At 45.1% G+C, this 72,089-nt stretch overlaps 1 protein-coding gene across 2 annotated transcripts; it reads left to right on the top strand.

The window, feature by feature from the left end:
- The first annotated feature begins 35,030 nt into the window (after nucleotides 1-35,030).
- Nucleotides 35,031-51,770, top strand: LOC121004130 (zona pellucida sperm-binding protein 1-like). Of its 2 annotated transcripts, XM_040436267.1 has the most exons (7): nucleotides 35,031-35,119; nucleotides 36,029-36,150; nucleotides 36,862-37,051; nucleotides 38,936-39,053; nucleotides 48,936-49,017; nucleotides 50,505-50,588; nucleotides 50,662-51,770. In XM_040436267.1, exons 1-7 carry the CDS (start codon nucleotides 35,037-35,039, stop codon nucleotides 50,787-50,789), a joined length of 807 nt encoding a protein of 268 aa, XP_040292201.1. In that variant the 5' UTR covers nucleotides 35,031-35,036; the 3' UTR covers nucleotides 50,790-51,770. The 2 variants fall into 2 exon arrangements, with proteins under 2 accessions (XP_040292201.1, XP_040292200.1); XM_040436266.1 differs by having other exon boundaries at nucleotides 50,505-51,770.
- The last annotated feature ends 20,319 nt before the right edge of the window (nucleotides 51,771-72,089 follow it).

The following is a 72,089-nucleotide window of genomic DNA, read 5'->3' as shown; positions in this document are numbered from 1 at the left end:
TCTTTTTCTGATTTTTGCGGAAACACGGAAAAGATGCGGATGCACTTTTGAAAAAAAAACGGAACACGGATCAGCAAAAAAACGGAACACGGATCAGCAAAAAAACGGAACGAAGATCTGAAAAGAAAATATACTGACGTGTGAATAAAGCCTTAGGGCCCCTAGAATGCCAGGGCAGTATAAATACCCCACATGTGACCCCATTTCGGAAAGAAGACACCCCCAGGTATTCCGTGAGGGGCATATTGAGTCCATGAAAGATTGAAATTTTTGTCCCAAGTTAGCGGAACGGGAGACTTTGTGAGAAAAAAATTAAAAATATCAATTTCCGCTAACTTGTGCCAAAAAAAAAAAATTCTATGAACTCGCCATGCCCCTCATTGAATACCTTGGGGTGTCTTCTTTCCAAAATGGGGTCACATGTGGGGTATTTATACTGCCCTGGCATTCTAGGGGCCCCAAAGCGTGAGAAGAAGTCTGGTATCCAAATGTCTAAAAATGCCCTCCTAAAAGGAATTTGGGCACCTTTGCGCATCTAGGCTGCAAAAAAGTGTCACACATCTGGTATCGCCGTACTCAGGAGAAGTTGGGGAATGTGTTTTGGGGTGTCATTTTACATATACCCATGCTGGGTGAGAGAAATATCTTGGTCAAATGCCAACTTTGTATAAAAAAATGGGAAAAGTTGTCTTTTGTCAAGATATTTCTCTCACCCAGCAAGGGTATATGTAAAATGACACCGCAAAACACATTCCTCAACTTCTCCTGAATACGGCGATACCACATGTGTGACACTTTTTTGCAGCCTAGGTGGGCAAAGGGGCCCATATTCCAAAGAGCACCTTTAGGATTTCACAGGTCATTTACCTACTTACCACACATTAGGGCCCCTGGAAAATGCCAGGGCAGTATAACTACCCCACAAGTGACCCCATTTTGGAAAGAAGACACCCCAAGGTATTCCGTGAGGGGCATGGCGAGTTCCTAGAATTTTTTATTTTTTGTCACAAGTTAGTGGAAAATGCTGATTTTTTTTTTTTTTTTCATACAAAGTCTCATATTCCACTAACTTGTGACAAAAAATAAAAACTTCCATGAACTCACTATGCCCATCAGCGAATACCTTGGGGTCTCTTCTTTCCAAAATGGGGTCACTTGTGGGGTAGTTATACTGCCCTGGCATTCTAGGGGCCCAAATGTGTGGTAAGGAGTTTGAAATCAAATTCTGTAAAAAATTACCTGTGAAATCCGAAAGGTGCTCTTTGGAATATGGGCCCCTTTGCCCACCTAGGCTGCAAAAAAGTGTCACACATCTGGTATCTCCGTACTCAGGAGAAGTTGGGGAATGTGTTTTGGGGTGTCATTTTACATATACCCATGCTGGGTGAGAGAAATATCTTGGCAAAAGACAACTTTTCCCATTTTTTTATACAAAGTTGGCATTTGACCAAGATATTTATCTCACCCAGCATGGGTATATGTAAAAAGACACCCCAAAACACATTCCTCAACTTCTCCTGAATACAGAGATACCAGATGTGTGACACTTTTTTGCAGCCTAGGTGGGCAAAGGGGCCCATATTCCAAAGAGCACCTTTCGGATTTCACAGGTCATTTTTTACAGAATTTGATTTCAAACTCCTTACCACACATTTGGGCCCCTAGAATGCCAGGGCAGTATAACCACCCCACAAGTGACCCCATTTTAAAAAGAAGAGACCCCAAGGTATTTCGTGATGGGCATAGTGAGTTCATAGAAGTTTTTATTTTTTGTCACAAGTTAGTGGAATATGAGACTTTGTAAGAAAAAAAAAAAAGAAAAAAAAAATCATCATTTTCCGCTAACTTGTGACAAAAAATAAAAAGTTCTATGAACTCACTATGCCCATCAGCGAATACCTTAGGGTGTGTACTTTCCGAAATGGGGTCATTTGTGGGGTGTTTGTACTGTCTGGGCATTGTAGAACCTCAGGAAACATGACAGGTGCTCAGAAAGTCAGAGCTGCTTCAAAAAGCGGAAATTCACATTTTTGTACCATAGTTTGTAAACGCTATAACTTTTACCCAAACCATTTTTTTTTTACCCAAACATTTTTTTTTTATCAAAGACATGTAGAACAATAAATTTAGAGCAAAATTTATATATGGATGTCGTTTTTTTTGCAAAATCTTACAACTGAAAGTGAAAAATGTCATTTTTTTGCAAAAAAATCGTTAAATTTCGATTAATAACAAAAAAAGTAAAAATGTCAGCAGCAATGAAATACCACCAAATGAAATCTCTATTAGTGAGAAGAAAAGGAGGTAAAATTCATTTGGGTGGTAAGTTGCATGACCGAGCAATAAACTGTGAAAGTAGTGTAGGTCAGAAGTGTAAAAAGTGGCCTGGTCTTTCAGGGTGTTTAAGCACTGGGGGCTGAGGTGGTTAATGCCTGATCAGTCAAAAAAATGCATTGAAATGCCGGATCCGTCTTTCCGGTGTCATCCAGCATTTATTTTTTTCGGTCTGCGCATATTTTGAATGCCGGATCCGGCACTATTACATTCCTATGGAAAAAAATGCCGGATCCGGCATGCAGGCAAGTCTTCAGTTTTTTTTGCAGGAGATAAAACCTTAGAATGCTACGGTTTTCTCTTTTGCCTGATCAGTCAAAATGACTGAATGGAAGATATCCTTATGCATCCTGAACGGATTACTCTCCATTCAGAATGCATAGGGATATACCTGATCAGTTATTTTTCGGCATTGAGCCCTTTTGACGGAACTCAGTGCCGGAAAAGAAAAACGCTAGTGTGAAAGTACCCTTAACAATAAACTTTCTTACATTTTTTTTGATATAGACAATAAATAAAAAAAATAAAAAACTATCATTTATCGAGGGGAGGTGGAGCGTTGAGGGGTGCACGTTCCAGAACCGGCAGCAGTAGCCCCCCTGTCTTCTGTTGAGGAATAAAAACGACGGGCAGCAGGAAAAGATGCAGGAGGGATTTGAGGGGTTTGGAGAGTTGAAGGGTCGGAACTGGAATGTTCCCGAGCATACGTAGAAGAAGGAGTTGGAAAAGAAGTTGGAGCGGTATAGTGAGAAGGAGAAGGTGTAGAAGAAAAAGATGGAAGATTGTACACATGCTCGGGGGGTGGGAACGGGACAGATGGCGGGAATGGGTAGGTTGGCGGAAGGGGGCTGGTTGAAAAGAGTGGGATGGGGGGCGGTGCAACATTTCCCACGACCCGTTCTCCATCAAATTTTTAAACTCATGAACCTGCTCTGGAGTCATTTGGTCCATTCAGGGGACTAAGGAATGCAGGTAATGTTGGTGAGGTGTGAGTTGACGCACAGACTTCGCCCCCTCCACTCGGCGTGACAAGTCATCTAACGCTCGCCTCATTTGATCTGCAAAACCTTCTAGAGCATCGGAAATGATCTCTACAAGGTCCCCATAGTCCTCCCGACGGCTCCTACTGGATCTCCTGCTATTCAACATAGCTCTCACATTTTGTCTCCAATGTGAGAGCGTATGCTGAAAGGAGGGACCAGGTAGGGGACCAGGATTGACCCGAACCGGTGTATGAGGGACAGGAGGGCTGGGGGTTGCGGCCGGTTCCGGGTCCACTTCAAGAGCTGTGTAACGGTCGCGTACACACACACACACACACAGGGGGGAGGGAAGTGACCACTGCGCTCCACCCTTACCCCTGGCCCTGCCTACTTGCCTCGCGAGTCCTAATGACAGGGGACAACTGGACGGCAATCCCTAACTTGGAGTAAGTGCAGGGATGACAGACAGACAAACAACAGGACGTGAACGGACCGAGTCAATACCAGGAAAGCTGCAAAGTACAAATGGAGCAAGCAGAGAATTGTCAGGAGAAGCCGGGGTCATAAATACCAGGAGAGCAGAGAAGTACAAGAGGAGTCCTAAAAGAGTAGTCAGGTGGGAGCCGAGGTCACGATACCAGGACGGAAGCGCAGTACAGGAGGAGCAGGCAAAAGGATGGTCAGGGAACAGGATCAGGTAAGTATTCAGCAGTCCAACAAATAGCCAGGAACCTAGAAATTAAAAGGCAACCTGTAGCCAGCAGGCTGCCTGTATTTATAGTGGGGAGTGAGGGTCATGTGACGTGGCCAGCGTCACATGACCGACAGACCAACCAGTCGAGCACCGAGTGATCAGCTCGGCGCTCAAGGCAGACTAGGAGCAGGGAGCCACCCAGCTAGAAGAGCCGCCCTGGGAATGAGGTCAAACACAGAACCTCATTCCAAAAGCTAAGCAACAGTTCTGCGGGCAATGGGGGACCGAGTGCACCTTCGGAACCCCGTGACAGTACCCACCCTTTTACGAAGGGGCACCGGACCCAAGACTTCAGGCGATGGCTTTTCAGGGTGTTCTTGATGAAATTTACGAACAAGTCTAGGAGCATGAACCTCCCTGGCAGGTACCCAAGATCTCTCTTCAGGTCCATACCCCTTCCAGTGAATCAGGTACTGCAAGGAATTACGCACCTTCCTGACATCCACTATTTTAGACACCACATACTCGACAGCATCATTAACAAGAACCGGCGGAGGCGAGGCTTTTGATGGTACTACCGGTTCAAAATATTTTTTAAGTAGAGATTTATGGAACACATTATCAATGTGGAATGACTCAGGCAGCTCCAACCTAAAAGATACCGGGTTAATCACTTCCGTGATCTTATATGGTCCAATAAAACGAGGAGCAAATTTTTTAGAAGTTACCTTGAGAGATAGATTCTTGGAGGACAACCATACTTTATCCCCAACCTGAAAGTTTACCCCCCTTGAACGTCTCCTATCGGCCTTGAGTTTTTGAGAACATTGAGCCTTTTCTAGGTTCGATTGAACCCGGGCCCAAACTGTGCACAGTTCGGAGGAGAGTTTATCCGCTTCAAGGTTAGAGGAGGAGACGGACGACCCAGAATGAAAACGGGGATGAAAACCATGGTTACAAAAGAAAGGGGAGACCCCAGCAGAAGAATTGACACGGTTATTCAAAGCAAATTCAGCCAACGGAAGGAATTTGACCCATAATTGCTGGTCATCAGCAACATACAACCTCAAGAATTGTTCCACAGACTGATTAAGGCGTTCAGTCTGCCCATTACTCTCAGGATGGTAGGCGGAAGAAAAAGACAATGAAATTTTATATCTTTGACAGAAGGCCCTCCAGAATTTGGACACAAACTGCACACCCCTGTCAGAAACAATATTTTCCGGGATGCCATGTAAACGAACAATCTCTCTCACAAAAATAGACGCCAGGGTTTTAGCATTCGGAAGTTTAGACAGGGGAATGAAATGAACCATCTTGCTAAACCTATCGACCACTACCCAAACCACAGTCTTACCCTCCGCCAGCGGTAGGTCAGTTATAAAGTCCATCGAGATATGGGACCAGGGTCTACTGGGAATGGGTAGGGGTCGTAGGTTACCAGCAGGGCGAGTCCTAGGTGTCATGGACCTGGCACAAACCTCACAGGCTGACATGTAGGACTTGACATCCCTAGTTAGAGTGGGCCACCAATAAGATCTAGAAACCAGATCCTTAGTGCCCTCAACACCCGGATGTCCACAAAAGGCAGAATCGTGACACTCACCCAACAGCTGGAGACGAAATTGTACGGGAACAAACAACCTATCTGTTGGGGTGGATACCGGTGCCAGATGTTGTTCAGACCTAATGCGAGCCGAGATATCCTGGGTAAGAGCTGCTAAGAAGATTTTTGCTGGTAGGATGGATTCAGGTGGTACCTCAGTAGGTTGAAAAGCCTGGAAGCTCCGAGATAATGCGTCCGCCTTCACATTTTTACTTCCCGGCCTGAACGTGATGGAAAAATCAAAACGAGTAAAAAACAGAGCCCATCTGGCTTGACGGGGATTCAACCTCTTAGCAGACTCGAGAAACATAAGGTTTTTATGGTCAGTGACAACAGTTACACAATGTCTTGCCCCCTCCAGGAAATGCCTCCACTCCTCAAATGCCCATTTAATGGCCAGCAGCTCCCTATTCCCTATGTCGTAGTTTCTCTCCGTGGGAGAGAATTTCCTGGAGAAAAAGGCACATGGTCTCAGATTAGTGAGGCTAGCAGGACCTTGTGAAAGGACTGCTCCTACGCCGTCCTCGGACGCATCCACCTCCACAATAAAAGGTTTCTCCTGATCAGGCTGGATCAGAATGGGAGCGCTACTAAATGCCTTTTTTTATTTTTCAAATGAAGAAATGGCCTCAGTAGACCAATTCTCCAAATCGGCCCCTTTCTTAGTAAGGTCGGTCAACGGTTTAGCAATTACGGAAAAATTCATAATAAATTTACGATAGTAATTGGCGAAACCTAAGAACCGTTGTAAGGCCTTTAAGGATGAAGGTCTTACCCATTCCTTAATTGCTAGTACCTTACCAGGATCCATCTTGAAGGCGTGAGGAGTCAGAACATGCCCTAGAAACAGAATCTTCTGTACACCAAAGACACATTTCTCTTGTTTAGCGGATAGCTGATTCTCCCTCAACACCTCTAATACTTGTTTAACATGAGACACATGGGATTCGAAGTCAGGAGAGAATATCAAAATGTCGTCAAGATAGACAATAACAAATTTACCTAAGTACTCCCTAAGAATGTCATTCATGAAGTTTTGGAACACAGCTGGGGCATTGCTGAGTCCAAAATGCATCACTTGATATTCAAAGTGTCCTACCGGAGTATTGAACGCCATCTTCCATTCGTCTCCCTCCTTGATTCGAATTAGATTGTATGCCCCTTTCAGGTCAATTTTGGAAAACCAGGTTGCCCCCAGAACCTGGTTAAATAAATCCGGAATCAATGGGAGGGAGTATCTATTCTGGACAGTGATTTTATTTAATCTCCGGTAATCGATACATGGCCTAAGACCACCATCTTTTTTCTTAACGAAGAAAAACCCCGCCCCCATAGGAGAGACAGAAGGTCTAATATGCCCTTTACCAAGGCTCTCCTTAATATAATCTTCCATGGCCTTGCGTTCGGGCATAGAAAGATTATAAATTCGTCCTTTAGGAAACTTGGCCCCCTCTACTAGCTCTATGGTACAATCATAAGGTCTATGGGGGGGGGTAGAACCTCCGGGGTTGGTGATGAGAATACATCAGAATATTCTCTAACAACAGAGGGTAAAGTATCAGACTTTACTGAGACCCCAGCCTGTACCACGGACAAGCACGAGTCACACTTAGGCCCCCATCTCACCAACTCCCCATTGGACCAATCTATAGTGGGGTTATGTAGTCGGAGCCAAGGCAACCCTAGTACCACCTCAGCAGGTAGGTTCTCCAGGACTAGAAGCGAACATCTCTCTGAGTGGCACACACCCACGGTTAGAGAAATCTCCGAGGTACATAAGCTCACCGTACCACCAATAAGAGGAGTAGCATCAATAGCCATGACATGGATAGGAGTTGGTAAGGCAAACATAGGAATACCCAATCTTACAGCATACTCAGAGTCAATAAAGCTAGCCGCTGAGCCAGAATCAATAAAGGCCTTACCCGGCCATTTATCTACTCCCAGAGAAATCGTAATGGGTACCGAAAGCTTACATTTAAAAAATTCAGGGTGTACCTGGTCTTTAGGTTGCCTTGTCTTAGAAGACTTGACAGAGAGGACCTTCTTAGGACACTGGTTGATCCAATGGTCAGGATCTCCACAGTAAAAGCATTCTCCACGTCTGCGGCGAAGATTCCCTCGGGTCATGCCAACCTGCATGGGTTCCTCAGTGGAGACCTCAGCATTATCTCTGGGATAGGCCTCTGGCTGGACCACCATCTGGGAAGAGAACTGTTGTTCCTGTCGTCTCTCTCTAACCCGTCGGTCAAGTCGGACAACAAGGGTCATCATCTCCTCTAAGGTCTCTGGAAGTTGATAACTGACCAGAAGATCCTTTAATTTATCAGACAGACCTGACCTGAACTGACTCTTCAGGGCTGGTTCGTTCCATCCTGAGGGGACACACCACCTTCTGAATTGGGTGCAATAATCCTCCGCTGGTAAATTGCCCTGAACCAGTGCCTTTAGAGCCGTCTCGGCTACTAGAGCCCTGTCTGGTTCATCATAGAGGGTACCCAAGGCCTGAAAGAACCCCTCCACAGAATATAAACAACTGGTGCCAGCAGGTAAAGAGAACGCCCAGTCCTGGGGATCACCCTGTAATCGGGAAATGATAATGCCCACGCGTTGACTCTCGGGGCCAGAGGACACGGGGCGCAAACGGAAGTAAAGTTTGCAACTCTCCTTAAAAGAGAGAAACTTCCTCCGGTCTCCAGAAAAGGGTTCTGGGAGCTTAATCTGGGGCTCAAAATGCGGACTGGAGGCCTGAGGAGTGGAAGAACCTTGCCCTAACTCAAAAGAACTGAGTTTTTCCCCTAACTCCTGCACCCTCTGCGTCAGATTAGAGACATGGTCAGTCAGGGTCACCAGAGGATTCATAATACAGTGGTTATTGGGCCTGTTAATCTGTAACGGTCGCGTACACACACACACACACACACAGGGGGGAGGGAAGTGACCACTGCGCTCCACCCTTACCCCTGGCCCTGCCTACTTGCCTCGCGAGTCCTAATGACAGGGGACAACTGGACAGCAATCCCTAACTTGGAGTAAGTGCAGGGATGACAGACAGACAAACAACAGGACGTGAACGGACCGAGTCAATACCAGGAAAGCTGCAAAGTACAAATGGAGCAAGCAGAGAATTGTCAGGAGAAGCCGGGGTCATAAATACCAGGAGAGCAGAGAAGTACAAGAGGAGTCCTAAGAGAGTAGTCAGGTGGGAGCCGAGGTCACGATACCAGGACGGAAGCGCAGTACAGGAGGAGCAGGCAAAAGGATGGTCAGGGAACAGGATCAGGTAAGTATTCAGCAGTCCAACAAATAGCCAGGAACCTAGAAATTAACAGGCAACCTGTAGCCAGCAGGCTGCCTGTATTTATAGTGGGGAGTGAGGGTCATGTGACGTGGCCAACGTCACATGACCGACAGACCAACCAGTCGAGCAGCGAGTGATCAGCTCGGCGCTCAAGGCAGACTAGGAGCAGGGAGCCACCCAGCTAGTAAAGCCGCCCTGGGAATGAGGTCAAACACAGAACCTCATTCCAAAAGCTAAGCAACAGTTCTGCGGGCAATGGGGGACCGAGTGCACCTTCGGAACCCCGTGACAAGCTGGTTCAGGCGCCCGAGTGTTGCTGGCAGTAGAAAGTAGACATAAAAAAGTAGACATATTAGGTATCGCCGCATCCGTATCGACCGGCTCTATAAACATATCACATGACCTAACCCCTCAGATGAACACCGTAAAAAATAAAAAATAAAAACTGTGCTAAATAAACCATTTTTTTGTCACCTTACATCACAAAAAGTACAACAGTAAGCGATCAAAAAGGCGTATGCCCACCAAAATAGTACCAATCTAACCGTCACCTCATCCCCCAAAAAATGAGCCCCTACCTAAGACAATCTATGGCTCACACTAAAACATCATTTTTTTTGTTTTAAAAAAGCTGTTATTGTGTAAAACTTAAGTAAATAAAAAAAAAGTATACATATTAGGTATCGCCGTGTCCGTAATAACCTGCTCTATAAAAATATCACATGACCTAACCCCTCAGGTAAACACCATAATTTTTTTTTTTTAAAAACTGTGTCAAAAAGCCATTTTTTGTCACCTTACATCACTAAAAGTGTAATAGCAAGCGATCAAACCGTTATATACACTCCAAAATAGTGCCAATTAAACCGTCATCTCATCCCGCAAAAAATGAGACCCTACCGAAGATAATCGCCCAAAAACTGAAAAAACTATGGCTCTCAGACTATCGAGACACTAAAACATGATTTTTTTTTTTGTTTCAAAAATGATATTATTGTGTAAAACTTACATAAATAAAAAAGTATACATATTAGGTATCGCCGCGTCCGTAATAACCTGCTCTATAAAAATACCACATGATCTAACCTGTCAGATGAATGTTGTAAATAGCAAAAAAAAAACTGTGCCAAAACAGCTATTTCTTGTTACCTTGCCTCACAAAAAGTGTAATATAGAGCAACCAAAAATGATATGTACCCTAAACTAGTACCAACAAAACTGTCACCCTATCCCGTAGTTTCTAAAATGGGGTCACCTTTTTGGAGTTTCTACTCTAGGGGTGCATCAGGGGGGCTTCAAATGGGACATTGTGTCAAAAAACCAGTCCAGCAAAATCTGCCTTCCAAAAACCGTATGGCATTCCTTTCCTTCTGCGCCCTGCCGTGTGCCTGTACAGCAGTTTACGACCACATATGGGGTATTTCTGTATACTACAGAATCAGGGCCATAAATATTGAGTTTTGTTTGGCTGTTAACCCTTGCTTTGTAACTGGAAAACAAATATTAAAATGGAAAATCTGCCAAAAAAGTGAAATTTTGAAATTGTATCTCTATTTTGCATTAATTCTTGTGGAACATCTAAAGGGTTAACGACGTTTGTAAAATCAGTTTTAAATACCTTGAGGGGTGTAGTTTCTAGAATGGGGTCATTTTTGGGTGGTTTCTATTATGTAAGCCCCACAAAGTGACTTCAGACCTGAACTGGTCCTTAAAAAGTAGGTTTTTGAAAATTTTGGAAAAATTTAAAGATTTGCTTCTAAACTTCTAAGCCTTGTAACATCCCCAAAAAATAAAATATCATTCCCAAAAGGATCCAAACATGAAGTAGACATATGGGGAATGTAAAGTAATAACTATTTTTGGAGGTATTACTATGTATTATAGAAGTAGAGAAATTGAAACTTAAAAATATGCAAATTTTTCCCAATTTTTGGTAAATTCTGTATTTTTTTATAAATAAAAAAGAAATTTTCTGACTCCATTTTACCAGTGTCATGAAGTACAATATGTGACGAAAAAACAGTCTCAGAATGGCCTGGATAAGTCAAAGCGTTTTAAAGTTATCACCACATAAAGTGACACTGGTCAGATTTGCAAAAAATGGCCTGGTCCTTAAGGTGAAAATGAGCCCGGTCCCTAAGGGGTTAAGCATCTGAATCTTCTCAAATAATGTTGATGTGGAAAACACAAAAAAGTTCATCAGCTCACCCACAGCTAGCAAGAGATGTGCAAGGAGCTCCTGGATCAGGAAACTTGCAATAGGGAAAAAAAAATCCTCCAGCACTGACGTCCACTGTTAAAATCCGATTTTTATTCAGTATACATTAAAAATACGGGAACAAGAGCCAAAACAGGTTGATGCGTTTTGACATCAAGTCTTAGTCATAACCTCATGTATGACTAAGACTTGATGTTGAAACGCGTCAACCTGTTATGGCTCGTGTTCCAGTACTTTTAAAGTATATCGATTTTAACAGCGGACGAGAGTGCTGGAAGATTTTTTTTCCTGTTGATGTGGAAAAACAATGAACAAGGGCTCCGATGTAAGTTTAAACAATAAAGGTGACAAGGGACATCCTTGACGAGTGCCTTTCTGCGAAACAAACGGGAATATAAATAAATCTTTGGGTGTATATCCCAGCTTTTGGCAGGCGATAACGGTTACTGAGAAAAGTCCTAAAAGCTCCGGAGAAGCCCATCTTATCAAGAACTAAGTTTGGCCAGGTCCACTTCACGTTGTCAAATGTTTTCTCAGCGTCCAGCGCTAACAAGGCTGGGGATTCGTTTTCATACGGGCTGCGGTGGACTCTATCCAACACTGTCAAACAGTCCTGATAGTCACTGCTCATCGACCTTTAAAGAGGACCTTTCACTAGTTTAAAAACTAACTATATCAGTGGGCAGAGCGGCGCCCAGGGGTCCCCCTGCACTTACTAGTATGTCTGGGCGCCGCTCCGTTCGCCCGGTATAGGCTCCGGTGTCTGCAGCTCCCTCTTTTGTACGGGGCAGAGTTTTTGTATTAGGGTTGTCCCTTGCTGCAGCGCTGGCCAATCGTAGCGCACAGCTCATAGCCTGGGAGTCCCAGAACTTTAGCTCAGGGAGAAGCGCTCACCCACGAACCTCTTTATATCTCAGCGCCGGAATCGGATATTTTGTTCATTCATTTCTATGGGTCCACCAAAAATAGAAAAAACAGACTGCACACGGATGACATCCGTGTCTTTCTACGTACGTGTGTCCATTCCTCAAAATTATAGAGCATTTGGTGAGTATTTCAAAGCGAAAACGAGAAGTAGGTCCAAAACACAGAGGGTTCCAAGGATCACATTTATCAAGCTCACCTGTTTTTAGTTGTAAAATTAGACAGGCATATGTGCTTGTCCCATAGCACTTTCTGAATTACACTAGGCGTATTGCTATTAGTCTGACCTCTGGTGGTTCTTTTTCAGTATGACAGGTTCATAATCTCTAAGACTGGTCTAATTAGTATGCGCATGAAAATGTTGCCAAGTGAGCTGAAAGTAGGTGCGCGTCTCCATGAAAGTATGACTTCGTAGGTAAAATGTGGCGCAAATCACCACTCAAAACAGACAAAGAAAAGTATGGCAGCTCTTGACTGGAGTAGAAATTAGATTGTTTTTGTGACTAAGGCCTCATGCACACAACCGTTGTTTGGGTCCGCATCTGAGCCACATTTTTTGTGGCTGGGATGCAGACCCATTCACTTCATTGGGGACGCAAAAGATGTGGACAGCACTCCATTCCGTGTCCAATTGTTGTCCGTTTTGCTTACTGCAAAATGCGGTGCGGAACAGATATGGACCCAAACAACGGTCCGCACTACACGGGGCACCGGCCGTGTGCACCCCGCATCAAACCCGGAGACGAGGTGCGGAACCACGGATCGGAACCCTACGGAAGCACTACGGAGTGCTTCCGTGGTGTTTCTGGGCGTGCCTCCGCACCGCAACAAAGTAGTGCACGCACAACTTTTTTGCGGTGCGGAGGCACGGACAAAAACCCCACAGAAGCACTCTGTAGTGCTTCTGTGGGGTTCCATGTCTCCGTACCGCAACTTCCCGATTGCGGACCCATTCAAGTGAATGCAGTAGAAAGGTAATCCAGCTCAATACGCAGACGGTGCAACGGTACTTTATTTCAGCGGTTAAAAATCAAACATCCAGTTTAACAAACTGCAAAAGTGGCTGGGGCCTGTATTTTGTGGACACGCTGTTTGAGTAAAATCTGGTGCAAAAAAAGGTGTACCTTCTTAAGTAGGTTGGAAAATAGGCTCAAAAGTTAGAAAACATCTGAATTAGAAGCATTTCAGGGCCAAAATAGGCGAACAAGACACAAATGCCTCAAAAACAGGCGTGTTTTCAGTAAATGCGACAAAAAAAAAAGACAGTCTAAAGACTTATTCACACGTCAGTGTTTCACGGACGTGTGCTGTACGTCTTTTCCACGGACAGCACACGTCCCCATTAATTTTAATGGGTGTATTCAGACATCAGTGTTTTAGCACGGTCCGTGGGTCCGTGTTTTTAGCACGGATAAATGCTCTATTTTGTCCGTGTTCACGGATCCATCACACCCATTATAGTCTATGGGTCCGTGAAAACCATGGATGCAACACAGATGCCATCCGTGTTGCATCCATGTTTCACAGATCATTAGGAAGAGATGCTTTGAAAATAATTTTTCAGCTGTTCAGGGTCAGTGAAACACGGATGGCACACGGACAGCACAAAACGGACACACGGACCACACACGGATGCATCACTGACCACCTTCTCAGAGATTTGAGCACGGACGTGTGAATGAGGCTTAAGGCAATATCTATTTTTGCAGATCCACAAAACAGAGATACGGGTTGTGTGCGCTCCACAAAACGGACAAGAATAGGATATGTTCTATATAGGACGTGAGGATGCAGACAGTACGCGGTGTGCTGTCCGTATCTTTTGCCGCCCCATTTAATTGAATGAGTCCACATCCGTTCTGCAAAAAGAGTAGATCGTATGCGGACCAAAACTATGGTCGTGTGCATGAAGCCTTACTGTTTGTTTTGCACCAGTTTTTTCATCTCTTTTTCCTGGTTTGACAGTTTTTTTTTTTTTAAATGGATTTGGGGGCGTGGTTTAGTTGGCGTATATGTTTTAGACTGATTTATGTAAGTGCGCCTTTTTTCTGTCGGAATTAGTCACACATTTGGTCTAATTTATACGCCTCTTCATGGGTGGCGTAGTTTTGTATGTCAGTGATGTGAGGAGCTGGGCAACAATTCTATTTAACTAGTCTCTTCCGTGGGTATACGTGTGCCTTTTTCCAAATATGTGTATATGGCTGAGACTTTTTATCTAATATGCAACTTTTTCACTGCACTTTTGCATTTAATTCGTGAGCCGACCAACCCGTACTCTAATAGCACACGATCCACTTTCGCCCTCGCAAATACAAAGATATATTTCTTCACCTGCTATACGACTCGTTATAAATAATACTATGCAAAATACTGACAGGCTAATCCACTACGCCGGTCCAATGCATTAAAGCACAGACGAGCATGACAAGGTTGAGGATGAGGTTTTGAAGCAGATTTGCCTGCAGAATTTTTTATTTATTTTTGCCAAAGTCAGAAGTGGATTTGAAAGGATTTGGAAATTTAAAGGAAATCTGTATACTTCTCCTTCCTGGTGGATCCACTTCTGGCTTAGACAGAAAATCCTGCAGATCTGCCTCATTCATTTCAATGGTTCAGCAAAAAGTGTCTCCGTGTGCATTCCGTTTCAGTATTTCCGTATTTCCGTACCGTGAAAAGATAGAACATGTCCTATTCTTGTCCGGAAATCACGGTGCTTGGCTCCATTCAAGTCAATGGGTCCGCAAAAAACGGAACACATACGGAAATGCATCCGTATGTCTTCCGTATCCGTTCCGTTTTTGAATCTATTGAAAATGTTATGCCCAGCCCAATTTTTTCTATGTAATTACTGTATACTGTACATGGCATACGGAAAAACAGGACGGAAAAACGGAAAGGAAACGGAAACACAACGGAAACAAAAAACAGAACAACGGATCCGTAAAAAACGGACCGCAAAACACTGAAAAAGCCATACGGTCGTGTGCATGAGCCCTAAGGCCTCTTTCACACGACCGTGTGCTGGCCGTGGCCTTATTGCAGCCCGCATACGGCGGGTCCGCACTACACGGGGCACCGGCCGTGTGCAGAACGGAACCAATACAGAGTACAGAGTGCAAATGCGGAGATGCGGTGCGGAGCGGAACCAATACAGAGTGCTTCCGTTCCACAAAAAAAATAGAACTTGTTTTATCTTTTTGCGGAACGGACGGATCGCGGACCTCATTCAAGTGAATGGGTCCTCAATCCGCATGCCGCTGCCCTACTGTCGGTGCCCGTGCATTGCGGTCCGCAGCACGGGCATGGTTGTGTGCAAGAGGCCTAAAACCACTATTTACCTGGAAAACATGGCATCATTAACAATCAGTTTGAAAACCACATTGACCTGGTTTTTGTCTACTTGCAGTACCTCAAGGCAGCCACAAGGGTCCGCCAGTTCTCCAGCTGATTAACTGCAGGTGAGTTAAAGAATGGGGCATGTGATCAGGCTAATTGGGATTGTGATAATTGATTATCTTCCCTGCTGCAGACCTGGTGGGCACTAACATCCATTAATCCAACCCTGTGACAGCCTATTCTATATATATGACCCATAGTTGGGAGTCATTCCTCTAATTCACAAGCATTTTTCAGGGATACATGGTACCCCCTCCCAAACTCTAGAAATCCCCTTTGAGGGCAGCTGTGCCCCTCCCTCCACAGAATGGTGGCCTTGCAGTTTTTAGATGGTTTATGGTTGCTCCTCTTCTCTATGTGGCCCCTGTTTGGATCTTGTAGTAACTCCACTGGCGCAGACTATAAGTGTGGGGAGGAGGGGGTACAACTTTGGGTGGCCCCAGGTTACTTGGGTGGAGAGGTCTCTTTCCAAATTCGAGGTGAGTTTTTGCATATCCTTATTAGGTGGTTGTGGAATGATTTTTTTTTTGCAAAATCGGACAGATTCAGCAGCTATAAGTGGATGTTTTCTGTTGCGTGATCTGCAGGCAGTATGCCCTCTGCAGCCTCCCATTGACTTCAATGTAAAAAATAAATAAACTTGACCATGTTCTCACCTGGTACACATGGTAGAGTTTTTTTTTCAGTAGTTGATTTGAAAAACGCTTGAGGAGGCATGTTCTGTAAGGAAGACTTGATGGTAGTTTTCCATAGAAGTCAATGGGAAGTAGAAAAACCTCACTCAAAGACCATTGTAAAAAACTTAAGGCTCCTTGTAGAAAAGCACATGTCCCAGCACTGAAGGGGTCACATAGCATTATATTGATTTATGATGCGATGTAACCCTTACAGTTCTGGAATGTATTAGATGACACTGACATAATGCTGTTGGTGTTATCCAATACATTCCAGAACTGTAGGGGTTACATAGCATCATAAATCAATATAATGCTATGTGACCCCTTCAGTGCTGGGAGGTCAGGCCGGTCGAACAAAACCAGAATCAAGTTCTATTTTTTTAGCTGCAGACTTTGCCATGTGAACACAGTCTTGGGGCTCATGCACACAACTGTTGGATGTTTTGAGGTCTGCAAAACACAGATACCGGCCATGTGTGTTCCGCATTTTAAGAAGGGAACTGCCGGCCCCTAATAGAACAGTCCTATTCTTGTCTGTAATGCGGACAGTAATAGGACATGTTCTATTTGTTTTGTGGCACGGCCATGTGGACAAATGGACACGAGATGTACATGGGGTCATTTAGTTTTTTTTTGCTGCCCCCATTGAAGTGAATGGTTCTGCATATGGGCTGCAAAAAAAATGGAATGGAATGGACATGGGGTGGGGGGAGTTTGCATGCATGAGCACTAGAGTACCTGTGCACAGTGCAGTTTTTTATGCTGAAAATCCGTATGAAATCTGCACTATTTATTGCAGTTTTTGCGGATTTTCTTGGTTAACAATTGACATGCTGCGGGTTTTAAAATCTATGCAACAGGTCAGTTTCCACAAGGAAGAAAAAAATCGGTGTACATGAGATATGGATTTTCCACATGGAAATGCGCACAGAAAAACCTCACGTAATCTGCATCACGTGCAGGTACCCTTAGGGTGCGGCTGCCTCATGGCAGAGTACCATGCGCCTGTATAAGCCGCAGCGGGCTGAAATTAACCAGATAGGACTGCATTAATTATTCTGTCTACATTGTTAAGGGCTTGTGCATGCAAACGTATTTTTGGTCCGCATCCGTTACGCATTTTTTGTGTTGAATGCGGACCCATTCACGTCAATGGGTACACCCATATGTCCGTTTTGCTGCCCCGCAAAAATATAGAGCATGTCCTATTCTTGTCTGTTTTACTGACAAGGATAGGACAGTTCTATAGAGGGCACACCGTTACGCAAAATGCGGAGCACACAGGCCGCTATCCACAATTTGCGGACCGCAGAAACTGCAATGGCCATGTGCATAATCCCTTAATGGCTCGCTTCCTTGAAACCACACAGCCTTTACAATGAAGAGCGAATAAAAAATGCTGTCCTAAACAGTGAAGTTGAGCTCGTTGTGTCTCGTACGGATGTGCAGTACCTTGTACACGATCGGGTTTTGTTCAGCGACTTTGAAAGCCAATGGGGCACACTTATCAAGCTTGCTTAAAATTAGACTGGTGTATTTGAGTCGGCTGTCTTTCTTTTGCCGAGTATTTATTAAGTCGCACAGCCGTTAATGAATTAGACTCTAGTTGTCAGTTTGACCTCTGGTGGTTTTTCAGTAGGACAGGTTCATATTCACTTAGGATTAGTTTATTTGTGCATGAAAAAAGTATATTTGCAGAGAAAAGTCGCATGTCTACAGAAAAGTTTTACTTTTAATGCAAAAAGTTGCACTTCAACACACAAAACAGACTAAAAAATGTACGTCAGCTCTGGAGTGGATTAGAAATTACTGTTTTTGAGACCAATTCAGGCGCGAAAGTTAGAAAACTTCTGAATTATCCCAAAAATTTAAATGAGCAAATGAGGCGCAAAAGCCTCCAAAACAGGAGTGTTTTTAGTAGTAAATACGAGTCTAAGGCCCCCTGCACACGAACGTCTGCAATACACGGGTGCCGTTCCGTGGGCATTCCGCATCACGGATGCAGACCCATTCACTTAAAAGGGTCCGCAAATCTGGAGATGTGGAACAGAACCCTATGGAAGCACTACGGAGTGCTTCCGCAGGGTTTCGTTCCGTACTTCCGTTCCGCAAAAAGATAGAACATGTCCTATTTTTTTGCGGAACGGCCGGATCGTGGACCCACGATGGGTCCGTGATCCACTGCGGCTGCCCCACGGACTGCGTTCGTGCATTGCGGCCTGCATTTTGTGGGCCGCAGCACGACCACAGGGTGCACACGTTCGTGTGCAGGGGGCCTAAAACAGGATTTTACCCCTAACAGGTGCAGACACTATAGTAAATGTGCCCCAATATCTGGTGTAGATCTTAAAAGAAGAGATGTTATAAGATGTTCCAGGTAGCGTTGAAGGTGTGGTAAATGGCGCATCAGAAAAATCACATGGGGTCACATGGAGTCGCATTTACTAAAGTGTCGCCACCTGTTTTCATGAGTAAAAAGCCTGTTTACGACTGTCTTACTTTTTAAGTCTCATTTACCAACTGTTTTTGCACCTGTTGCTGTTTTTGAGTTTTAAGACAAATTCTGAAGTTTTCTAAGTTTTGTACCTAATTTCTGTCCTATTTATGTAAGTGTGCCTTATTTTGTGCTAGATTTTGTCTTAAAAACTCTAGTTTCTGAACCACCCCAGGTCTGGCATTCTGTCTGTTTAGAGTGGTGAGTTGCGCCACAATTTTCCTACGTTAATACTTTCATTGAGATGTGTGCCAAAATTCAGCTCGCTTGCACCACATTTTCATGTGCATACTAATTAGACCAGTTTAGTGAATTTGAATCTGCCTTGGGCTACTTTCACATTAGTGGCAGGCTGTTCCGGCGGGTGAACAGCCTGCCGGATCCGTGCTGTCGCTAGTGCACGCGTTCCGCCCAACGTCCGCTCCGGCCCCATTCACATGTTTGCCGTGCTGCGGCCGGACCTCCAGGCCACCCCCATTATAGTGAATGGGGCCAGAGCTGACTTCCTCCGGCGCGCGTGCACTAGCGGCAGCATGGATCTGGCAGGCTGTTCACCCGCCGGAACAGCCTGCCGCTAATGTGAAAGTAGCCTTACAATAAAACAACCACTAGATGTCACTTATACTAAAAAAAGAGAAACCAAGTTTATTAAAGGATAATAAATGAGGCGCAAATTGAAGACAGGCTTTGCCGATACACCTGTTTTTTGTTTTTACTCCAAAAAAAATATGAGCTTAGAAAATGTGCCCAAAGGAGTTTTAGATTTTAGATGATCTTTGCTTTGTAACATGTTTAATCTGAAAACTGCAACCACATTGAAAAGCGCATTTTTTATTCTGTGATTTTCATGTGGTTTTACACCAAAGGATCTCAATATAATTTTTAATTTAAAAAAATAAAAAATAAAATTATCCACTGCTGATTTGGGCTTAAAGGCATAAAAAAAAAAGGGTGAGCATGTCCTAAACTCTGAGGGTAATTTATGAAGACCGGCTTTTTACAACAGTCTTGATCCCCCCCCCTATGCTGCTGTAAAATTTGCCTTGTCATAAATTAGGAGTCCGTGTGTCTGGCGTAAAAACTACTCCAGCCCCTGGCTGGACTATAATAGTCAGGGTTAAATGATCCCCTATTTGTTTATCATACAGCAGAAAATGTGCAGACAAAAGGTCTCTAGCTGATTGGTGGCGGTCCAACACCCCATAGACGATCAGCAGTTTGCTGTAGCTGTCGCTTCCGTTTATGGAGCTACACCGAACAGCTGATCGGGGATGTCAGATTCCCACTAATCAGTGATAGCCTATCACCTAATAAAGGTTGGACAGCCCCTTTAAAAGGATTGTCTCACTTGAGCAAGTGACTATGTAGAAGTAGTTACCTTGAGCTGTGCTGCATCTCTGCGAGTATCTGTCATAGTTATAATACCTCATTATGGCATGGACAATGTATATTCTATCTAGATGTTATAGGTTTGAGCATATTTTACCTGGATACTGTATAACCAGCAGAGGGCGATACTATGTGTTGTATTTAGATCAGGGATCGGCAACCTTCGACACTCCAGCTGCTGTGAAACTACAACTTCCAGCATGCAAACATGCTCTGCTGTTCTTCGAACTCCCACAGAAGTGAATGAAGCATTCTGGGAGTTGTAGTATCTGAACAGCTGAAGTGCTGAAGGTTGCTGATCCCTGATTTAGATGTTACCAGGGTTTCTATTTAATCAAATAACATAGTGGCTTTGCATTGCATATTCATTATATTTACATGGAGGATATTGGTGGATATGATGGAAAGCATAAAGAGGATTTTCAAATTATACAGAGAAAATGATCACTCAGATGTTGCATATTCATCCAACCCATAAAATACTAAATTGTCACACAACATGAAAAAAAGTCTTGGGATATTTTGCGTATTCGTGACCCCAGGATGATATAGGCCTGGTATATACTTTTTATTTATTGCGTCTCGGAGAGATGATTGCTGTCTGGAATTGCAGATTACCAATGCCAGGTAGGACTTGTTAATGGCAATATCAAGGCTATGCTTTCTATTTACTACACTTAGATGCCATTGTCAGGGATATGCTCTCTTTTTAGTCCACCTAGTCAGGGATATACTCTGTATTTAGGACATTAAGGCCTGTTTCACACTTGCATTGTGGCATTCCGGCTTTGAGATCCGGCAGAGAATTAAACAGATCAATTTAATACATTCGGATGCATCCGTTTCGGAAGGATCCGATTGTATTAAATCAAAACTGAACAAACTGGATTACATTTAGACAATTTCCTACGCCTAAAACAGGTGTATAAAATGATGACTGAAACGGGGCCCTTCACCGCCCACACCACACTCACTTCTTTTAGACCTGGGGTGAGAGGGGAAAAGTTGCAGACTGTGGAGCAAATAACCTTTACTCCGCGATCTTCTCCAGAAATACGCGTAATATAGGCGTATTTCTGGATAGTAAATGAGCCCCATAATGTTCATTTAGGTCACCTAGGTGTTTGACATCTAGATGGCAATGCTAGCAGTTATAATCCCACTTCAGAGGCTTTGTAGTGTAGTTAGGACACCTTGATGGCATTGTCATGGTTATACTCTTCTATTGAGGACACCTAGCATTCCAAAAGGATATGTACTCCATTAAGGACAGACGGCAATGTCACAGGAAATGCTTGCTATTTGGGACACCTTGATGGTAATGTTCTGTATTTGACATTTAGAATAGGATGTCCAGAAATAAACGCTAGGTGCCCTAAATAGAAGGTTGTGGATATGCTCTCCATTAAGGACTCCTAATTGGCAATATTGCCTTAAATGCTTGCCATTTAGTACATCTAAATGGTAACGTTGGGGATATGTTCTGTATTTGATATTTAGAATTTCTAGGAATTCTGTCCATTTAGGACCACTTAGTGGCAGTGGATATGCTCTCCATTTTGGGCACCTAGGTGACAATTGTAGGGATATTTTCCTTTAGGACAGCTAGATGGTAATGTCAGGGATATGTGTTATAAATTGTAATGTCAGGTGATATGCTTCTTTTAGGACACTTAGATGGCAGTCGGGATATGCTGTCCATTAAAGGGGTTCTCCGGGAATTAAGAAAATGAAAATTCTTAGATATTATTCATTATAAATATATTCCCAAATACCTTACATTAGTTATAAAGACTCGTTTTGTCTGGGGAGCAATCATTAGGAGAAACAAAATGGCCGCTGTCCTATTAGTATACACAAAACCTGTCCTAATCACACAGGAGGACAAGTTACTTCACAACACTGAGGTAAAGAGCTGCCTCATCCTCCTCGCTGCTCTGCTTGTCAGGGATTATGATCCTGAAGACGGATCTCTTTAGCTGAATCTCTGTTGGAATTGAGTTCATGAGCAGCAGCACTTGTATGCAGCCTCCATTACCACAGCCCCACATTACCACAGTCTGTCCTGTCTGTCCTCTCTATACTTCATGTCTCCTCATGAACTCCATTCCCACAAAGATTCATCTAAATATCATATTAAACTGTATTCAGGATCATAATTGCTGATAAGTAGAGCAGAGAGGAGGGTGCGGCAGCTTTTTACCTCAGTGTTGAGAAGTAACTTGTCCTCCTGTGTGATTAGGACAGGTTTTGTGTTTACTGATAGGACAGGGGTCATTTTGTTTCTCCTAATCATTGCTCCCCAGACAAAACGAGCCATTATAAATAATGAAAGGTATTTATAATAAAGTAATATTTACTTATTTTCATTTTCTTAATTCCCGGAGAACCCCTTTAAGGATACCTAGATGGCATTGTTGTAGAATATGCTCTCCATTTTGGATACCTAGATAGTAATATAAGGGTTATGCTCTGCATGTAGGACATTTAGATGGAAACGTCTAGGGATATGTTCTCCTTTAAGGACACCTAGACGGTAACGCCCTGTATATGCATTCTGTTACCTACATATTTTTCTTTTCTCTGCAGATGAGTTTGGTATGGGGTATGACCTACATGGTTGTCTGTCGAAATGTCTTCTCTCAACACAAGGTCCAAATGGAGAGAGTTTTTTTTACTCTCCTTACACAATATGCTTATCTGTCCAGAAGGTGGGTTAAACCGTAATGGCCCACTGAACAAATCTTCTGTTAAACGCTCCCTCTGTCCACTAATCCATACCTACAGGAATGCTGGTCAGGTCCATGATCGGCCATGGAGATGCTCATTCAAATTTTATTGCAATCTACATTAAAGCCTTAGGCCTTAGGCCTCATTCACATTTCCGTGTCAGTTGCACATCCGTGAAAAAAAGTGTCAGTGTTTCATCTTTGAAGGATCCATGTTTGGTCCATGTCTGTTTTTACCCTCCGTGTGTCTGTGCTCAGCTGAAAATTTATTTCCGAAGCATCTTCTATCAGTCTTTAGTGAAAAATGGATGCAACAAGGATGCCATCCGTTTTGTGTCCATGATTTTTATGGACCCATAGACTTCAATGGGCATGTTTGGTCTGCATTACTAACAAGTAGGGCATGTCTTTGTAATCATTTTGTTTTAATCAGACCCACCGACAGTACAAAAAATATGATATATGCACAGACACATAAAAAAAATGGAGTATGTGTGCTGCCTGTGGAAAACAGAGCACACGCCAGTGGAAAACAAATGTGAATGAGGCCTTATTCAAACGTCGGTGATCAGAGATAGGCCTCATGCACACGACCGTACCATTTTTTCGAGTCCGCAAACCATTGTAGAAATCCCTATTCTTGTCTGCAAAACGGACAAGAATAGGACATGCTATATTTTTTTTGCGGGGCCATGGAACGGTGCAACGGATGCTGTCCGCATCTTTTGCGGCCCCATTGAAGTGAATGGGTCCGCACCCGAGCCGCAAAAAATGTAGCTCTGATGCGGACCACAAAAACGGTAGTGTGCATGAGGCCATAGTAAATCAAAACCAGGATTGTAGCCTACACAGGGATAAGGTATAATAGAGATATCTGCACCTGTTTCTGACCCGCACCTGGTTTTGGCTCAGTCAACAATGCTAATCACTAACCAAACACTGAGGCCTTGTTCACACGTCAGTGATTTCAGTCAGTGATCGTCGGCCAAAACCAGAAGTGGAGCCTACACAGACATAAGGTATAATGGAAAGATATGCTGCTGTTCTAGGTTTCTGACCTGCGATTTCTTTTGACTCACAATCACTGACCAAATCACTGAAGTGTGAATTGGGGTCCATTCACATGCCTGTGGTGTATTGCGGATCCGCAATACACCCGGCCGGCACCCCTCATAGAGTTGCCTATTCTTGTCCGCAAGTTGTACAAAAGTAAGTTGCAGACAAGTAATACGTGCTTTTGGTCATGTCGCATGTCTCTGTATAGCCCCAGCCTAAAAACCAGCAAAATTTTTGAAAAGTCACAGGCAGTCACATGAGACTTGCTCTGTGGTCAGTGATGGGAAAGTGTTGGTTTTCTTGCAACTGTCCAGTGTCTTATTTTGACCCTGATCTTCATGTCACACTACACGTCACCATGTAGTCCCAGCCTTAGGCCTCTTGCACACGACCGTACGGCTTAAGTATTTTGCAGTCCGTTTTTAACAGATCCATTCCGTTTTTTGTTACCGTTCAATAGTTCAGTGAAAAATCTCCGTATGGTTTGCGTATGCGAATTTTTTTTAATCATTAATGTAATGTGTCTTAACAGTATACACATGGGCAAAGTGGGCATGGATCCGCAAAACATATGTTCCATATGCATTCCGGATTTTTTGCGGACCCATTGACTTGAATGGAGCCACGAATCGTTATTTGCGGGTAATAGGACAAGTTCTATCTTTCAGCAGAACGGATATACGGAAACTGAATGCATATGGAGTACATTCCGTCTTCTTTTTGCGAAACCATTAAAATGAATGGGACTGCAAGAACGGAAATGGAAAAAATAAATTTGTGTGCAAGAGGCCTTATTCTTATATACAAAACCTTATGTAACCACTGGTGGAGGCAGATATATTCTGTAGGTACTGGTGTATCAATGTTCTTACTTTCTAAAAGTATGAATAACTAAAGTCCTCTAAACTAGAGGGGTGTGTTTTTTTGTTTAAGAAAATAGGTTCAACAACCTTTGGCTTTTTCTTACCTTTGTAGAAAGACGAGTGGCTTCTTCGTGTGAGAATTGTTGGTCGTACAAAATCTGAAAACATGGATCTAATTTGCCCAAAGCCAAAAATGAAACGTCCAAGAGGAATGCATCATACGCCCAGACCCCGTAGTACAAAAACATCTACACTTACTAGTCACTATTCTTGGAAAATCACACAGTATGGAACAGTTGAAAGTACAACCGTTCCAACATTGCTATTAGATGCCCCTAAAATTGCAACTCAAAAAAGCACAACAACCAGTAAAGTGAAAGTTACAGCACAACCATCTTCCATAGTTCCAGATTCCAGCTTTTATCACCAGACTGAGAAATCATCCAAGAGAGTCACATCACCGGGGCCTACAGATTTTGTACCATCCACAGAACCTTCCGGTAGTATTCAACACAATGGATATTTTTGTCTACCTATTGCTACTATCATCTTCTAATACTTGTTTTACTTTTCCTTGTTCACAGATAAGTTAACTCCTTCTCAGTGTATAGTTCCAACAGGAAAAATAACATGTTTGAATTCTACGATCTCACGTGATACGTGTTTAGGTTATCGTTGCTGCCATGATGCCACAGATTCCATTAGTCCTTGCTACTATGGACATACTGGTGAGTAGTGGTGGTCTTAAAATTAAAAATTTTGATTACTGCTATCAAAGTGCTGTGTCTCAGGGTACTGTCTAGCATACTAGTGGGATACTAGATGACCTACAACAATTGGGTATACACTTCAAAATAGCTGGCTATTGTTGCAGCTCCTGTGCATATTACTAGAGTTGAGCGGACACCTGGATGTACGGGTTCGGCCAACTTCACAAACGTTCGGGACCCGAGCTTGACCCGAACTTGAACCCGAACCCCATTGAAGTCAATGGGGACCCGAACTTTTGAGCACTAAAATGGCTTTAAAAATGTTATGGAAAGGGCTAGAGGGCTGTAAATGCCAGTAAAATGTGGTTAAGAGCATGGCAAGTGCTCTGCAAACAAATGTGGATAGGGAAATGACTTAAAATGACAAAATACGTAAAAATAATAATCTTAATCTAGGAGGATGAGGTCCATATGGAGTAGGAGGCTGAGGAGGCGGTGGATGTAGCGGTGGAGGAGGAGGTAGCCTACACTGGTTTTTGGTTTTAATTGTATTTTTTATTAGGGTACACCCCAAAACAATGGGAAATGTAACCTGTGATAATCCCCTCCAGCCATGCTAAACAAACGTTCAGACAATACAAAGGGCAATCTCAGGCCATGTGCCTAATTTGGAGACCCAGAAGTTGAAGGGGGCAAACCAATCAGTCAGTTCGTGTAGGCGTGTGCACACAAACTTCTCCACCACGTCGCATGTCCCCGTGATGTCCGCGATCCAATTGCTCTATCAACTTTCAATGTTCTTTTCTGCGCCTACCATGTTGATCACGGTTAGCGGCGAATCAGGGTTCCACGCCGGAGAGGGAGCATGAGAAATGGAGACCACATCTAAGGGAGGTTAATTGTTTGAAATTACATATAATCGAGTGGATAAGTGGGACAAATTATTGAAGCGCAAATGTGGGCCAAGTTTTTAAAGTTTAAGCATTGAATGAAAGGAGGGGGCGCGCATCAATTAAAGAAGAATTTTTAAAATTTAATTCCCTGTCACCTATGCAGAGCAGGGGTTTGTATACGGCAAAATTGGTAAAATGTCACCTGACAATGTAACAGACAAATTAGTGAAATGTTTTTTTACCTGTCTACTAGCTAGAGCAGGGGTATATCACACCCAAAAATTGGTGAATTTCACCCGAAAATGTAACAAATTAGTGAAATGACATAAAATGGGTACAATAGAAAAAAAATAAACTTGATTTATGAGGTGGAGGTCCATATGGAGTAGGAGTTCGAGGCGGTGGATGTTTTTGGTTTTAATTTTTTGAATTTTTTTATTAGGGTACACTCAGTGTGAAATATCCAAAATACAACAATGAGCAATTGCGCTGTAGTATAACAATGGCTGGTTAAGGCCGGTATACATGTCTATTCTGCACAAGTTCTGCACAAGAACGTGAGCTTGTCCACATTGGCTGTGGACAGGCGGCTGCGCTTGTCTGTGATAACACCCCCTGCCGTGCTAAACACACGTTCAGATAATACACTGGCTGCAGGGCATGCCAGCACCTCCAAGGCGTAAAGGGCAAGCTCAGGCCATGTTCCCAATTTGGAGACCCAGAAGTTGAAGGGGGCAGACCCGTCATTCAGTACGTGTAGGCATGTGCACACATACTGCTCCACCATGTTGGTAAAATACTGCCTCCTGCTAAGACGTTCCATATCAGCTGGTGGTGCTGGTTGTTGTGGCGTGCTGACAAAGCTTATCCACATTTTGGCCATGCTAACCCTGCCTTCTGAGGTGCTGGTGGTGCCCAAGCTGTGTTGGTGACCTCTTCCTCCTCCTCTGCATTCGCCTTGTGCTTCCACTGTGCCCCCACTGTCGGGTGGGAATGCCACCAGCAGCGCGTCTACCAGCGTGCGCTTGTACTCGCGCATCTTACGATCACGCTCCAGTGAGGGAATTAAGGACGGTACGTTGTCCTTGTAACAGTGATACAGCAGCGTGGCCACCCAGTAATCAGCACAAGTTAAAAAATGTGGGCAACTCAGCGGTCATTGCGAAGACACTGCAGCATGTAATCGCTCATGTGTGCCAGGCTGCCCAGAGGCAATGAAAAGCTTTCCTCTGTGGGAGGTGTATCGTCTGTGTCCTCTGTATCCCCCCAATCCACGCACCAGTGATGGCCATGAGCTGGTTTTGGTGCCACCCTGCTGTGAACACTGTCCCTCCCTCCTCCCTCCCCCCCCCCCCCTGGAGCCACTTGTGAATGACTGGCCGGAAACCCTACGAAATGATCCCTCTTCCTCTTCCTCCTCCCTTCCTCCCTCCCTTCCTCCCTCCCTTCCTCCTCCCGAATGACCGGCCGGAAACCCTACGAAATGATCCCTCTTCCTTCTCCTCCTGTGCCACATCCTCCTCCTCCTCCATCATTGTCAGAAGCGTTTTTTCAAGGAGGCATAGAAGTGGGATAGTAACGCTGAGAACTGCATTATCGGCCCTGGCCATGTTGGAGTACTCGAAACAGCGCAACAAGGAACACAGGTCTCGCATGGAGGCCCAGTCATTGGTGGTGAAGTGGTGCTGTTCCGCATAGCGACTCACCCGTGCATGCTGCAGCTGAAACTCCACTATCACCTGCTGCTGCTCCTCGCACAGTCTGGCCAACATGTGTAAGGTGGATTTCCACCTTGTTGGCACGTCGCATATGAGGCAGTGAGTGGGAAGGCTGAAGTTATGCTGCAGCACTGACAGGCGAGCAGCAGCAGGGTGAGAACGCCGAAAGCGCTCATACGGCCCACACTTTCTGCAGCAGCTTTAACATATCGGGGTAATTTTTAAGGAACCTCTGCACCACCAAATTCAGCACATGCACCAGGCAAGGTATGTGTGTCAAACCAGCTAGGCCCAGAGCTGCTGCGAGATTTCACCCATTATTATACACCACCAGGCCGGTTTTGAGGATCACTGGCACCAACCACTCATCGGTCTGTTGTTCCATGCCCATTCACAGCTCCTGCTCTGTGTGGGGTTTGTCCTCCAAACACATATGTTTTAAAAGTGCGTGCTGTCGTTTACCCCTGGCTGTGCTGAAGTTGGTGATGAAGGTGTTACGCTGACTGGATGAGGAGGCGGTCGAGGATGAGGAAGCTGAGTAGGAGGAGGAAGCAACAGGAGGCAAAGAGAAGCGCCCTGCAATTCTCGGTGGTGGAAGGACATCCGCCTCAGGCCCAGCCGCCACTGCATTTACCCAGTGTTCAGTTAGGGAGATATAATGTCCCTGACCGTGATTACTGGTCCACGTATCCGTAGTGAGGTGCACTTTGCCACAGATGGCGTTGCGCAGTGCACACCTGATTTTGTCCCCCACTTGGTTGTGCAGGGTGACTAGCCGCCTGGAAAAGTAGTGGCGGCTGGTCACAACGTACTGTAGGACAGCCACCGCAATAAGGCTTTTAAAACTGTCTCCACCAGACTGAATGACAGCATTTCAAAGGCCAGTAATTTTGAAATGCTGGCATTCAGGACCAGGGATCGTAGGTGGGTACTTCCTTTTCCGCTCCAGTGTTTGGGAGATGGAGAGCTGAACGCTTCCATGGTAATTTGTGGAGATGCTTGGTGACCCAGGTGGTGGTGTTGCTGGAAGATCCTCTGTTTGCAGGGTGGCAGGTGGCACTGTCACTCCAGAGGTGGATGAAGAGGCCGAGACGGAAGCAGGAGCAGCCAGAGACCTTTCTTGGTTTTTGAGGTGTCTACTCCACTGCAGCTCGTGCTTTGCACTTAGATGCCTGGTCATGCAGGTTGTGCTCAGGTTGAGAATGTTTATGCCTCGCTTCAGGCTCTGATTGCACAGCGTGCAAACCACTCGTGTCTTGTCGTCAGCACATTGTCTGAAGAACTGCCACGCCAGGGAACTCCTTGGAGCTGGCTTTGATGTGCTCGGTCCCTTGCTGTGTTGGGTAGTAGCAGGCGTACTGTCTAGGGGACGGCCGCTCCGCTTTTGCACCCTGCTCCCTCTTCTGCTGTGTTGGTGGCTCTGTGCGACCACCCCCTCTTCCTCCGAACTACACAAGTCACTTGCATGACCTTGATTCCATGTGGGGTCGAGGACCTAATCGTCCTCCACATCATCTTCCACCCAGTCTTCACCCCTGCCCTCCTTGTCGGTCTGCACTCTGCAGAAAGCCACAGCAGTTGGCACCTGTGTTTTGTTAACATCCGAGACGTGCTGCGGTGGTCCTTCCATGTACTCATCCTGAAACATAAGTGGTTGGGCATCGGTGGCATCTCTTCCACTTCTGGGGCAGGGCTATGTGGATGGCCCTGGGAAACCCTGCTAGCAGAGTCATCAAAAAGCAAAAGAGACTGCTCCATAACTTGGGGCTCAGACTGCTTGGCTGATTTTACAAGGGGGTGAGGTGAAAGACTGATGGACATCAGCTGCAGGTGCTAACTCTGATCTTTCCCCGGTCGTCTCCATGACGGCACAAACTGAGATTGCCTTCCTCTTAGGACAGTAAAAAGCACACAGAGAGGTTAAAAACCCCACCCCCACCCCTCATCGCCAGTGTTTTTTCCTGTCCTGTCAAGGAAGGAAAGCCAGAGAGGTGCTGGGGGCTCTTCTGGGTTCCCTGCTCCTTTTTTTTTTTTTTTGTCACCCTGCTGCGGCGGGGCGTCACGTGATAGACTGGAGGTCGGTTCCGGGGTCCGGCTCTTCCCCCCTCCAAGTGCGGCCTATGCCCAGGTCTCCCTTATTCATGGTGACTCCGGCGAAGTTCCCTCTGCGGCGGCCCAGGCGGGCTTTATGCAGCGTGGTACGGGCAGCTGGAGCGACGCTATGACGCGCTTTCCTCCAGTCGACGGGTGATGACGTCGGACGTTGTGACGTCACGGAGGCCGCGGCCGGCGCCAAATTCATAGGACGCCGATTCTGACCGCTCTGAGGCCTGCAGATTTCACCCTGCCTGCTGGCAGCAACACAAGTGGACGGGAGCTGAGAGGATGAGCGCCCCTACCACTACTGGCTCGGGTCCTGAGCCCCCTACCACTCTGGGCGGTGTGAGTAGCCTGCTGGCACCTAGTCTTTTTATGTATTTGCCCTGCTGTGGTTGACCCTTTCCTCCCTTGTGTATTACAGGGAGAAAAGGAGTCTACCTCTACTGTTAAATCCAGACCCAGGAAGTGCGGCGTCTGCTCTAAGCGCCTTCCTTCCTCAGGGTCCAAACTGCTGTGTAAGGACTGCATCTCTACCGTGGTGAAGGCTGAGTCCTCTAGTTTTATGGAGGAGATTAAGACTCTGGTCAGAACATATCACTTACCACAAGTTCAGGATGGAGACTGTCAAGTCAGCGGTGAAGTTCATCAAAAGAGGGGCTATGATGGCTACAATAGACCTCTCCGACGCATACTTCCATATCCCAATACAGGTCCGTTCCAGAAGATACCTGAGGTTCGCGGTGGAGCAAGGTGGGACAGCCTGCCACTATCAATTCAAGTGCCTCCCGTTCGGCATATCATCGGCACCCCACATATTCACCAAGGTTATGGCGGAGGTCGTAGCCTCCCTAAGCAGGGAGGGGATAATAATTGTCCCTTACCTGGACGACCTGCTAATAATGGCAGAAACCTCAGATATCCTTCACAGGCACATCCAAGTGGTTCTCTTGCAACTCCAGAACTTGGGCTGGTTAGTCAACCGGGAAAAGTCCGACCTCCGCCCAGATCACCAGAAGATCTTCCTGGGTATCCTCTTGGATTCGACTCTTCAAAGATCCTTTCTCCCCCCGCTAAAGATACAAAAGCTGAAGTCAAGGGTCCTCCACTTCACCAAGCAGTCCTGTTGCACAATAAGGCAGGGCATGGAAATGCTGGGCCATCTCACCTCCTGCATTCCTGCGGTAGCCTGGGCCCAATTCCATATGAGACCCTTACAGAAGCTGGTCCTAAGTCAATGGAACAGGTCTCAATCATCCCTAGACCGAAGGTGGTTAGTGTCCTGGGAAGTGGACTGGTGGCTCAAGACCAAGAACCTGGAAACGGGTGTTCCTTGGAGGCAGGAGTATGTGTTTTCCCTCACAATGGACGCCAGCTCCCGGGGCTGGGGGGCCCTCACGGCCTCAGAGGCCTTTCAGGGGATCTGGTCCGAGGACCAGAGAAGGATGTCGTCCAACTACAGAGAACTGTGCGGTATGAGAGGGCCTCAGGTCCATCTAAGTACAAGCCAAGAATCGCCCCGTCCTGGTCCATTTGGACAACTCCACAGCTGTGGAGTTTATCCAGCACCAAGGAGGAACAAGACACGGTCACGTCCAGAGGCTCTCAGACCGAATCTTCCTTTGGGCAGAAAGGAATCTACAATCCCTTGCGGCAGTACATCTGGAGGGATCCCTGAATCTCCAGGCAGATTACCTCAGTCGGAAAAGTCTGGATCCAGGCGAATGGTCCTTGTCCCAGACCGCTTTCCAAAAGATTCAGGATTGATGAGGGAGTCCCATCCTAGACCTGTTCGCCTTGGTGAAGAACCACAAGGTTCAGGATTTCTTCTCCCTCAACCGAAGAGACCCATGTGTGGCAATAGACTTTTACCCAGAACTGGACGTCTGGCCTAGTCTACGCCTTTCCCCCGATACCAGTATTCCCAAGAGTGCTCCAAAAGTTTCAGTCCGAAAGGTGCAGACTGATTCTGGTCGTCCCATTCTGGCCCAGGAGAAGCTGGTTCGGGCTCCTCAGGTCCCTCAGCCCGGAAGATCCAATCCGATTACTGCCGGAGGAGGGCCTTCTAACCCAGGGTCCCATCCCGCACCCCAATACCAACCTCCTCAAGCTGTCCGTCTAGATTCTGAGCAATCCCTCTTGTTAGGGTTAGGGCTCTCTGAAAGAGTAGTTAAGACCCTCTTACTCAGTAGGAAGTCCAACTCCTCCAAAGCGTATCTCAAGGTTTGGAGGAAGTTCGCCTCCTGGTTCAACCAGTCCACCCCTAATATCCCTTTTAACCTGGAATTCCTCCAGGATGGGTTGGATTTGGGCCTTGCTCCCAACACACTGCAAGTCCAGGTGTCGGCCTTGGGGGGGCCCTCTATAATACCAGCCTTTATGAAGTCCCCTGGGTAGCAAGATTCCTGAAAGCGGCAGATCGACTAAATCCCCGAGTCAGGAACATGGTCGCACCGTGGAGCCTTAACACCGTTCTGTCAGGGCTGTCTGATGTACAGTTTGAGCCTCTTACCTCCCTATCCATTAAGTGGCTCACTCTGAAAATCATCTTCCTAGTGGCCATATCCTCCACAAGGAGGGTTTGCGACCTCCAGGCCCTGTCCATACAGGAGCCTTTCCTTAGGATGCTGGAGGACAAGCTCGTTTTCAAGTTAGACCCCTGTTTTCTTCCCAAAGTGGTCTCCTTCCACAGATCGCAAGATATAGTTATCCCGTCTTTTTTTTCTAACCCTAAAGACGAGCAGGAATCTAGATTCGACAATTTAGGCGTTCAGTTCTTTATTATTTACACGCGACACAGGAGTGGCGTATCGACAAATTTATTTATCCAGTTTGCAGGTCCAAATAGGGGTAAGAAGGCAGCCAAGAGCTCTATATCCCGCTGGATTAGAAGCACCATCTCCAAGGCCTATAAAGCTTCCAGTAAGGAGGCGCCTCCATCCCTTAGAGCCCACTCGGTTAGATCGGTCTCCACTTCATGGAGACTGGGGAAATGAGTATTACACTCACCAGTAATCCGGTTTCCTGGAAGTCTCCTTGACAGCACACTTTTGTCCCGCCCTTGTTTTCTTTGTCAATAGACTAAATTGACTAGTTATGTTCTACCCCTTGTCCTAGTCCTGTTATAATACACTGGCAATGAGGGGTGGGGGTGGGATTTTTAACCTCTGTGTGCTTTTTCCTTTCGTATCAGAAGAAGGCAATCTGTTTGTGCTGTCATGGAGACTTCCAGGAAACTGGATTACCGGTGAGCGTAATACTCATTTCAGCAGGAGACTGGGTGGGAGACAATGTGAAGGAACTGGAGGCACGGTCAGCAACCCAATCTACTATCGCCTGTACTTGTTCTGGCCTCACCATTCGTAGAGCCGCATTATGCCCGACCAAATAACGCTGAAGGTACTGTCGCCTACTTGCACCTGAGGAAGGTGTTTAACTTGTGCGTGTAGCTGGCACAGATCGACCACGTCCTCTCCCTGCAACAGGAGCTCCACCAGCAGCACCATGACTGGGGCCACGTCCCTTATTTACGCTCTCCTCATATCTCTCAAATTTAGGATCTTGCCCAAAATGGGTGTTTTTTTTAAACCCAGAATATTGCTGTATTTCAAGCTTGTATCTCACACTGACAGATACAGCCAAGGCTGCAAATTTTGTATTTTGCCCAAAAAGGGTGTTTTTTTAAAACCCAGAAAATTATTGCAGTATTTCAAGCTTAAACCTCACACTGACTGCATAGGCCCCAGATGGAGGGTATTGCCAGAAATGGGTGCTTTTTTTTAAACCCAGAAAATTTTTGCTGTATTTCAAGCTTGTATTCAACAATGATGGATGCAGCCAAGGCCGCAAATTTAGTATGCCCTTAATTGTTTTTTTTTTTTTTATAACAGAATATGACAGTAGTATTCAACGCTTGTATTTCACACTGATGCAACATTTATTCTTTTGCCCAAAAAGGGTGTTTTTTGAAACCCAGAAAATTGTTGCAGTATTTCAAGCTTAAATTGCACACAGACAAATGCTGCAAAGGCCACTGATGTAGGGTCTTGCCAAAAATGGGTGATTTTTTTTAAACCAGAATATAATTGCAGTATTTCAAGCTTCTATTTGACTGTCACAAATGCACATATGCTGTGCTGGTGCACAGAACTTGCATAAAATGGCTGTCACCGCCCACCTAACTGACGGATAAAAGTTCTTTTTCTTGGTCACTAGGATCAGGGCAGGGTAAAAAGATTGTGCACTGCAACCAAAAAACAAAATCTAGGTAGATAGCTGAGTTAACAAGCACTTCAGATTAAAGATTCTGTCCTGTTCTCTCCCTCACAGCAGCAGCACCCTATCCCTACGCTAATCAGAGCAGAGTGATGTGCAGCGCTACGTGACTCCAGCTTATATAGACTGGATCACATGCTGCACTGACCAATCACAGCCATTCAATTAGTAGGCATGGCTGTGATGGCTTTTAGGGGCATACGAGTTAAAGGCTTGCTGATTGGCTGCTCTGCAGCCTTTCAAAAAGCGTCATTAACTCGCCGAACACCGAACTCAAACTTTTACTGAAAAGTTTGGGTTCGGGTCCGGGGTCCAAAAATCTTAACGTTCGGGTTCGCTCAACCCTACATATTACATATAGAAGAACTGTGATTTTTCATTTTATTTTTTTGCCTCCACTTTCTTTCCTTCAGTAACCGTTCACTGCTTCCCTGATGGACTTTTCCAACTGATCCTGTCTCGTTATATAACCAGCCCTCCACTGCAGTTATCTTCAGTTATTCTGGGCCCTGGCTCTTGTCCCTCCTCTACAATCATGGGAGACTTCCTGGAATTTAAAGGTTACCTACCGTCATGCAGTACCCGCCACGTGAGAAGATATTTATGCCCTTTATAAGTCCTCTTATATTGAGACTATTAAATCAGTTTGTGTCTTTCTCAGTTTCTCCAAGGACGTATGGTGTATCAACTGTCTCTAACAGCAAAGGCAGATGTTCTTGTGTCCCCTTTAGGGTCTATCACTCGAGACAGCAGCCTCATGTAAGTGTTTTGTAAGTATGTGTATGGGCTTCTATTATAACCTGATAAGGCCTTTAATAACCGCAAGACTACAGGGGATGCAGACTGTGGCCTATAACTGCTGAAGCTCCACAGGACTCTGTTTAGTCTGATTTCACAGTCACTTTGCCATTCATTCCCTACCTCTTACTAACCTTTCAAAGGTAAGTTAATAGTAACAGGGTGATAGATGGAAGCAGGGACGTAGCTGTAGGGGGTTCAGAGGTAGCAGTCGCTACCGGGCCCAGGAGCCTAAGGAGTCCCCAAAGACCCTTGTGCCACATAAGAATCCACCAGTATTGTAGAACGTGCATGCTGGTAAAGTTACTCCTCTGGCTAGAGGGAAGGGGTTAGGTCAAGACTTTGGCATGGGGGGAGGGTTGTCGTTTAATTTTTTGCCTCAGGCAGCACAAAGGCTATGAGCACAAAGCACTGAGTGAAGAGGGGCCCAAGCTGAACTCTTGTACCAGGGCCCATGAACCTTTAGCTACGCCCTGGGATGGAAGTAAGGCTTCAGGGTCAGACTGCACAGGTAGTCTGTTGCCTTGGTAACATGTCCGCAAAGGAGCTATAGATAGGAAATATAGATTTATTGTTATGAGTTAGGTACATTGGGGCAATGCTTGCAAAGGTGGCCCTTACCTTTATGTAAACAAACTGATACTTGTGACTGGAACTGAAAAGGATATGTGGAAATTCAGCCAGATCTAGGTTAAAGTAGACATATAGGCAACTGTCAGTTTGGTCCCTTGTCTCATTTACCCTCCAAAGGTTTATTTGAATGGATCAATGGTCAGACAAATTATCCCAACAAGAAACAAATGCTTGTTTGACATTGATCATTTCTCTTATGTGGGCATAACAATCATGTATTTTTGTGACCTCTTCTAGGGTTTTGTCTCAGTGCCTGTACAATAACACCCTGTCCAATATCTCTCTGGTTGTATTGGCCCAGCAAATTCCTACAGTGACAAGTACTGGAGTTCTGAGTGTGGAGCTGCGCATATCTAAAGGTGACCCAGACCTTGGACATGACCTTGTCAATATTTACTTATTTGATCCACTGAATTCTGAGCTGCATTAAAAAAAATGGTCTAATGAAATGAACATATTCTTTAAAAGGAGCCATCCCATGATCAGCCAATTGCCATAGGGTCCAGTTCCTGGAATCTGCTGTGGATAAAGTACAGTTCCTCTGCCATGGCAATACAGTATAAATTTATATATGGAAGCGTTGAGTCCTTCAGCGTTGAGAACCCCATGTTGTGGTCCATATGACTAACAGAACATAAAGTGTGGGGTTGTCTTTGAGGTGGTCTCTGCAGAAGAACAGGTTGTCAATGTTATTGTCCCTATGTTTTTCTTAAACTTTCAGGACTCATCGTGAATTATATATATTTTTTTTAAATAAGTTTAACTTACTGCGACGATTTCTGTAAAGGGAGTATAGCATTTTTGCAAAGCCTCTTTAAATTACGACATTTGCAGAGATGCCTTTAATGGGGTTGTAGAGATTAGAAACATTTTTTCCCACAAAAACACTGCTGCATCGGTCTATGGGTTGTATGTCCATTTACTTCCATGGACCTTATCGCACACAACCCATGGACTGGCGGCGGTGGTGCTGTTTCTGGAAAAAGCCTTTTTTTCTTTTTCTTTTTCTTTTTTCTAATCCTGGTCAACCCCTGTAAGCAGAATCCCTTGTATTTAATGCTCTGATGCAGGTTCATCGTTTTCTTCATTCTACGCATTAGAGGACTTTCCATTACAGATTCCACTTCGGGAACTTGTGTTCTTAGAGGTTAGACTTCTGCAACCTTCTGATCCCAGGCTACACCTCCGTCTCCACCAATGCTGGGGAGCCCCAAACATGGATCCAGCATCTACTTTGCGTTGGCCTGTAATCTCTAATGGGTGAGTCACCAAATAGTTATCAGAATTTTCCATGGTGGTTATTTATGGAATGAAAATGTTATATAAGTGAACTGGTGGATCCTTTCAAGAAGGTGTTCAGGGACATAGCTACAGTATAGCCGTGTAGTGTCATATCTGGGACCTTGTACCTAGGAGGCCAATGTCCCTTCTGCCATCATATGATACCATTATTATCATCGATGAAAAGGGTAGGGGCATGTTTTTCTTTTGTGCCTAGGAGCTTCACTTTACACAACTGAAGGTATTCTCTAAACTTGGGTTACCGAAATAACTGCAGTACTTTTCCCATTTCTTCCAATCTGCCAACTAAAAGATATATTTGTGGTCCTAAATGTGAAAAAAAGGAAGACTGAGCATAGTGGTTTATGTTGGGATCCACCACTTTATGCTGGTTTCACACTAGTGCAATTCGGCCATATTTTGTGCCCTTATGACAGCAAAAGGTCGTACGATACAATGTAACAGCATTCCCATGCACACTATCAGGATTGCGTGTAGAAAATCTGTACCGTAGGTCATGTACATTGTCTTATATGAGAATTTGAAATTCTCAATGCACACGATGTGGATTTTTTCCGGCGGATTTTGACCTGTGGTGCATATTTAAAAATCCGGAGCATGTCAATTTATTTTAATTTTTTGGACCGGATTTTCTCCATTTACCAGTTAATGCAGATTGACCGCACAGATTTTCCTGCGAGCACCTGCGTTTATCAGTGCAGATTCTCCGCACATAAATCCTTAACGTGTGCATGTACCCTAAAGACATTCATGTATAGCAGTCGGAAGAAATAGCTGTCAGCTGAATGCGTGTATGTCCAGTTTCAAGGCTGGACTAGTATGCTATTCTAGTGGGCCATTCCCTGGTGGGCAGTTGCAGTTAAGTGGTTTTGCTGTGATTTGCGCAAAATTGCATTGCAACGTCCACAGGTTTTCTGTGGGTTGCATAGAGCAGTGTTATTTATAAGATTGTTCTATGTGAACTGCAGTAAAATCATGGCAAAAACTCAATTAAAATGGGTGCAGGATATTTGGGGACATTGTAGTCACATGGCAAAATTCCTGAACCCGCACGAAGGAAGGTGGTGAAAAGGGAGAGGAGTAGGACATGGTGGATGAGGTCACCACAACCACAGGAACCATGTAAGAGTGGGGTCAACATAGGGAGCAGTAAAAAAAAACATGGGAAGCAGTGTCTTTAGGGTACATGCACACGTTCAAGGGCATGAGAAGGAGTATGGACAATAGAGGAACAATGGGGGAGCGGTCAGTTTAGAAGGGTGGCATTGGGAGTGGTCTTTGTGAGGAAAAGGGCAGCATGGGGAGCAATATCAGACTCTGATTGCCTGCCTGTTTGCAACAGAAAGTAGAGGCGATTCTGTTTAGTGACTTGCCAGAGCTGTATGGCCGTTGCCTCACAGTACTCTGACAACACTAAAAACCTCTAAGTAAATTACCAGTAGGTTGCACGGTAAGGACACGAAGCCGCCAGGCTCAAAACCTGCCACAGTTCACCAGGGACTGGAGGCAAAATATGCTACAGTATGTAGTGTGTTCAGTTTTCTTACATAGAAATATTTCTCTTTTATAATGGCCTAATTGTGAACACAACCCAATAAATCAGAATGGGTTGGCAAAGCATAGGATTGCAAGCATTCTTGGTCTGCAGTGTCAGCCATGTATAGAAGTTTATGCTATAACTATTTTGCCTAGTTTTTAGGTATACTTTCTGTGATCTTTGTAATGTTGGTTAGCATGCATTTTGATCATCTTTGACTGTAACTTTATCCGGGTTTTCATTTTAATTCTGCTCGATTTCCACTTGGAGACCGGATAAGTTTGACAGATATTTTTGTCTTGCAGATGTCCATTTTCAGAAGACGACACACTGACACAAATTCTGCCAGGCTCTGTCCCCTCAAGTTATCAAAGATTTGTTGTGTCTGCCTTTACTTTTGTTGGCTTTTCAAATAACACAGAGGTACAACTGCTGATAAAACGTGACAAATTGGAAATCCCAAATGACTATAGGTGGTCAATGCACAATAGAGAAGTTAGCGGAAACCTTGAAGGATTGGGCATATTGTCAGAAGGGTCTTCATCTTTACCTATTGAAGATAAAGATGCACACTCAAGCCATGATAAAGTTCCTACTGACAGCCATTGCTTGTGTATGGCCAGCTTTAAAGTTTACACTTAAAGTGGTATTCTGGAGGGAGTCTTGGATTTATTAATTTTTTTAATTGAAATTTTCAATTTAGAGTTTTACTCCCACCAGGTGCTGCTGTTCCAAAGCTGGTTTTATTTTGTCTTAACACACTATAAACACTATAAATCACTGGAGTCACCAGTAATGATAGTCTGGGCAAGCCTTTCCTAACGTTTCCTGTGTGAATCAAGCTGGGACAGGAAGTGCAGAGCAGCAGGACCTGGAACAGAGTCTGGATCAGTGCAGTTGAGTAAAGCTTTCTTAAAGGGGTTCATGTGTATTGATGACCTGATCGGCTGGGGTCTGACACCTGGCATCCCCATCAATCAGCTGTTTTGCGAGCTGCTTCCTGTTCATTACGCTGCGTCTAGTCTCCTGTAGAGCGGTGGCATATTGTAATTAAAAGTCCTTGCTCCATTCAAGTGAACGGAGAGTACTTACCATTACACTGCACCGCCAAATGTTCTATCTTCTAAGACGACAGGCAGCGTAATGAACAGGAAGCAGCGCTCATATGGAGTGCCACCTCCTCTTTAAACAGCAGATCGGTGAGGGTGCCAGGTGTTGGACCCTCACTGATCAGATATTGATGACCTATCCTGACGATAGGTCATCCATATAAACCCCTGCACAACCCCTTTAAGTTTAACAAATTCCTGTCCCCCACTTCATGCAAATCTATGGGCCTCCTGGAGATAGCTGAGTGCTTGTACTCTCTCTGGCATCCCTATAGAGTTGAATGGCACAGCAAATACAACCCCTTTTTTATATTGTTCCTTCTCGGCATTTCAGAAGACATAGCTTTTTATTTTTCTGTCAATATAGCCATATGAGGGCTTGCTTTTTGTGAAGTTGAAGGAACCAAAAACTTACATTATGCTATTTTTAAAAATGTTTGATCACTGGACTAAAAAAATGTGACCACAACGTATGGGTTGTATGGAAGCGGCGATACCATTCATGTATAGGCGTGTTTTTTTTTTTTTTGTTTTTTGTTTTTTTTTTACATTTTTCTAGGGGACTTGAACTTCTGATTCCCAGCTAGCAAGTGATGGTACAGGTCCTTACTATTATGGATCTGGATGTTAACTTACTAATTGCATGGCACTAAACAGGAAGGGGTTAATGTGTAATGTGCAAAGATACCCTTGATACAAAACTTAATAACCTGGTGCTAAAGTTGGTCCCTGTCCAGCACGCCTAGTATTTGATAACTATTGAAAATTTGTTGCTCCTTCTCGTAGAGATCTCCCCTCAGCGCATATTGGTACAGCACTGCGGCACTTTACTCAACTGTCCTCTCCAGTCTTCACTGCTCTAACCTTTTTATATCTGGCAATTATATAGATCCCTGAATACACATATATAGTTTATCTAGTACACTAACCTCATACACATTAGGCCCCCATACACATTAGTCTATTGTCGGCCAAACCCCCTCCAAGAATGGCAGGTTCAGCCGACAGTTTGTGTATGGGGAGCTCCCAACTATTCCCCCGAAGATGTTGGCGAAGAAGAGAAGGATTGGGTGATGTGAATTTTTCACCTGATCTTTGTGTTCTCTGGGGAGATAGGCTGCTGCCAGAAGTGTCTGGCAGCGGCTTTCTCCATTCTCCCTATTAAATACACGTACGCTTTCAGCCGAGCCAAATATGTATAGCGGAGTGAGGAGAGATGGCTGTTGGCCAAACGATCGTTCTTCAGACAGCTATTGAATGGGTGAGGCAGCCTTTAGAGTGTAATGTCACTACTCTGCAACAATCACCACCACCACTGATAATTAAAGGCTATGGACATCTTTGTGCACTAAAAATCAATAAACCCATATCTTACCATAATGCAGCACATAATAAAATTGCACTTGTTTGTTTACTGGTTTTAGCTATGCTTCACATGCTCTCAGAAATGCTCTTCTATGAGTCTTGCTGACTGCTGTCTTCTCCTGTGAGGCTCTGTGGGCGTTCCTGTTGATTTCACATGCACCAGCTCTGCTGCCCCGCCCTCATGTCCTGTTACACGGCACAGCTAGCAGCCACTTACATATAGGCTGCTGGAACTACAAAGTAACTTGGTAGTAAGATTTCATTCCAATCCACAACATGGTGAGTCTTACAGTATGCTACAACCTGTAATCAGATCATTTTCTCACTTTCCATTCTGTAGAAAGTCCATTATTTGTAGACCTTTTATAGACTGACGTTCTCACTACATGCACTCTTCTGAAAACAGTATTGTGTGCAGTCCGCACAGTGAGCGGTCACTTTTCCCACACAGATTAGTACAGTGTGACGACACACAATGCTATGTACACATAGAAGTACACAGTGGGGGAGATTTATCAAAACTGGTGTATGTGTATACAATTTTATTCAGTAATCCCAAACACTTTATTCACTCCTGTGGTCGCAATGTTTTCAGCTCATTCAGTCTCTTTTCCCCGGTGCCTCCACAACGGCACTCACAGGATGGTGTCCCCGCCCCAAGGACAGGAAACAATGCAGAAGCACATGATTTAAAAAGGCCTCCTTCTCTTACCTATTCAGTCGTTTCCTGTCCTCGGGTATGCACGGAAGCCTCTCCTGGAGTGCCAGGAATGATATCTTTACTACCCAGCCTTGAATCCTTTTCCCCACAAGTTGGGAGGGCTGGAGCAGGGAACGCATTGCCTCCCTTACCCGTTCCTAGGAGTAAGCCCTGCATGCTGGCTTCCCCGGGCTCGCGATACTCCCAGGTAAGAGGAAAGCGCACGGGATCCGACGTAGTGACGTCATCAGGCGAGATTCTCTTTTGGGCAAGAGAATCTTGCGCTCAAGCGACAGGTCTACTTCCGGGGGCAGGACCTCGGATGGCACGGCATGCAGGGACATTTAAAACTGAGTAAGAAGAGTTCTATATGTCTTTCTCGCAACGCTTGCAATCATTCTTGCTCCGGTGGATGCTTACTCTGCAAAGAAGCCTGGAGATCTCGCTACCTCAGCCCGGTAAGCCGCCTCCACAATGGGGCTTATTTTGCTGTTCCTTTTTGAACACTACTGTGTGTTTCTTACTAGGGCTGCTATGGAGAAGCAGATCCCATTTTCTTTTCACATAGTGGCAGTGGTGTTTTAACCAAATATCCACCCCTGGTGTAGGTGATGGTCTTTATTTTTTCCTGGCCCTATAAGTTTTATTTAATCTTTTTAGGGCAGAGAGACCATGACACCTAAGTCAGCCGGTGGAAATTCAAGGTGCAAAAAATGTGCTATCTGCAAGGAGACCTTTACTTAAAAAAAAAAAAAAACATATGCCCAAAATGCACTGAAAGTGGTTACAGAGGAGTCACCATCCTTCCTTGAGCTATGATTAAGGAAGAGGTTAATGCGGCGGTGGACTCTAGAATTACGCCACAATCCCCACGCCCATCCACATCTCATAGATCCTTTGCTTCTGATATGGCGTTTGATCTGAATGAAGGGGAACTAGTATCTGACCTAGACTCTGCTTTCTCAGATGACTGTTCCAATAAACCATTGTTTCTCCCTGAGGAGACAGAAGGCCTTCTAAAGACCAGAAGGGCCACTATGGACATAGAAGAGGTCAAAGAAACACACTCTGTCCAGGATCAAATGTTCCAGGGGTTGTGGAAAAGAAGAAAAAGGATCTTCCCCATCCATAACAATATCAAGTCCCTGATATCCAAGGAGTGAAGAGATCCTGAGCAAAGAACAGCTGTGACTAATTCCTTTAAAAAGAATATCCCTTTGCGGACTGAGTCTAATCTGTGGGACAAAACGCCAAAAATTGATGCCCCAGTAGCCTGCATTTCTAAGAAAACCTCTCCCGTTCGAAGATATGGGTCTCTTGCGAGATTGTATGGACAAAAAATGTTAAACAAATACGGCTATGTTGCGTCCCAGTATTGCGTCTACCTGCACGGGCAGAATGTTACCAGTTAGGCCTCTTTCACACGAGTGTGTCGGGATGTGTCCCGGTGCATTGCGGCAAACCCGCACGAGTAGGTACCCAATTGCAGTCCGTTTTGACTGCGATTGCGTTCTGTTCAGTTTTTATCGCGCGAGAGCAATGCGTTTTGCACGCGCGTGATAAAAAACTGACTGTGGTACCCAGACCCAAACTTCTTCACAGAAGTTCAGGTTTGAGTTCAAGTTTGTGTAGATTTTATTATTTCCCCTTATAACATGGTTATAAGGGAAAATAGCATTCTGAATACAGAATGCATAGTACAATAGGGCTGGAGGGGTTAAAAAAATGTAAAAAAAAATTTAACTCTCCTTAATCCACTTGTTCGCGCAGCTGGCATCTCTTCTGTCTTCTTCGAGGAATAGGACCTTTTGATGACGTCACTTCGCTCATCACATGGTCCATCACATGATCTTTTACCATGGTGATGGATCATGTGACGGACCATGTGATCGCAGTGACGTCATCAAAGGTCCTATTCCTCACAGATGAAGACAGAAGAGATGCCGGCTGCGCGAACAAGTGGATTAAGGTGAGTTAAATTATATTTTTTTTAACCCCTCCAGCCCTATTCAGAATGCTATTATTTTCAATTATAACGATGTTATAAGGGGAAATAATAATGATCGGGTCTCCATCCCGATCGTCTCCTAGCAACCGTGCGTGAAAATCGCACCACATCCGTACTAGCTTGCGGATGCTTGCGATTTTCACGCAGCCCCATTCACTTCTATGGGGCCTGCGTTGCGTGAAAAACGCACAAAATAGAGCTTGCTGCGATTTTCACGCAACGCACAAGTGATGCGTGAAAATCACTGCTCATGTGCACAGCCCCATAGAAATGAATGGGTCTGAATTCAGTGCGGGTTCAATGCGTTCACTTCACGCATTGCACCCGCGCAGAAAACTCGCCCGTGTGAAAGGGACCTTAGAAGAACACTTAGCAGCAGGTACCCCCAAAGAGGAGATCTTAGCCTCCTTGCCTACGTTTAAAAAAAGTCACATTTCTTAGCAGATGCATCTGCAGAGTTCGTTAGATTCTCCGCCAGGTCTGCTGCAATATCAAATGCGACCCGAAGAGCTATTTGGCTTCGTACATGGTTCGGTGGCGCAAGTTCCAAAAAATCGCCTGTGCTCGATCCCCTGTGAAGGAGATTTGGCTCGACCTTAGATGACATTCTGGACAAAGCCTCGGATAAGAAAAAAGGATTTTCTCTTGAGTCGTTATTTTCATCAAAGACAATCCTTTCGAAACCAGAAAAAAAACTAAACTGGACCAGAGGAAGAAAGAGGGATCTCTGAAGTGGCAGCCATCCAGGGGTAGAGGGAGAGGATTCCTTTTCAATCCTGGGCAGTAACTACTTTGAGGGCTTAAAACTAAAGTTCTTATCCCCTCCTCCAGATCGGTTCATCATAAACAAAAAGCTGCCTCAAAAAGTAAAACAAACATGTCTAGAATTAGAAATCTCATCTCTTATAGACAAAAAGGTACTCCATCCAGTCCCAGAACATCAATACGGCAAAGGTTTCTATTCACTGATATTTCTCGTACAAAAATAAAACGGATCCTTCTGTTTTATAATAAATCTAAAACTGCTGAATAGATCCATCTACAAAAAATTCTAAATGGAGACTCCCTCAGGACTGTTTCATGGTGACTATGGACCTTCAAGACGCATACCATCATGTCCCGATATGCCAGAGTCATCGAAAGTATCTGAGAATCGCTGTCTTCGTAGGGGATCAGTTACGCCATTTTCAGTTCTGAGCCCTCCTATTCGAACTGTCCTCGGCTCCAAGATTCTTTTCAAAAATCATGCCAGAGGTCACAAAATACCTTCACCTAAAGGGGATTCTAATTGTGCCATATTTAGATGACTTCCTGATTGCTTCACCCTTAGAGGAAGTTCTACAATCCTACCTTTCCCAAGTGCAAGAATGCTTTACCACCTTGGGGTGTATTATAAATTTCAAAAAATCAGACCTGTCTCAAGATCAGAGGAAGCTCTTCCTGGGGGTACTCCTAGACTTTCATCTGATAATGTCTTTTTTTACCTCTAGAAAAACGGAACAGTCTAGTATGGAAAATCTCTCAGTTCTGCAGCCAAAGGGCTTCCTCCATAAGGAATATCATGACTATCCTAGGTCTGATGGCAACAATCCCATCTGTCATACGGGCTCAGTCACACAAGGATCCTTCAAGCTTTCCTCCTGTTGTCCTGGGACAGAACCAATTCCGCTCTAGAAAAACATGTTCTCATTCCCAATTCTGTAAAAGAATCTTTGTGGTGGAGAAAAGAAAAGAACTTGCAAACAGGGGTCTGTTGGCGCCAGGAAAAACAGATGATCGTAACCACAGACGCCAGCAGTTCAGGATGGGGTGGTCACTCAGAAGGAAAAGTAGTTCAGGGCAGATGGGGTAAAAATAGATGCTTCCTCCAATCTGAGAGAACTCAGCCATCTACAAAGTCATCGTCTCCCTTCATACACACATCTCCAAAACATAAAAGTGTTGTCTGACAATACCACAGCAGCTTACCTGGACAGACGGGGAGGGACCAGAAGGCGTTCCCTAGGGGCAGTGTCTCGAGACATTTTTTTCTTTGGGCGGAAAATAATCTTATATCCTTGACAGCAGTTCATGTGAAGGGAGTGAACAATGTAATAGCCAACTTTCTCAGCCGTCGGACTTTGAAGGAAGGAGAGTGGTCCCTGAATTATCAAATATTTCAGCAGCTCTGCGAAAAGTGGAGTTCCGGATCTAGATCTACTTGCCACAAAGGACAACAGGCAGACCAAAAAATTTTGCTCCCTCTCCCGATGGGACCAGCAGTTATGCGTAGATGCACTATCCCAACCAAGGCTGAAGACTCTTCTTTATGCTTTTCCTCCCTTCAGTTTGATTCCAAGAGCTCTAATGAAGGTGGAGGAAGAAGGGTCTCAGGTAATATTTATTGCTCCATTTTGGCCAAGTAGGTCTTGGTTCCCCCTTCTGCTCAGGCTGTCTGCAGGGATATTCTGGACTTTTCAATCAACCTCGGACCTTCTCCACCAGGGTCCGGTATTTCATCCCAAAATAAACCAACTCAACGCCTCGCTTGAAGATGAAAAGGTTTGTCTGATGCAGTAATTTCCACGATGAGTCGTAAGCCTATAAATCTAGAATGTATTTAAGAACCTGGAATGTTTTCCTGTCCTTTTCAAATAATGACTTCTCCAGACATTCTACAAATTTTTAGTTTTTTTACAGGCAGGTTTGGATAAAGGTCTCCGACCTGCAATGCTCAAAGTGCAGGTTTCAGCTTTAAGTGCTTTTCTGGATGTAAAACTAGCAGACTCCCCACTTATCAAGCGTTTTTTGAAGGGGGCTACGAGAAGTTTGCCCACCTTCCGTTCCATCATTCCACCCTGGGATTTAAACTTGGTCCTCTCACCTACAAAACTGTTTTTCTTGTAGCTATAACGACCGCTAGGAGAATTGGAGAAATCCATGCTTTCTCTTACAAACCTATCTTATGATTCTGGAGGACCGCATAATCCTCAGGCATTGCCCTTCCTTCCAAAGGTTGTTTCCAGGTTTCATTGTGAACAGGAAGTGTTGTTACCTTCCCTCTGCCTATCTCAGACTACGGATAAAGATAGAAAATTCCACAACCTGGATGTTAGGAGTGTTTTATCTTGCCTGAACACCACCGGTAACTCCAGACGGTCAGATCATCTCTTCCTCCAATATCGGGTTCCTACCAAGGGACAGGCAGCCAGCAAATCACCTATAGCAAAATGGATCAGAGATATGATTGCCTTTGCCTATGTCCAGAAGAATCTTCATCCTCCTACCGGAATAAGAGCTTACTCTACTAGGGCTGTGTCATCCTCGTGGGTGGAGTCTTCTTAGGTCTCATTAGACCAGATTTGCGGGGAAGCCACGTGGGCAAGCCCTATGACTTTATTCAATCATTACAAATTGGATATTCCCAAAAACCAAGACTTGTCTTCTGGTCGTAGGATTTTTTGCTGTGGTCCCTCCCTATAGCTGATTACTCCTGTTAATCCTCCTGTGAGTGCTGTTGTGGAGGCGCTGGGGAAAAGGGTTAATTAATTTTACTGGTAATTTGTTTTTCCAATAGCCTCCACAATGGCACTGGGATTTTCCCTCCGTTTTTTTTCGGACGCGACGATATATATATTTTAATTTTTTATATATATTTTGGTTTTACACAATAAGAGCATTTCTGAAACAAAAAAAAAATCATGGTTTAGTGTCTCCATTTTCTGAGCCATATCTTGCTGTTTTTGTTCTTGTTCTTCTTGTTGTTCTTCTTGTTGTTCTTCTTGTTGTTCTTCTTGTTGTTCTTCTTGTTGTTCTTCTTGTTGTTCTTCTTGTTGTTCTTCTTGTTGTTCTTCTTGTTGTTCTTGTTGTTGTTCTTGTTGTTCTTCTTGTTCTTCTTCTTGTTCTTCTCTATTTTGGGGTACATATGACTTTTTTTTGATCACTTTTTATACCATTTTGTGAGACGTGCGGTGGGCAAAATTGCAATTCCATCATAGTTTTTCTTTTTGGTGTTCACCGTGCGGCAAAAGTACGAGTGATCCTTTTGTAAATCGGGTCCAAATGGACGCGGTGATACCAAACCTGTTTAGTGTTTTTTATTTACATTTTTACCAATTATATGTGCGGATATAGGAAGAAGTTAGATTTATTTTTTTTTACTTTTTTTCAAGTTTTTGACTCGGACCCACTTGGTTCTTGAAGATCCAGTGGGTCTGATGCCTCTACAATACACTGAAGTACACTGTATAGTGTACTGCAGTGCATTGTCATTCACAGTAAGCCTGAACAGGCTGTTTCCATGGTAACCATCGGGACCGCTGCCACAGCAGCGCAGCGGCCCGATGGGGGAGGGAGCTCCCTCAAGATATCCTTCAAGCATCAGGCCTCTGCCACAACAGAGCAGTGGCCCGATGGTTATCCCTTCCATGCAGCAATCCCTAAGGTCGATGGCATGGAAGGGGTTATGTCTGCAGTTTGAAGCAATGCTCTGCCAACTGCTCTGCACTGCTCTGCCAACCTGGGGGGGGGGGGGAGACTGTGCCCGCTCCCTTGTGCACACAGGAGGAGTTACAGAAAATCTGTCAGATGAGGGATTCTCTGTAAACTCACTGAAAGCAGTCTGCTGTGCATGGGAAGCACAGCAGGCTGTAGAACAAAAACAAAAAAAAGATAAATAAAACTAATTGGAGAATTTTTTTTTGAATTTTTTTAGATTTATTTTTTTTACAAGGTGTACAACCAGCCCTGTACCTCACATGGATACAGAGGTGGTCTCATCCATTGCTCTGCTAGATTTAGATCAAGTGGAGTCTTTTCTACAGCAGCTCGGGGCGTGTCCATGCTGTCCCTATCACAGCTCAGGAGGCAGTTGAAGGATGAAACTGAGCATGTGCGATAATCTCAGTGAGCAGGTCAAAGAAATAAGAAAAAACAAAGCAGGTGGCTCAATGCAGATCTTTTTTATCGAATAACTCAGTGGCTATACAAAAATTGTAATTACATGCAATGACAAAAGTATTCAGATCCAGGTGCTGGTTTCAAAATTGTAGAATTGTTTAATAAATTGCCCTGTAATATTAGAACCAATTTAATGAAAGCTCTAAATCATGAGACTCCAGTTTTATTTTATCCTTCCCTTTCAGGTTTATTTCTTCTGCAGCATCTCGGTGTGTGTGCCATCTTCCTCTGAAAGCTGTACAACGGATTGTGTTAATCTCACACGCAGTAAGTTAAGGCATTAAAGGGAGTTGTCAAGAACAAGAAAAACATGGCTGCTTTTGTTCTGGAAACAGTGCCATATCTGTCCACAGGTTGTGTGTGGTATTAAAGCTCAGCCTCGTTCACATTAAGGCTACGTCTACACGGCGACATTTGTTGCGCGACATTATGTTGCATTAATGTCGCGCGACAATTTTTATAATGGCAGTCTATAGTGTCGCACTGCAACATGCAACATACTGCGACGCTACAGTCGCAGAAAATCCATTCGAGATGGATTTTTCTGCGACTGTTGCGTCGGTCGCAGCATGTTGCAGTGCAACACCATAGACTGCCATTACAAAAATTGTCGCGTGACATTAGTGCAACAAAATGTTGGTTTAGTTGTGCCCTATCTGTCGCGCGACAAATGTCGTCGTGTAGACGTAGCCTAATAGAGGGGAATTGCAGTACCAGACACGACATATAGACAGGTGTGGTGTTCTGGAAGAAAGCAGACTTTTCTAAGCATGGGTAACTATTAGAGATGAGCGAAGTTCTGAAAAATTTGATTCAGCTGCTTTTCTGAACTTTATCAAGAAATGTGTTACGAATTACTTAGTCATTGTATGGAGTGAGCGCAATGACTGGGAACAGCGATCAAGCCGCCCCTATCATTTAACCCCCCAGATGCCGCTTTCAACGCTGATCGTGGCATCGGAGACCCACATTCAGGTGCTCAGCAGTTAATTATACTCTCCTCGTTCACTTGCTCGCGGAGAGGCCATTCGCCCACTACTTGATTAAAGAAAACCTGTCAAAGGACCTGCAGCGAGCACAACGATGTCCCCACGTGATCACGCTGGCCGCGCAGTGTCATCACAGTGTGATCATGTGGTGACATCTTCACGCTCGTCGTAGGTCCTTTGATTGAAGAAGACCCACCAAAGCTGGGGCGGACGGCCTCTTGGTGATCAAGTGGATGAGGCGAGTATAATTTTAATTTTTTTTTACTTTTAGCCACCATTTTAGGAAATTTTGGGTTCGTGAAAATCGAAATTTTCCTGAAATTCGGATCAAAGTCCACTTTGGTTACTTCGATTCACTCAACACTATTAACCATCGTGCCCTATCATTCATCCCATGCACCCTGTTTCCTGTTATGCCATGTGGGTAACATCCACAAATGTCAAACGCTACTAGGAGCATCCAGCTATTACTGTGAAGGCTAATTATACCCTATATATACCCTATATATATTATACCCTATATACAGGGGATCACAAGAATTGTGGTTTTGTTCCCCCATATGAATTGAATGGCAGGTTGAGTATTCTTTATCTATGGGACTGCTGGAGATAAGTGGTAATCTGACCATTGCCTCTATTCATTTCCATCTTTTGTAACTTTCAGTCATATGCATAAGTCTATGCCCGACCCCCAACTTCACCCATGACTCCTTCCCTTCTGGCTAGTTGGCTTTCCTCATAATATGCTTGCTCTCTCTCTCCAAGGTCGGCGAGATCAGCCTGATATTTCTCTGTACTTGGTGGGCACCACTGGACCCCTGGTTTTTTTACAGCAGAAGAAAGGATTGGGTAACAAAATTTTGGCTCAGGTTGACCTTTGTTTAAAACCCTGCCATGGTTCTTACAAATGTTGTCTTCTTAGGAATGGCCAGTCTCCAGCACCTGACCTCAATTCTTCCAGGAATTGGCTTTGCCGTCACATTTCTCTTCATAATGTTGCTTCTAGTAGGCACTCTTAAAGTTAAGTGGTATTACAATGTTGAAAAATGAATCCTAAATAAATATAATTATTGTCAAATATCATGGCGTCAGTTTGCATTTTCATTGGTAGAAGTAGTCTAAGCTCTGCTGGAGAAGCAGAAATGGAGTGGCTCTTTCCTTAACGCTGTGCTCTTCCACTTCAGTCTGTCTGCACATCTGAATCTTGTATGGGAAAATGGTTGTGGTCTCTAACACTGTAATGCTATTGCAGGGACTTAAAGGAACATTCTGGGCTGAAAGGCTCCTTTTAGGCAGAACATTCCACGACTTAAAATCAGTTCTTCATTTGAATGGGGCAGCAAGCACATGGATTTCTGCAAGCCTTGTTAAGGTGAATGGAACCAATCTTCAGTCGTGGAATTTTCTGTCACCATCACTCTTCCGTATTACAGATCCTTATTTTCGTCCATTGAAAAAATAGTGCCTTAAATGGCTTTATTCACATTTCTTTTCTACATTTGTGGGTTTTTTTTTATGAGCAGCAAGTTTCAGTAGGTCCATTTTAATGTTTCATTTTAAGAATTCATTAAAAAAAACAACTCCTGTTCCTGCTGTGACCAGATCCTGAGGTAGATTACTCTACAGATTCACATTTGTATGCATAGTGCAAACGAGCAAACTCCACCAGAGAATGGCTGCCAGGTACAGTAGACTAACAAATGACTCCTCACAGGCCCAGTGGTCATGCGTCACACTCCTCACAATTCTCCTCGTCACTGACGGAGAATGTGCAGTTTAATTCAGGACATCTTATGACAACTGAGATCTTCCAGGTTAAAGTGGTTCTACAGTTTGTTTTAACTGATTATCATCAGCATCTGATCGGCGGGGGTCCGACACCCGGGACCCCCGCCGATCAGCTGTTTGAGAAGGCAGTGGCGCTCCAGCAGCACAGCAGCCTTCTCACTGTTTACCTCTGGCCTAGTGACGTCACGACTAGTATCAACTGGCCTGGGCACGGCTAAGCTCTGTTTTAACTGATGAAATATCCTCTGGAGTGAACAAACTGCAGAACCCCTTTAAGGATAAAACTTATGGATCAATGGGTCCGGAGATGCGGAACGGAAACCCACGGAAACACTACGGAGTGCTTCCGTGGGGTTTCGTCCCGTACTTCCGTACCGCAAAAAGATAGAACATGTCTTATCTTTTTGCGTAACAGGCGGATCAGAGACCCATTAAAGTGAATGGGTCCGCGATCTGCTGCGGCTGCCCCACGGTCTGTGTTCGTGTGCAGGAGGCCAAAAAGTGTAATACAGTATGTTTTTCCATCCTGCAGATTCTAGTAAAAAAAATGTGTTAAAGAGGTTGTCTCATCATGGACAATGGGGGCACATCGCTAGGATATGCCCCATTGTCTTATAGGTGTGGGTCCTGCTGGGACCAGCACCTATATCGAGAACTGAGCCCGACAAGGTGCTGGCTGGAAGACTCTGGTCCAGCCACCACCAAGCTGGCTCCCCATAGAAGCGAATGGGAGCGTACCACGCATGCGAGGCCCCCGCTTCCATTCATTTCTATGAGGCCAACGGAAATAGCCGAGCCAGTGCTCGGCTATTTTCGCCGGCCCCATAGAAAATTAATGGAGGGCTGCTGTGCATACACAGTGCGCCCTCCACTTTCGGGGCTCCGTTCTTTCCGCTGGGACCCTAATCTATAAGACAATGGGGGCATATACGAGCGATATGCCCCCATTGTCCATGATGAGACAACCTCTTTAACATATACTTTTTTTTTTTTTTTAACAATGGAAGCCTATGGTGCCAGATGGCATCCGTTTAATGTATATTTAGTTTTTGTATAGGTTAAACGCAAGACAAGAACATGATGATGTGAACCCAGCCTTGGTTATGAGACAGATCCACCACAGCTTGAATTTCTGACAGCACTGGTGTCAGTCGTTCTTCATTGACATATGATGGGTTCCATTGGTTTACCCAAAACAAGTGCTGCATTCTGTGCTATAAAAAAAAAATATTCCCCCACCCCACCAAATATAGTGAACACAGCCTATATTGTGTAGTGGAGCTAAGGGCTGTAGCAATGTAAGGAGCATAAGAGCTTGTGCAGGAAAACAAATGAGTCATATGGCTCAAAAGAGATCAACGTGCACAGGACTACATGTCCCATGCTGCTTTGCAGACAGCTTGCGATGCCCAGATCCTGTTGAGGAAGAGAAGGGGGGGTTGCTCTTTGGAGTGGGCATATTGGTAGTTGCTCTGTTCCTGAGGACATCTAGCAGGGTCCAAGGGCAGCAGAAGTGGAGCTCTTTCAGATCATTGTAGTGACCCCACAGGATAAGTGTGGGCACTACACAAGGGTCAATTGGGGTGTGCGTTACTTCTCCTCACTAGGGACAGGGATGTTATCTCTTATTGTGCATTTTATGTAAATTGTAAAGTAATGTTTTTTTATGTAATGTTTTTCCCTGTATTATGAAGTATCAGGCCTAGTCTCTGTCGTTAGTCATCCTAGACACTAGAGGGAGCTAGAGTAGCCCTGGTATAAGTATTCAGGCCCAGACAGGAGTTGGGGGTTCAGAGTCAGGAGTCTGCAGAGACAAGTGGTAAGGCACCAGCTAGTGATAAGCTGTGGGCCTTCTCCTGACATGCAGCTAGACAGCCCAGGCTGTTAGTTGTTACCAGGGGGCTAGCAGAGGGATCCTAGCCTACCTGTGGATCAAGAGAGCCTTAGTTAGCTCTGAAGACGCCCCAGTAGCAGAATAGCACCTCCTGGGAGAAAACCAGCAGTTACCCTCCAGTCAAGTCAGGACAATACCAGGTCAGATAAGTACCATGATGGACAGAGGTTATATAGAATACAGCAAGTGCCGATATTGGAGAAAGAACCGATATACCAAGGATAAAAGCCAGCATTTAGGCATCCGGGCCTTGGCATCCAGCCAGCTAGAATAGCTGAAGGGGATAGAGCAGGGTTGCACTGTAAAGCAATCATCATTGTGTTCCTCCAAGTATCTTGCCTGTTTATTTCCTGCCGCCATCTGGAGTCTACCTGTTTGTGAAGTATTGTCTGAGGAACTGCATTACAATCATTTATCAACTGAACTGTATGTACAAAGTTTGAACCGTGTTCTTCAAGTAAAAAGACGTTTGGTTTATCTACTGATTCCTCAATTATTCCACCTGTCACTACACGGTGTGCCACCGTCCAATTGGCACTGGCGTCACGTACCTCAAAGGGACCTTGCCCCAGGCACATAAAACACCTGCAACATCCAGGGCACCTCATCCACCACCAGGCCTGGTCCCTAAATACAGAGTGTGCCCCAGAGGACTCCTGTGCCAGCCTCTCCTTCACTGCTGTATGCCTGCCCAGGGTTTCCCTACAGAACTGTGAGTAACCCTCGCTTGCCATTAACCGTGACCTCCCAATCGCAATACCCTGCAGGTCTGGCGTACCGCATCATGAGGTAGCCAATAGCTGATTATAATATGGATGGCTGTCTAGGGACTGAGCCTCCCGAGGCCAAAGTTCTCTCATGATTGTATTTAGTCATTATGCTTCTAGAGGTAACCTTCAATGTTTGGCTAGATTTACTTCCTCCCCGCTGAAATATAAAATACACTGCTCAAAAAAATAAAGGGAACACAAAAATAACACATCCTAGATCTGAATTAATTAAATATTCTTCTGAAATACTTTGTTCTTTACATAGTTGAATGTGCTGACAACAAAATCACACAAAAATAAAAAAATGGAAATCAAATTTTTCAACCCATGGAGGTCTGGATTTGGAGTCACACTCAAAATTAAAGTGGAAAAACACACTACAGGCTGATCCAACTTTGATGTAATGTCCTTAAAACAAGTCAAAATGAGGCTCAGTAGTGTGTGTGGCCTCCACGTGCCTGTATGACCTCCCTACAACGCCTGTGCATGCTCCTGATGAGGTGGCAGACGGTCTCCTGAGGGATCTCCTCCCAGACCTGGACTAAAGCATCTGCCAACTCCTGGACAGTCTGTGGTGCAACGTGACGTTGGTGGATAGAGCGAGACATAATGTCTCAGATGTGCTCAATTGGATTCAGGTCTGGGGAACGGGCGGGCCAGTCCATAGCATCCAGGGCCGGCGCCACCACCCGGCAAACCCGGGCAAGTGTCGGGGCCCCCTGCTCCTGGGGGGGCCCACTGTGCCCACTCACTCCTGCAGCTGTGTCCTGCCTGTTCTGAATTCTAGGGCAGCTTACCCCAGCAATGCAGACAATTTTCGCCATGTGCACTGATGGGATATATGTGACTCCATTTTGTCTCATTTAGCCACGTGTATTACATTTGGTTAGTGCACTACAAAACCTCCCTCCCCCCTATGGAATGTGAGACACTTCCTTAAACTGTTTCATGAAATCCATACATGTTGAAAGTATGAACAGCCTTCTAGCCATAAAAGGACATCTGACTCAAGTACTTGCTAGCCTATGTGTATATACCTGATTGGTCAAATGCTGTTACTAGGAGTCAGCTATGATGTTAATGCAGAGCTTATGTGTGACCATACTATTGGTCAAATACTAATGCTAACATATGATTGGATGTAAAGGAAGCTCAACCCCCTCTATTAAAACTGTTTGCCAGCTGTGAATAAACCAGAATGGATCAGAGAAAGACACGTGTTTTTGGTCTCCATCTAATTCATTCTCCCGGTACCGGTAAGGCTTAATTCAAGCTGGCCACTGAAATCATGTGTTAGGGACACACCGTTAGGGAAGAGAATAAGATATTCCTTACAGATTTGGGGGCTCAGTTTTCGGGATTGGGAGGGTCAACTCTTCAGGTCTACCGTGAAAGACATCAATTTTTGTCCGCCTTGGACCTGGGAGCAATGACCAAAAATCCCATTCAAGTAAGTCGAACCATCTATTTATGATTTCAGTGGATTGCGATGTCTGGGACACGCGCAAAAGCTCAGGGAGCTTGTTGATTTTAAGCGGCTCATATCATAGGGTCCATATCGTTAGGTAAAAATGTTGATTGTAAGCGGCTCATTTGAGTCCGTATCGTTAAGAGATAGTGCACTATATAAGGATATCTGTTCCGGGAACAGAAGGATACAAGCTTGAATTAACTCTTATGTATATATAGTATAAGTATTTTAGAAGTATTAAGATTATCTGTCTGTGTGAGATGTTGGCCGGGTGGTAAGTTTACGGTCGCATCCCGCTTTGAAATCATTCTGTTTCTATCACTGCCAACATGTAAACTTTGTTGCACGGTCTAGTCCCACAAATTATTTTCTAGTTAACACATGAATAGACAATTGGGCAAGATGTGAGAATTGACAGTTAAAATGTGAAACAGAATGTTATGCTAGGCTGGCAGGGATGAAAGGCTGCAAAAAATCTGTTAGAAGCTTACAGACTGGTTACATCAGAGCTCCTGTGATTGTGAAGGGGGGCTATAGTGAGTGACAAGACACAGCAGAGTCAGGAAGTTAATTCATGGCAAGGGAAAAAGTGTCTCAGTGTTTGCAATTAGAAAGGGCTTGTGTTAAACGTTCAGAAATGAACTGGTTAAGTTTTGTTGCCCTAATGATCTGTGTGTGTTTAAATAGTGACGATTTATAGTCCTAGAATTAGAGATTACAGCACTAAAAGATGGACAGTTAATGCATAAGTGTATTGATAGTTGAAGAGAGAAGTTGTTAAAGGATAATAATAGCCTGGTGCAAGCTGAGTTATGGTGGAAAAGTGTATATGGAAGTGACTGAGAGAACTTGAAGTTAGAGAAATGAAATGAGCAGCATTTCTTATTTCAAGATGGAGGATTTTGAATCCTATAGAGAACAAAGGTTGCCATGAGGCATCCCTCCCCCCCACCACATTCCAAAATGTCACTTGTAGTACTACAAAAAAAAAAAAAAAAAAACTTCTTCCTGTCCTGTTTGAGATGTGTTTTCAGAGAGAGCCCCCTCCCATCTCACCCCTCTCCTCTGCTCAGGAATTTCATATGGGGGTTGAGGGGGGAGGGGGGCTGCTAATTGGTAATGCATAAGCAGCAATGTGAAGATACTAACCTGTGTTATCTATAAGATATTCCAGACAGGGCTCCAGTATTGATTGTATCTTTCCAAATTGTATGTTCCGATGGTTTAAAATGTGCCTGCAGTGATGATGCTAATTGGAAGTGTCCACTCGTATCAATCTAAGGTTGCACCCAATAAGTTCTTATTCAGATGTGAGTAAAAGTTTGAGGAACATGTGGTACAGCTGAATGTCCTTGATGTATTGCTTTGCTTCCCCTGTTTCAACACTCCTGAAATAGGAGACGCAAGGCAGAGGAAATGGGGGAGGGGTTAGTTATATACAATAAGTGGCGATGTGTGTAACACTAAAAAAAAAAAAAAAAACACATGGCATATAAGATGATTTGTTAATTTTAACAAAATGACTGTATGATTAACATGTATATTGTTTTACAGCGACAGACCATCAGCAATTGCTGTGTTTGTCTGTGCTGCAAGTTTTGGGATGTAACAAAGAGATTGTGTGATTGGGTGAAAGATACATGATTCAGTGGAATGTGAATGGGTGTGGCTCTGAGTTATATGTACGTAGCAGAGCTGTGTGTGTGATTCATATTTTATGTATAAGGGCGTGGTATGAGCTGGTTTGTGAAGATGAGTACATGAAAATGTATATGAATGCGTATGGAATACGGTATTTGTTTTTAAATATGCGCATTAAGAATTTTATTTTATTGGAAGTTTTTTGGGTTTTTTATTGGTACCAACAGCATTGATCAAGCTGTACATTTTTATTTCAATGAAAAGTTTTTATGGGCCCTTTGTGTGTTCATGTCTGTATTGTCAGATCTGTTTGTTTCAATGTTTGCAGTTAAATGTTACATGTTCAGTGTTGCGCTTAACATCAGAGCTCTGCTCGTATGGACAGCTAAGATACTAATGGCAGAACAGAAGACAGACCAAAGCGTCCACCAAAAGGGGCGGACTTAGGTGACTCAGAGTGTCAGGAAGGAAATGTGAGCCCTCTATGGGAATAAATGGGGCACTGACAAGGACATACAGAACAGATTCCTTACCAGTAGAAACCATGGACAGGGAATACATCATGTCATGTATTTAGCATTATACTAGATTGCCCAGTTAGCCTATTAGGGAGAGATTTGTTCATTAGGCTTAACTTGCAGGTATCAGCAAAGAATCAGGACATAAGAGTACACTCAGGTCTCATTCCAGTCTCTACACCAGTGCCACTGATTCTTGCAAACATACAGGACCACCCAGAATAACATTAACCCTGCATTATGGTCTTCAAATGAATATGACACAGGATTCATAGATTGCACACATTACACAGCTACTGTGAAACCAGGTGTCATCTCAGTGTTCCAGAAACAATACCTGCTGTTAAAAGAGAAACTTGATGGGCTTAGGCCAATGATAGAAGAATTCCTACAAAAGGGAATCCTGGAAGAGGTGATTTCACCCTACAGCACGCCCGTGAATCCAGTGACAAAGGCAGATGGTGCTGCCCGCTTTGTACAGGATTTAAGGGCCATCAACAACATCATTGTGCCTATAGCCCCTGTTGTACCTGATGTCACTTAATTATTATCTGCCATTCCAGCAGACGCTGTTTGGTTCAGTGTGATAGATCTGAAAAATGCTTTCTTTTCTATCCCAGTTGATAAGATAACCAGACTACTTTTTGCTTTTTCCTTTGACAGACGCCAACTGACCTGGTGCAGAGATGTCCCAGGGATATGCTGATTCACCTGTAGTGTACAGCATAGTCCTCCGAGCGATGTTAGAGTCATGGTACATCCCCCCAAGGTTCTGTGCTGCTGCAATATGTCGATGATTTATTACTGTGTAGCATGTCAGCGGAGGCCAGCATTCAGGATGGTTTATCACTGTTATAATGGTTGTCAGGATGTGGTCACAAAGTGACACTTAAGCAAATGCAATGGTGTAAAATGCAGGTTGAATACTTGGGCTTTGTCCTCACAAAAGGTGAACGGAGAATCAGCGCAGAAAGAGTCCAGTCTATTGCGGGTTTGGTCGCCCCGCACACCAAGAAAGAAATGTTATCTTTCCTTGGTATGATAAATTACTGTAGACAATGGATTCTTGATTGCTTTTACTATTGACAATGTTTTGAGGCAAGCCACTCTGGAAGAAAATCCAGATTTGATTAAATGGTCTTCTGAAATGTACAATGCATTTGATTGTCTGAAATGTTCGCTCATGTCGAGTCCAGGGCTGGGCCTCCCTGACTATAATATGCCCTTCCACATGTTTGCACGCCAAAATTGTAAAACCATGGCGGGTGTACTGACACAAGAAAACGGAGGCAAGTTGCGTCCTTGTGTGTTTTTCTCAAAGGTAATGCCCACCTCTGTCCAGGGGATGCCGGCATGTCTGCGTTCTCTTGCAGCCTGTGCTATGATGGTAGAGTCGGCAAATTCTTTCACAATGTGACATTACACCATTTTGCACACCACTCATGATGTTGTAGGCCTACTCAAGGACATCCGCACTCAACACAGCAGGCAGCTGAGCTTATTGCACTCACTAGGACATGTATTCTACATGCTGATAGACCTGTCACCATTCATACTGAGAGTAGGTACACACATGGGGTAGTGTGGGACCATGGTATGATCTGGCAGAGGAGAGGATTTACGGCAGCAGATGGTAAGGATCATGTCTCACAGGGCAATGCGCTGGCAGTTAAGATGGCGAAATGAGTTGCCAAAAGCAACCTCACAGGTTTGTATAACCATTGGGAGATGCCATGTTTGGCATCTCCAACCCCTGAGATGCTGCAAATACTTACTGATCTTCAGTGGTATGTCACTGAACAGGAACAGCAGGACTGGTGTTATCCAGTATTGCAGAAAAATCCTGAGATAGGATTAGTCTGCGAAGAGGGGAAGTTATGCATTCCCCAACACAGTGCTTCCATCTTAAGTAGCACATTTCCACAGAGTAGGACATTCCACAGAGTAGGACGTAAACAGCATTGAGATACTCATGGGTAGGCCTTTCCCCACACCATGGGCAAGACGCCCCCTGGTGGTGCAGGAAGGGGACTTGGACCTGATCAGAGAGAAGTACTAATCTGATCAAAGTCCTCAGTAAAACTGAAGAAAAAGTTGTTTGTAAGTCTCCTTCTCTTTCACAGGAATCAACCCGTCCATTCCGGATAGGCAACCAGGTGATGATCAAGATCTTAAAGAAGGGAAAGGAACCAGGAAGTTTCACCTACGGACAACCCACCGAGGTAGTCGCGATCACCAGAACAGCGGTCCTCACTGAACAATCGCCCACGTGGATCCACGCCACAAGGATTAAGTTGGTGAAGAAAAGAGAGGTACTAACGGGGGCAGACAGCCCTGACCTCCAACGAGGCCCAGAGGTACTAACGGAGGCAGACAGCCTTGACCTCGAAGAAGATACAGAAGGGGTACTAACGGAGGCAGACAGCCTTGACCCCCAACGAGATGACGCAGTCGGGAAATTCCTTGAGATGGCTGAGATGTAGTGCCTTAATAATTGTAATTTTGTGTCTCCTACTTACTGTCCCATGGCTGTGGAACAGACAGATATACCTGGGAACAGAATGCAGAGGGGAAGACAGTCTATGCAAGACAAAGGAGAACTTATGGCTGTACCTGGCCAAAACTCTGAACTTAACTGACTTTTGTCTCCAAACCACTTTATCGGCATCTAACATTTTGGAGACATGTCTGGTAGCAGTCCCCACCCCACTAGACGTATGGACGGAGCTCCTACGTTCCCAATGGAACGACACAGACTTGGAGGATCATGATGTTAAATATGGATATGTAAATCCTTATCATGCTTGTTATGACTGTCCTACATATGAGAATCTGCAGAGTAATATGATAGAAGTAATTACAGGTCTTGTCACAGCAGCAGAAATATGTTATAACTTCACCTGTGATGAGACACTATTGCCTCTCTGCATACAAGCAAAAATGCAGAATAAGATTAAGCCAAATATTTGTGATAGAGATATAGATAGTTGTAAAAAGATAATATCAGGAAAGAATATGCAATGTAATATTACTAAAACAGTACCATCCCTAGACAAACATGTACCTCTACCAACAGGATGGGTATTGGCCTGTGGGAATACTAGTCACACGTACATACCGGCCAATATTACAGAGGGACCCTGTACAATAGCCAGGCTGACGTTAGCAATGATACCACTATTCCCAGCAATGCAGACACGACACACGAGAGACACTTCCTTACAGTTACCAGAAAATTGTGATTATAATGTGAATCTCCTCTCTAGATCAGAATATATGAGTTTAGGGGTATCTTTGATAGGAGTACCAGGGTTGGCCATATATAACCACAGGACAATATCAAAACTTGCCTGTTTTATGATAAAACAGATAAATGTCACTAGTGCAGTTCTGCAAGATATGCTGCTGGATATACAATCGTATGAAAAGGCTATCTTGCAGAATAGGGCAACTATTGACTATTTATTGCTCCAGCATGGTGTAGGATGCTCAGCGTTCGCAGGGATGTGTTGTTTCAATTTATTAGATCACTCCCGTGGAATAAAAGATAAAATAGGCCAATTAGAGGAGATGAGGAAACATATAAAACAGGATGTTGACCAAGGTTGGTGGGACTGGCTTTTTGGCTGAATACCTGACTTTGGTCAAATAAGATATGTTTTAGGAGTGGTACTCGCCGTGGTCGCTGCAATAGTGGGTCTCTGCTGTTGTCTGTAGTGTGCGCCCTCCCTTCTAGCCATATGTCAAAAGGTGGCCGAAAGAGGGGTACACTCGACATTCCTCTATACTCCGGTAGAGGTAGAAGAGGCAAACCCAACCTCAACAAAGCCTGAGGATTATACTGCTGAAGGGTATATGGAATACCTAAAGGCTTATAAGCAAACCAAGGAAGAGCAGAGAAAGAACCATATAGTATAAGGTATATATATAAGGTTCTAAGAGGGGATTTGATGGGATATATGTGACTCCATTTTGTCTCATTTAGCCACGTGTATTACATTTGGTTAGTGCACTACAAAACCTCCCTCCCCCCTATGGAATGTGAGACACTTCCTTAAACTGTTTCATGAAATCCATACATGTTGAAAGTATGAACAGCCTTCTAGCCATAAAAGGACATCTGACTCAAGTACTTGCTAGCCTATGTGTATATACCTGATTGGTCAAATGCTGTTACTAGGAGTCAGCTATGATGTTAATGCAGAGCTTATGTGTGACCATACTATTGGTCAAATACTAATGCTAACATATGATTGGATGTAAAGGAAGCTCAACCCCCTCTATTAAAACTGTTTGCCAGCTGTGAATAAACCAGAATGGATCAGAGAAAGACACGTGTTTTTGGTCTCCATCTAATTCATTCTCCCGGTACCGGTAAGGCTTAATTCAAGCTGGCCACTGAAATCATGTGTTAAGGGACACACCGTTAGGGAAGAGAATAAGATATTCCTTACATGCACTGCTGGGGTAAGCGGCCCCAGAACTCAGAACAGGGAGATGGAGTTTCGGTAGATGATCGATCCTATGCTAGAATGTAGTTGTTAGAAGGAGGTCTGTGACATCACTGGTCACATGCTCCTTCATGGTCACATGACAAACCCTGACGGCGGCAGCAGCAGCTTGTGGAAGGAGGAGGGGCTGTGCCTGCCTGCAAGAGGCAGAGTGAGGTAGGATGTGCTGCTGGAGAACCAGAACTTTGTGAGGGGAAGCATATGGAGCTCATATATCAGGGGGCAGGTGGGGCTCAGATATGAGGGTACAGGAGGAGCTGAGATATGAGGGGGCAGGTGGGGCTCAGATATGAGGGTACAGGAGGAGCTGAGATATGAGGGGGCAGGTGGGGCTCAGATATGAGGGGGGCAGGTGGAGCTGAGATATGAGGAGGCAGGTGGAGCTGAGGGCCATGATGTCTGTCTGTCCCTGTGTGTGTGTGTGTGTGTGTCTGTCAGTCCCTGTGTGTGTGCCCCTTTCTGTGTCTATGGCCTCATGCACACTGGCCGTGGGCATCACGGATGCGGACCTATTCACTTGAATGGGTCTGCAATGGCTCAATGGGAAGCACTACGGAGTGCTTCTGTGGTGTTTCCGTCCGTGCCTCTGCACCGCAAAAAATAGAACATGTTCTATTTTTTTGTGCGGTGCGGCCGGATCATGGACCCATTCAGGTGGTCCCCAATGCACGGAACGGACGCATAACGGCAGTGTGCATGAGGCCTTGCTTAGACTCCATCCCACAGTCTAGCCAGTGCCTAATGGGTTACTGTTTAGACCACCTTGTGGTACATGTTGATAATTCCCTTTTAAACCCCAGTCCATGTCCCCTCAGTACTGGGAATCAGTGGGAGTCATAGAAGGTAACAAAGTAAGGTGGAATTCCCTTTTAGATAGAAGTTGGTTAATTGTGTCTGTCCGTGTGTGTGTGTGTGTGTGTGTCTGTCCGTGTGTGTGTGTGTGTGTCTGTCCCTGTGTGTGTCTGTCCCTGTGCGTGTGTGTGTGTCTGTCCCTGTGTGTGTGTCTGTCCCTGTGTGTGTGTCTGTCTGTCCCTGTGTGTGTGTCTGTCTGTCTGTCCCTGTGTGTCCCTGTGTGTCTGTCTGTCTGTCCCTGTGTGTGTCTGTGTCTGTCTGTCCGTGTGTGTGTGTGTGTGTCTGTCCCTGTGTGTGTGTGTCTGTCCCTGTGTGTGTGTCTGTCTGTCTGTCCCTGTGTGTGTGTGTGTGTGTCTGTCTGTCTGTCCCTGTGTGTGTGTGTGTGTCTCTCTGTCCCTGTGTGTGTGTGTGTGTGTCTGTCTGTCTCTGTCCCTGTGTGTGTGTGTGTGTGTGTCTGTCTGTCCCTGTGTGTGTGTGTGTCTGTCTGTCCCTGTGTGTGTGTGTGTCTGTCTGTCCCTGTGTGTGTGTGTGTGTGTGTGTGTGTCTGTCTGTCCCTGTGTGTGTGTGTGTGTGTGTCTGTCTGTCCCTGTGTGTGTGTGTCTGTCTGTCCCTGTGTGTGTGTGTCTGTCTGTCCCTGTGTGTGTGTGTCTGTCTGTCCCTGTGTGTGTGTGTCTGTCTGTCCCTGTGTGTGTGTGTCTGTCTGTCCCTGTGTGTGTGTGTCTGTCTGTCCCTGTGTGTGTGTGTCTGTCTGTCCCTGTGTGTGTCTGTCTGTCCCTGTGTGTGTGTGTGTGTCTGTCTGTCCCTGTGTGTGTGTGTGTGTGTGTCTGTCTGTCCCTGTGTGTGTGTGTGTGTGTGTGTCTGTCTGTCCCTGTGTGTGTGTGTGTGTGTGTGTGTCTGTCTGTCCCTGTGTGTGTGTGTGTGTCTGTCTGTCCCTGTGTGTGTGTGTGTGTCTGTCTGTCCCTGTGTGTGTGTGTGTCTGTCTGTCTGTCCCTGTGTGTGTCTGTCTGTCTGTCCCTGTGTGTGTGTGTGTGTCTGTCTGTCTGTCCCTGTGTGTGTCTGTCTGTCTGTCCCTGTGTGTGTCTGTCTGTCTGTCCCTGTGTGTGTGTGTCTGTCTGTCCCTGTGTGTGTGTGTCTGTCTGTCCCTGTGTGTGTCTGTCTGTCTGTCCCTGTGTGTGTGTGTGTGTGTGTGTGTGTGTCTGTCTGTCCCTGTGTGTGTGTGTCTGTCTGTCTGTCCCTGTGTGTGTGTCTGTCTGTCTGTCCCTGAGTGTGTGTGTCTGTCTGTCCCTGTGTGTGTGTGTGTGTGTCTGTCTGTCCCTGTGTGTGTGTCACCATCACCATGCCCACAGTGTTCCCTTTGTCTTGACACAGCTGCATCAGGACATTATGTGTGGGGCTAGATGAAGATGGAAGAGGAGGCAGCACCGCCAGCATGGAGTCTGTGGTAGAGGCACAGGGAGGCACACTAAGGACGCAGGTAACACTACTACATGATCTACACTAGTGTTATCTGTGGTTTACATAGGACTACAGGTAACACTATCATATTATCAGCACTAGTGTTATCTGTAGTTTTTCATAGGACTGCAGGTAACACTACTACATTTTCTGTACTCAGATAGCCATGACTGTGTTATCTATGCTGTTACATAGGACTGCAGGTGATATCTACTGTATTATCTGTACTCAGAGAGTTACCACTGTGTAAGGGGGCCCACTGAGACTTTATCGCCCAAGGGCCCACATGATCCTGGAGCCGGCCCTGATAGCATCAATGCCTTCGTCTTGCAGGAACTGCTGACAAACTCCAGCCACATGAGGTCTAGCATTGTCTTGCATTAGGAGGAACCCAGGGCCAACCGCACCAGCATATGGTCTCACAAGGGGTCTGAGGATCTCATCTCGGTACCTAATGGCAGTCAGGCTACCTCTGGCGAGCACATGGAGGGCTGTGCGGCCCTCCAAAGAAATGCCACCCCACACCATTACTGACCCAATGCCAAACCGGTCATGCTGGAGGATGTTGCAGGCAGCATTCTCCACTGCATCTCCAGACTCTGTCACGTCTGTCACATGTGCTCAGTGTGAACCTGCTTTCATCTGTGAAGAGCACAGGGCGCCAGTGGCGAATTTGCCAATCTTGGTGTTCTCTGGCAAATGCCAAACATTCTGCACGGTGTTGGGGTGTAAGCACAACCCCCCACCTGTGGACGTCGGGCCCTCATATCACCCTCATGGAGTCTGTTTCTGACCGTTTGAGCAGACACATGCACATTTTTGGCCTGCTGGAGGTCATTTTGCAGGGCTCTGGCAGTGCTCCTCCTGTTCCTCCTTGCACAAAGGCGGAGGTAGCGGTCCTGCTGCTGGGTTGTTGCCCTCCTACGGCCTCCTCCACGTCTCCTGATGTACTGGCCTGTCTCCCGGTAGCACCTCCATGCTCTGGACACTACGCTGACAGACACAGAAAACCACCTTGCCACAGCTCGCATTGATGTGCCATCCTGGATAAGCTGCACTACCTGAGCCACTTGTGTGGGTTGTAGACTCCGTCTCATACTGCCACTAGAGTAAAAGCACCGCCAGCATTCAAAAGTGACCAAAACATCAGCCAGGAAGCACAGGAACTGAGAAGTGGTCTGTGGTCACCACCTGCAGAACCACTCCTTTATTGGGGGTGTCTTGCTAATTGCCTATAATTTCCACCTGTTGTCTATCCCATTTGCACAACAGCATGTGAAATTGATTGTCACTCAGTGTTGCTTCCTAAGTGGACAGTTTGATTTCACAGAAGTGTGATTGACTTGGAGTTACATCGTGTTGTTTAAGTGTTCCCTGTATTTTTTTGAGCAGTGTATGAAGTCAATGGGAGCCGTGCTAAGCTTTGACTACCGCAAAGTAGATGGAGCTATTACCAAACACTTGATCAGTGCGGGTGCAAGGTGTCTGACCCTCCACTGATTAGCTAGTCCTAGCCGATCTTAAATACAGGCTGTGGCAGGCCTCTCTGACTTTGGATTACTATATAAAACCGGATTCGTCTATTTGTTCAGCGGTTGCTGGTTCGCCCAGATCAGAGCTATCCAGGGATGTGTAGTTTATGGGGATATGTGGGGTTTTGGGGGTTTTCTGTGTTTTGGGAAGGGTGTGTGTTTTCTTCCTGTGAGTGATTAAGTTAGCTCATTGTGTTTGTTAATTATATCAGAGGCAGAGCCAATTGTGTTTGCTAATTGTGTCACTGGCTGAGCCCATTGTTTTTAATTAGTCAGGTCCATAAATATTGGGACATCAACACAATTGCAACATTTTTGGCTCTATACACCACCACAGTGGATTTGAAATGAAACGAACAAGATGTGCTTTAACTGTAGACATCTTTAATTTGAGAGTATTTACATCCAAATCAAGTGAACGGTGTAGGGATTACAACAGTTTGCATATGTGCCTCCCACTTGTTAAGGAACCAAAAGTAATGGGACAATTGGCGTCTCAGCTGTCCCATGGCCAGGTGTGTGTTATTCCCTCATTATCCCAATTACAATGAGCAGATAAAAGGTTCAGAGTTCATTTCAAGTGTGCTATTTGCATTTGGAATCTGTTGCTGTCAATTCTCAAGATGAGATCCAAAGAGCTGTCACTATCGGTGAAGCAAGCCATCTTTAGGCTGAAGAAAGAAAAAAAAAACATCAGAGAGATAGCAAAAACATTAGGCATGGCCAAAACAACTGTTTGGAACATTCTTAAAAAGAAGGAACGCATCGGTGAGCTCAGCAACACCAAAAGACCCGGCAGACCATGGAAAACAACTGTGGTGGATGACTGAAGAATTATTTCCCTGGTGAAGAAAATACCCTTCACAACAGTTGACCAGATCAAGAACACTCTCCAGGAGGTAGGTGTATGTGTGTCAAAATCAACAATCAAGAGAAGACTTCACCAGAGTGAATACAGAGGGTTCACCACAAGATGTAAACCATTAGTGAGCCTCAAAAACAGGAAGGCCAGATTAGAGTTTGCCAAATGACATCTAAAAAAGCCTCCACAGTTCTGTAACATTGTATGGACAGATGAGACCAAGATCAACTTGTACCAGAGTGATGGGAAGAGAAGAGTATGGAGAAGGAAAAGAACAGCTCATGATCCTAAGCATACCACCTCATCAGTGAAGCATGGTGGTGGTAGTGTCATGGCGTGGGCATGTATGGCTGCTAATGGAACTGGTTCTCTTGTATTTATTGATGTGACTGCTGACAAAAGCAGCAGGATGAATTCTGAAGTGTTTCGGGCAATATTATCTGCTCATATTCAGCCAAATGCTTCAGAACTCATTGGACGGCGCTTCACAGTGCAGATGGACAATGACCCAAAGCATACTGCAAAAGAAACCAAAGAGTTTTTTAAGGTAAAGAAGTGGAATGTTATGCAATGGCCAAGTCAATCCCCTGACCTGAATCCGATTGAGCATGCATTTCACTTGCTGAAGACAAAACTGAAGGGAAAATGCCCCAAGAACAAGCAGGAACTGAAGACAGTTGCAGTAGAGGCCTGGCAGAGCATCACCAGGGATGAAACCCAGCGTCTGGTGATGTCTATGCGTTCCAGACTTCAGGCTGTAATTGACTGCAAAGGATTTGCAACCAAGTATTAAAAAGTGAAAGTTTGATTTATGATTAATATTCTGTCCCATTACTTTTGGTTCCTTAACAAGTGGGAGGCACATATGCAAACTGTTGTAATTCCTACACCGTTCACCTGATTTGGATGTAAATACCCTCAAATTAAAGCTGACGGTCTGCAGTTAAAGCACATCTTGTTCGTTTCATTTCAAATCCATTGTGGTGGTGTATAGAGCCAAAAATATTAGAATTGTGGTGATGTCCCAATATTTATGGACCTGGCTGTCACAGGCAGAGGGGGGTTTGTGTACATTTGTTGGAAGACCTGCATAAAAGGCTGACATGTAACCCATTAAACAGTTCCTGCTTGAACCTCCATACAGAGCCTTGTCTCGTACTTGGGGGGGAATTCGTATGATTACTGTTCGGCACCTTTCGGCTGATTTCATATTCGGGAAAAAGAACAGCTTTGGCGTTAACCCCTTTACCTACTCGGGGTGCCGTAACACAGGCCATGACTTAAATAGGTTGTCCATTGTCAAACTACTAATATACGATAGTTTAATACCCATAATTCATGTTTACACGCAAGTGTTGGGAACATGGCCGTTCATGGAGAGTTAGGTTCATTATTTTCCTCTGTTCATTAACACTGGGAACTGACATGGAAACTGTGCATGCACAGCCCGTGCATATTAAACTACCAGACATCAATGCCGATAGTACACTGCTCAAAAAAATAAAGGGAACACAAGAATAACACATCCTAGATCTGAGTTAATTAAATATTCTTCTGAAATACTTTGTTCTTTACATATTTGACTGTGCTGACAACAAAATCACACAAAAATAAAGAAAAATGGAAATCTAATTTTTCAACCCATGGAGGTCTGAAAAACACACTACAGGCTGATCCAACTTTGATGTAATGTCCTTAAAACAAGTCAAAATGAGGCTCAGTAGTGTGTGTGTGGCCTCCACGCGCCTGTATGACCTCCCTACAATGCCTGTGCATGCTCCTGATGAGGTGGCGGACGGTCTCCTGAGGGATCTCCTCCCAGACCTGGACTAAAGCATCTGCCAACTCCTGGAGAGTCTGTGGTGCAACGTGACGTTGGTGGATAGAGCGAGACATGATGTCCCAGATGTGCTCAATTGGATTCAGGTCTGGGGAACGGGCGGGCCAGTCCATAGCATCAATGCCTTCGTCTTGCAGGAACTGCTGACACACTCCAGCCACATGAGGTCTAGCATTGTCTTGCATTAGGAGGAACCCAGGGCCAACCGCACCAGCATATGGTCTCACAAGGGGTCTGAGGATCTCATCTCGGTACCTAATGGCAGTCATGCTACCTCTGGCGAGCACATGGAGGGCTGTGCGGCCCTCCAAAGAAATGCCACCCAACACCATTACTGACCCAATGACAAACCGGTCATGCTGGAGGATGTTGCAGGCAGCAGAACGTTCTCCACGGCGTCTCCAGACTCTGTCACATGTGCTCAGTGTGAACCTGATTTCATCTGTGAAGAGCACAGGGTGCCAGTGGCGAATTTGCCAATCTTGGTGTTCTCTGGCAAATGCCAAACGTCCTGCACGGTGTTGGGCTGTAAGCCCAACCCCCACCTGTGGACGTCGGGCCCTCATATCGCCCTCATGGAGTCTGTTTCTGACCGTTTGAGCAGACACATGCACATTTGTGACCTGCTGGAGGTCATTTTGCAGGGCTCTGGCAGTGCTCCTCCTGTTCCTCCTTGCACAAAGGCAGAGGTAGCGGTCCTGCTGCTGGGTTGTTGCCCTCCTATGGCCTCCACCTCGTCTCCTGATGTACTGGCCTGTCTCCTGGTAGCGCCTCCATGCTCTGGACACTAAGCTGACAGACACAGCAAACCTTCTTGCCACAGCTCGCATTGATGTGCCATCCTGGATAAGCTGCACTACCTGAGCCACTTGTGTGGGTTGTAGACTCCGTCTCATGCTACCACTAGAGTAAAAGCACCGCCAGCATTCAAAAGTGACCAAAACATCAGCCAGGAAGCATAGGAACTGAGAAGTGGTCTGTGGTCACCACCTGCAGAACCACTCCTTTATTGGGGGTGTCTTGCTACTTGCCTATAATTTCCACCTGTTGTCTATCCCATTTGCACAACAGCATGTGAAATTGATTGTCACTCAGTGTTGCTTCCTAAGTGGACAGTTTGATTTCACAGAAGTGTGATTGACTTGGAGTTACATTGTGTTGTTTAAGTGTTCCCTTTATTTTTTTGAGCAGTGTATAATAATGCTAACTGGCCAATACCTTTAACAAAAGGACAACCCCTTTAACCACCTCCGGACCGCTGTACGCACAGACGCGTCCTGGAGGTGGTTGATTCATTCCTCCTGGACGCGCCGGCGCGTCCTCTCGCGAGACGCGAGATTTCCTGTGAACGCGCGCACACAGGCGCGCGCGCTCACAGGAACGGAAGGTAAGAGAGTTGATCTCCAGCCTGCCAGCGGCGATCGTTCGCTGGCAGGCTGGAGATGTGTTTTTTTTAACCCCTAACAGGTATATTAGACGCTGTTTTGATAACAGCGTCTAATATACCTGCTACCTGGTCCTCTGGTGGTCCCCTTTGTTTGGATCGACCACCAGAGGACACAGGTAGCTCAGTAAAGTAGCACCAAGCACCACTACACTACACTACACCCCCCCCCCCCCGGTCACTTATCAACCCCTTATTAGCCCCTGATCACCCCATATAGACTCCCTGATCACCCCCCTGTCATTGATTAACCCCTGTCATTGATCACCCCCCTGTCATTGATCACCCCCCTGTAAAGCTCCATTCAGACGTCCGCATGATTTTTACGGATCCACTGATAGATGGATCGGATCCGCAAAACGCATCCGGACGTCTGAATGAAGCCTTACAGGGGCGTGATCAATGACTGTGGTGATCACCCCATATAGACTTCCTGATTACCCCCCTGTCATTGATTACCCCCCTGTCATTGATCACCCCCCTGTAAAGCTCCATTCAGACGTCCGCATGATTTTTACGGATCCACTGATAGATGGATCGGATCCGCAAAACGCATCCGGACGTCTGAATGAAGCCTTACAGGGGCATGATCAATGACTGTGGTGATCACCCCATATAGACTCCCTGATCACCCCCCTGTAAAGCTCCATTCAGATGTCCGCATGATTTTTACGGATGCACTGATAGATGGATCGGATCCGCAAAACGCATCCGGACGTCTGAATGAAGCCTTACAGGGGCATGATCAATGACTGTGGTGATCACCCCATATAGACTCCCTGATCACCCCCCTGTCATTGATTACACCCCTGTCATTGATCAACCCCCTGTAAAGCTCCATTCAGATGTCCGCATGATTTTTACGGATGCACTGATAGATGGATCGGATCCGCAAAACGCATACGGACGTCTGAATGAAGCCTTACAGGGGCATGATCAATGACAGGGGGGTGATCACCCCATATAGACTCCCTGATCACCCCCCTGTCATTGATTACACCCCTGTCATTGATCAACCCCCTGTAAAGCTCCATTCAGATGTCCGCATGATTTTTACGGATGCACTGATAGATGGATCGGATCCGCAAAACGCATACGGACGTCTGAATGAAGCCTTACAGGGGCATGATCAATGACAGGGGGGTGATCACCCCATATAGACTCCCTGATCACCCCCCTGTCATTGATTACACCCCTGTCATTGATCAACCCCCTGTAAAGCTCCATTCAGATGTCCGCATGATTTTTACGGATGCACTGATAGATGGATCGGATCTGCAAAACGCATACGGACGTCTGAATGAAGCCTTACAGGGGCATGATCAATGACAGGGGGGTGATCACCCCATATAGACTCCCTGATCACCCCCCTGTCATTGATTACCCCCCTGTCATTGATCACCCCCCTGTAAAGCTCCATTCAGACGTCCGCATGATTTTTACGGATCCACTGATAGATGGATCGGATCCGCAAAACGCATCCGGACGTCTGAATGAAGCCTTACAGGGGTGTGATCAATGACTGTGGTGATCACCCCATATAGACTCCCTGATCACCCCCCTGTCATTGATTACCCCCCCTGTAAAGATCCATTCAGACGTCCGCATGATTTTTACGGATCCACTGATAGATGGATCGGATCCGCAAAACGCATGCGGACGTCTGAATGAAGCCTTACAGGGGCGTGATCAATGACTGTGGTGATCACCCCATATAGACTCCCTGATCACCCCCCTGTCATTGATTACCCCCCTGTAAAGCTCCATTCAGA

The sequence above is a fragment of the Bufo bufo genome, chromosome 6 (assembly GCF_905171765.1).
Source record: "Bufo bufo chromosome 6, aBufBuf1.1, whole genome shotgun sequence".
NCBI lineage: Eukaryota > Metazoa > Chordata > Amphibia > Anura > Bufonidae > Bufo > Bufo bufo.
The sequence above is the reverse complement of the archived record's forward strand: the minus strand, read 5'-3'. Positions and strand labels throughout refer to the sequence as shown.

Excerpts from the sequence above, each read along its gene's own strand:
- LOC121004130 (XM_040436266.1), top strand. The coding sequence starts at position 35,037 with ATGGTGTATCAACTGTCTCTAACAGCAAAGGCAGATGTTCTTGTGTCC. Across the intron at positions 35,120-36,028 it reads ACTCGAGACAGCAGCCTCAT|GGTTTTGTCTCAGTGCCTGT; the intron begins GTAAGTGTTTTG and ends GACCTCTTCTAG. Across the intron at positions 36,151-36,861 it reads GGAGCTGCGCATATCTAAAG|GTTCATCGTTTTCTTCATTC; the intron begins GTGACCCAGACC and ends GCTCTGATGCAG.